Genomic DNA, 71,356 nt, shown 5'->3' on the forward strand with positions numbered 1-71,356 from the left:
GCATGAGAAATAGAATTTCTCCCCCTAAGGATGTGCACAAGAGTCATATAGAAATGACAAAATACTCCGAAATATTCTCTAGAGTATACTCTCCCCCTTTTTGTCAGGAATAGACAAAGGGTCAAGAAGAAACGAGGGCAAGAGATGAAGGTACGAACAATGCTAATGATGCATGAGGGGTGCAAGATGAATGAGAAAATGAAGCTCAAACCCATGACAAATTAAAATGCTACAAAGCATAAGACAGACATGACATGCTAGGATGAAGAAGCAAGGTATAGACCAATGCATGACAAGGGTAGCAAAGGTGTGTGCAAGAGGTGGCTAAGTGCAATGCATGACTAATGCATGGAAAATGCACATGTGGGGCAAGGTGTGTTAAATACATAACCAATGAACCAAATATGTTCCTAATAAGGAAACATGAGAAACCCCAAAGTTTGGTACTCATCGGAGTCCAAACAAGTGAGAAAATGTCTAAGAGAAATTTTATCAAACACCTAGCATGCACACTATGAACAAAAATGTGAAATAATGCATGAACATTATGAAATCCACCCTTAATACATGTTCTTTCTGCCACAAGGGGCCAACATCTAATGCATATCAACAAAAGAAACCAATCCCATGAAGAAATTTGACAAAAATTAAGTTTTCCCAACCCCAATGATAAAAATCCCAACCAAGAGCACAAAACTCTCCAAAACATAATCCAAGGATCAAAAATAATGAAAAGAATTTATAATTACCATAGAAATGTTAATGGAATGAAAAACCATTCAAATTGGTTGTGTTTTGATGTAAAAATATTGAAAGTGGGGTTTTAGAGAGGATGGGAGAGGTTTAAAACAAGTTTCCCACGAAAAAGCTGTTTAAAAAGCTGATTCTGGGCGACTGGCAACTGGCGAGTCGCGAGCCAAGTCGCGAGTGAGCCGCGAAACCTCTCTGTATGAATTCGCGGCTTAGACTCGCGGCTTGCAGGCCGCCAAACCGAGTAGCCAAAACTGGCAGCTTGCTGGCAGCTCACGCAAGTAGCCAAAATGAGTGGCCAAAAAATCTGACACTTGTTTTTCAAACCAGAACATGTTTAAACATTGAAAAACACAGTAATCACTAAACATAAACACAAAAAGTGATAAAAATCACTTCCAAAAACATATAAAATGATCAAAAATATTTTTGGATTAATCCATATAAGATTGAGCACACACACATCACATTTAGACAAGTACAATCTAACAAATGAATAAGACATTCATTGAACATTAGGCATGTGTGTTGTGTGTGTGTATCAAATGTGGAATAGTCCTTAGTCTAGAGTGAAGCTTCAATGATCAATTCAATCAAGTCATACACAACTAGTGTTAAGTCAAGTGGTCTATCTCAATTATAGAAATGAGCATATATGACCTCCCACAAGAAAATGATTACATATGATGAAGCTTTTCATTTGGCTTCTTTACAATTCATAACATTTGATCATTTTGAATCAAAACATCTCATTTTGAAATCGATGCCTGAAATTTGTGATATTTCAACTTGATGAACAAGCCTTTGGCTTTTTGGGCATCATACAATTTCATTTAAGTCGCTTTCCCTTTTTCCTAGTCGAATACTAGTATGTGCGACGGCTTTTGCAGCTCATTATCTCTTTTCAGTTTGAGATTTACATTTATTGAGCTCTTTAAGCAATAAAAATAAAAGAGTGGGAGGAGATATAAGCACAAGTCTACGCATGTATCAAAACTAACATGACTATTGACAAATCATTCATGACAAGCTTGAAGATCGATTTACAACAATCACACAAAGATGTTAAGATTTTTCCCACAAAGATATAAGTGCAAAAACTAACAAGCTAAGCTCGTAAATGCACAAAGCCATTTGTACAAAGGTACAAGGCCAAACTCACATGTGATATGTGCTCAAACATATACGATCAAACTTTTTGAATTTTTCACTTTTTATGTGGTTTTGGATTTTTTTTTTTTACTCACACAAAACTGAAATATAAAAGTAAGATCAAAAACAAAACAATGCATACAAATAAATGCAAGATGCACAAAAAACATGATGATATGACATTTAATGCAAGAAGGGTCCTACAAAGATCGAAAGAATTAGATCAAGGACCAAAAAGAGCACAAGCTCAACCATATGAACCCTTCCTCATCCAAAAGGAACGATTGTTTGGAATGAGTGTCTCAAGAGAAGCGAGACGAGGGTTGGAAGAATGAGAACCGGAGATGCACATAGTCAAGGAGTTAAGAGCATTAAACATTTTCTTTAACAACATGCTATTTTCACTCAAAACCGGTTTACTCTTTTTAGCACTTCCAAAAAGCTCAAGTTTCTCTTTTCTTTTGATTCTTTTAAAAGCATGAAACTTAGAGCATTGAGGTCTTAGATGACCAAAGGCACCACAATGGTGGCAAACAATGCATTTAGGTCTACTAGGCTTTTTAGACAGAGATCTAGCAACATTGTTTTGTTCCCTTTTCAACTTGGAGCATTGAGGTCTTATATGACCGATCACACCGCAATGGTGGCAAGTTGGAACAAACTTAGATCCATTCAAAACCTTAGGTTGAGACCTAAACGGAGGCTTTGACTTAACAGCTTTTCTCTCCGCATTTTGATTTCTCTTATGTGGAGGAATGTACACCGATTTGTCCTTTAAGGTAGAACACACACTAGGCACAAAATCGGGTACTATAACATGATTGCAACAAATATTTTCATCCTTTTTAACAATAGGTTCAGCAATCAAACACTTGGCATGCATCTTAAGAGATTCATTTTCACATTTAAGATCATCAACAAGTTTGTTAGACAAAACAAGTTTAGCATCCAAGTCCATATTCAAACATTCAAACTCTTTCAGCTTTTCATGAGAAATTTCAGCAAGTTTTTTATATTTCTCAACCAATTTGTTGGATTCATTGAGCTTAGCAATCAAATCATCCTTTTCACAAAATAACTTGCTCAAATTCTTTTGAAACTTCTTAGCATTTTTCTTTAAGAGTTTGTCAACACCACCCATAGATTCAAAAAACATGTCATCACACTTATGAGGATTAACACTCATAGAGGCAATTTCACAAACACGTGGCATGTTACATTCATTACCAACCAAATCATGCACAGAGTCATACAAAGCACAATCCATGGCAAATAAACACAAGGGGTCAAGGATCACACTTAGGTATTTAAACCACAACAAGTGTACCCGCTCTGATACCAAATGAAAGTTCAAAAACGTGTATAAACACCCTTGAACGTTTTGACTCCCAAATAACAAACTAACCAATTCAAGCTTAATGACAAACAACTAGTGTGCGGAAAATGAACATAAGTTATAAACAGAATTGGAAATCAATCTAAGCCAATTATAAATCACATCCACAGTAGAAAATAAAAGGCAAAGAAAAAGGGAAGAGAGATGCAAACACAAGGACAACACACGATGTGTTATCGAAGAGGAAACCGAAGCCCTCGGCGTAAAACCTCTTCGCCGCCTTCCAAGCGGTCAATAATCCACTAGAAAATGTAGTTGGGATACATGAACAGCAATAGACCCTCCAAGCCTAATCTACCCGATGTACCTAAGCCCTCCAAGCTTCTTGCTCCAACGAGGTTGCGCCGAACCTTTGTCTTTTCTAGCTTCCCGGATTCCGCTACTAGACCGTAGCATCCGCCATCCTTGGCATCTTCCAATGCTTCCCAAAACTCCAAAAACACTCAACACCCTAAATGGGTGTGGGTAGTGTTTGGATAGAAATCTCCTCTCAATAGGTATGACAATGAGAGAGGGAATGAGAAGAGACTACAAAGATTTCTCTCTAAGAATGAGTAGCTCTCTCTAAATGGGTGGGTGTTTTGAAGAAACCTCTCTTAGGGTTTTTCTTTCTGAATGCTCACACATATCTTGTGGGAATGAGGGGTATTTATACTGGTGTGAGAATGGAATACGAAGAGTCAGTTTTTCCAAAAATAGGGCTGGCTGGCGACTTGATCTCGCGACTTGACTGAGTCGCGAGTTCAAGTCGCGAGCTAACTTAATGGCCAGTCTGGAATTTTGTCGTGTAGTGCTCCAGGTGGCGTGACTGTTCAGCTCCCCTGCATGCTCTGCACGTGAGCAACTTTTGGCGGCTTGCAAGCTGCGAGCCACCCGCGAGTCCTAGTCGCGAGTCTCTGCTTCACTGCACTGTCTTGAGCATTTCTTCACACTCTCTCACACACTACCCTTACATGATTCCCACCTAAATACAAGGTTTCTAAGTGCTATATTACAAGCAAATTTGTCATGGAATAAAGCCAACACATGGTTGATTAAATTCAACCTTACAATATATATATTGCGGCTAACAATATGTACTTATTTTACTTATTAAAGCAAATCTATGTTTATTTAGATGTTCATTTCTATCTATCCTCTTTAAGTTTTTCCTACATACTCAATTCCTATTAATGTAAATAATGAAGATCGAAATCCTATAAAAACCAAATTTATTGTTTCAGTTTGAGACCAACGTACTTTTAGGAAAAGTTTTCCTGTGCATTGTATGAGTTTCCGACTAGTTATCTAAAAAGCCTAAACTCGTCACTAGCCTTGTACCTTAATTAACACTTCTTTATACACAAAATGCTTGGGATCTAGGGGGAAATGATTCGAGCTGCTAGATTAGCAGCATATTGTAACTATTTAAAAAGCTTAAACTCAACCCAATCTAACTCATTGATTCTAGTTAGTTTAATTGATAAAATCTCTTACTGTTGAATAAGAGTTTTGAGTTTGAAGTTCAAGCCTCATTTACACAAAATAATAATAATAATAATAATTGGTATCTTCGCCTAATGATAAAGAGTAATCATCACGGAATAGATTCAAATTTGAATAAGTAATAAATTTTTATCAAGTAATCAAGAATGTTATTCTCTCTCTCTCTCTCTCTCTCTCTCTCTCTCTCTCTCTCTCTCTCTCTATATATATATATATATATATATATATTGTGGCTAACAATATGTAATTATTTTACTTATTAAAGCAAATCTATGTTTATTTAGATGTTCATTTCTATGAATCCTCTTTAAGTTTTTCCTACTTACTCAATTCCTATTAATATAAATAATGAAGATCGAAATCCTATAAAAACCAAGTTTATTGTTTCAATTTGAGACCAACATACTTTTAGGCAAAGTTTTCCTGTGCATTGCATGAGTTTCCGACTAGTTATCTAAAAAGCCTAAACTCGTCACTAGCCTTGTACCTTAATTGACACTTCTTTATGCACAAAATGCTTGGGATATAGGGGAAAATGATTCGAGCTGCTAGATTAGTGTGAAATCAGAAAATACAAAATAGAAATGCAAGAACTTGCTTTGAGAGAAAAGTAATTCTGTATTTGCTTATCAATCTGTTACAAGTTGTTAAATTAATAATTAGCTACATGCTCTGTATATATACGGGAAAACAGGGGCTAAACATATTGCCCAAAAGAATTAACTAACTGCTTAAGGGTTCAACCAATCAACTAATGACAGGTGGCAAAACTGTAACTAACTCCTATAGCTAATCCTTAAGTGAAACGGTGAGTTTCTCTTTTCCTTTCTTCCTTGTCGTTTTATATTTACAACCTTTATTCCTACTGTCATTTTGCTCATTATTGTTGCTGCTGTCGTTTAAGTCATCTTCAACACTCCCCCTCAAGTCTAGTGTCTCAAACTCTGTGACTTGAACTGAGCTATTTTCCTTCAGAGGCCTTGGCTGGAATATATCCTTTAAACCTTGTTTACTTGAGAGTCTTGTAAATGCTGCCATGCCCAAACCTTTAGTGAAAATGTCAGCAACTTGGGAATTAGTTGTTACATGAAAAGTTTTGATCTTACCCTCCAAGATTTTGTCTCTAACCAGATGACAATCAAGTTCTATATGTTTTGTTCGCTCATGGAAAACGGGGTTAGCAGCTATGTACAGAGCTGCCTGGTTGTCACAAAATAACATAGCAGATTTATGATGATTAATCTTCAAGTCCTTCAGTAGCTGCATTACCGAAGTGATTTCGTAGGCTGCACTAGCCATAGCCCTGTATTCTGCTTCGATAGAAGATCTGGACGCCACTCCTTGTTTCTTGGACCTCCAGGATATTAAAGAATCCCCTAAATACACTGCATATCTTGTAAGAGACCTACGAGTGTCAGGGCATCCAGCCCAATCAGCATCACAGAAGGCTTTAATATGCAACTCTGTGTTGCTAGGGAAGTAAATCCCTTTTCCTAGTGAAGCCTTGATGAATTGAAGTACTTTGTGTGCTGCCAACAAATGTGGCTCTCTAGACTGTGATACAAACTGACTCAGTTTGTGTACAGCATATGTTATGTCCGGCCTTGTCAAAGTTAAGTACAGTAGTCTTCCTATAAGCCTTCTGTATATCCCTGGTTCAGCAAGCAATGTTCCTTCATACTTAGACAATTTAAGATTCTGTTCCATAGGAAACTGGACTGGTTTACACCCTATGAAACCTGTGTCTTGCAATATCTCTAAGGCATATTTTCTCTGTGTTAAACTAATGCCTGCATCAATTCTAGCTACTTCCAAGCCCAAGAAATACCTTAATGAACTAAGGTCCTTCAAACCAAATTGATCATCAAGAAACTTCTTTAAGGCAGTAACACAAGTAGGATCATTTCCAGTCAACAAGATGTCATCAACATACACCAAAAGAACAGTAAAAGAAGCTTCTTGTGAATGTATGAACATGGAGTAATCTGATTTTGACTGCACAAACCCCATCTGCAATATGGTAGTTGAAAACTTTGCAAACCATTGTCTTGAAGCTTGTTTGAGACCATATAAACTTTTGTTCAACTTGCATACTAAACCCTCCCCCTTACTGTGAAAACCAGGTGGAAGAGACATATAAACATCCTCCACTAAATCACCATGTAAGAAGGCATTGTTTACATCCATTTGATGTAAAACCCACCTTTTCACAGCAGCCAAGGAAAGCACAATCCTAACAGAAACAGACTTAGCAATTGGGGGAAAATGTTTCAGAGTAGTCTAGACCAAGTTTCTGAGTGAAGCCCTTAGCAACCAACCGAGCTTTGTACCTTTCAATAGACCCATCAGGTAAGTATTTGATTCTATAAACCCACTTGCAGCCTATGGCAGTCTTGCTAGGAGGTAAAGGGGCTAAAGACCAAGTATTGTTCACTTCCAAAGCCTCAATCTCTTTGTCCATAGCAGCCTTCCACTTAGAAAATTGGATAGCCTGAAAAAAGGAAACAGGATTTGAGGGAGTAGCACTGACTGCTAGGACAAAAGATTTAAATCTTGAACCCAAGTGAGAATAGCTCATGAAATCAGAAAGAGCATAAGGCAGACCAGATTTAGGTTTGGCACTAACAACAGATTTACAAGAATAATCTGATAGGTAAGATGGAGGCACATGAGGTCTAGTAGACCTTCTTAAAGGAGGTTGGACAGGCTGAGTAATGGGTGTGATATCTAAATCAAGAGTAGTATAATGGTTAGGAATAGGAATTGAAGCATGGGTAGTAGGTTCTAAAGAATTGAAGTTAGGAAGAGAAGTATGGGGAGTAGGTTCAGATGCAACAGAATCAGAATGTGAAATAACCAAATCAGAATCTGAAATGGGAATAGAATCTGGAAAAGAATGGGCAGGGGTGGTGGAAGAAAGACAATCAGAAGTACAAGAAGAACTAGAATTGACATGAGGAAACACAAAATCAGTCAAATAAGAATTGGAAGGAGGTGAAGTAGAGGCATAAGGAAAATTAGATTCATAAAACACAATGTCTCTAGATATGTAGACAGAATTGGCAGCAAGATCTAACACTTTGTAGCCTTTTATGCCATGACGATAGCCCAAAAACACACATTTTCTAGACCTAGGTGCAAATTTGTGTCTGTGAGAAGAGGAGGTAGAGATAAAACACAAACAACCAAAACATCTGAGATGTGTGTAAGAGGGTGGAGAATGAAAAAGCATTTCATAAGGTGTTTTATTACCTAAACACTTAGAAGGTACCCTATTAATCAAATGAACAGCAATGAGGATGCAATCACCCCAAAAACATAAAGGTACATGAGATTGAAATTTTAATGCTCTAGCAACATTAAGAATGTGTTGATGCTTCCTCTCAACAATTGCATTTTGTTGAGGAGTATCAACACAAGTTAGTTGATGCAAAATGCCATTAAAGTGAAAAAAATCTTTAAGATAAAATTCAGTCCCATTATCACTTCTATTGGTCTTAATGGATCTGTTGAATTGAGTTTTAACCATATTAGCAAAATTTGGAATAACAAACTGAGTGTCAGATTTAAGCTTGAGCAAATATACCCAAGTACACATAGAAAAGTCATCCACAATGATTAAAAAATACTTGTAACCTTCAATAGTACAAGTGGCAAAAGGACCCCAAAGATCACAATGAATCAAATCAAAAGGAGCAGAAGAAATATGAGTACTTATAGAAAAAGGGAAGCCTTTTTTGTTTTGAAAAATGACAAACATCACAACATGTAGTTTTATTAGAAACATCAATGTTTACAACACCCTTTAACAATTGAAGTTTTGAAAATGAAGGATTTCCTAATCTATTGTGCCACAATTCTGTGCTTGAAAAGGGATTGGTACTGGTAGCAATGAGAGCAGTAGACCTTTGTTGATGTGAAGAATCCAATAGATACAAGCCATTGCTCTCTCTACCCTGACCAATCATGCTCCATTGAGCAAGGTCCTGAATGAAGCAACAATTACCAAAGAAAATGAGACAACAAAACAAGGTTTTGGTAAGTTTGCTAACTGAAATCAGATTAAAACCAAAAGATGGAACACACAACACATCTTTTAAAACAATAGTAGATGAAATATGCACAGTGCCCACATGTGTGACTAAGGTTTGATCCCCATTTGGCAAATAGACATAAGTGTTAACAATGGAAGTGATAGTAGTGAATTGAGACACTGAATGGACCATATGATCAGTGGCACTGGTGTCTATAATCCAAGAATCAGATTTGAACACAGTTCTATCAACTACTTGAGCAGAAAAAACAGAATGAGAAAAATTATGAGGGATCCAAAAGGGATTACCTGAGAAATTAGAGGAAATAGAAGCTGAGTTGAAAGAAGAATGGAATGATGATGATGATGTCTGTGGTAAGGCTGAAATGGCATTGGGTGTCAAGACAGAAGCAACATGACTGGTTTAAGTGCCAAAACCTGAACCTGAACTTGGATACCCCTTGAGAAAAGAGAGCAATTGTTCACATTGAGCTGGAGAAATGGGACATTGAGGCTGATAGGAGGAAGCATTTTGCCACAGAAAAGCACCACCAATAGGATTGCCAGATGCAGCATGTGCAATGCCAAAGGGTGTATTTCCAACACCATTTTGGAAACCAGTCTGAGCACCAAAAGGAGTATTGACCAAATTCTGAATCATACCATCAGATTGGACTCCTTGAGTGGGCAAAACATTGGATTGAACATTAGGAAAACCAATGTTATTGACATCAAACCCAAAAGGACCTGAAACTTGATTGACCATTGACCTATTGCCTCCTTTAGGCTTATAACCAGGAGGATATCCGTGGAGCTTATAGCACTTATATGCTATGTGTCCAGTAAAACCACAATAGGTACAAACTGGTCTATCTTTCATTCCTTTTCCACCACCTTTATTCTGACCTTGAGCACCTTGAAATGGCCTATTGTTATTCACATACATCGCCACAACATCCACTTGCTGAACTACATTAACAGTGTTTCCTATATTCCTCATTTTCTCTTCCTGTAGAACTAAAGAGCACACTTTGCTAAGAGTGGGAAAAGGTTCAATAAGCAAGATTTGTCCAATCAAGTTGCCATAGCTATCATTTAACCCCATTAAAAAACAAAAAACATGTTCTTTGTGTTGTGCATCTAACTAAGATGACTTAGAACCACAAACACAAGCACAGGTGCAAACAGTAAAAGGTTGATTATTCACAAACTCATCCCACAAGGTCTTGAATTTAGTAAAATAGGAACTCACCGAGAGTGATCCTTGAACCAAATGCGAAATATCCTTCTCCAACTCAAACAATCTAGGCATATTATCTTGAGACAGCTTGTTCTTGAGATCAATCCACAAATCATTCGCAGAATTGATGTACATAACACTTGCCTTGAGGTCAGGACTGAGAGAGTTGGTCAGCCATGAAAGAATCGTAGTGTTGCACCTGTTCCAAGAGTTGAACAGAGGTGAAGTTGGATTTGGTTCTGAAATTGAACCATTAACAAATCCAAACTTATTTCTGGAACTTAAGGCTAGAAACACAGATCTTGCCCAAGTCATGTAGTTCTCAGGACCAGTAAGAGGCTGAGAAGTGAGAATCAAACCAGGATTTTCATTTGCTGGTAAGAAGTACGGATTATTAGCAGATTCATCTGCCATGGCAGCACTGCCAGTTGATGTAGATGAAGAAGAAGGTGCGCTTGAGGAATCTGAAGCCATCAGTGACTAAGAGATCAAGTTTGGAAAGAAAAATTATGTTTGGTTGGTGAGAAAATGAAAGAAAATTGCTCTAATACCATGTGAAATCAGAAAATGCAAAACAGAAATGCAAGAACTTGCTTTGAGAGAAAAGTAACTCTGTATTTGCTTATTAATTTGTTACAGGTTGTTAAATTAATAATTAGCTTCATGCTTTGTATATATACGGGAAAACAGGGGCTAAACATATTGTCCAAAAGAATTAACTAACTGCTTAAGGGTTCAACCAATCAACTAATGACAGGTGGCAAAACTGTAACTAACTCCTACAGCTAATCCTTAAGTGAAACGGTGAGTTTCTCTTTTCCTTTCTTCCTTGTCGTTTTATATATACAACCTTTATTCCTACTGTCGTTTTGCTCATTATTGTTGCTGCTGTCGTTTAAGTCATCTTCAACAATTAGCAGCATATTATAACTATTTAAAAAGCTTAAACTCAATCTAATCCAACTCATAGATTCTAGTTAGTTTAACTGGTAAAATCTCTTGTTGTTGAATGAGAGTTTTGAGTTTGAAGTTCAACCTCATTTACACCAAAAAAAAAAAAAAAAAATCTAATTAGTATCTTGATCAAATGATAAATAATAATCATTACGAAGCAGATTCTAATTTGAATTATTCTCCTTCTCTTTGTATATATATTCTATCATTAATTTTATCCTATCAAAAAAGTTTAAACTCACATAAAAAAAATATTAAGAGATTGAGTAAAATAAGAAGGATAATATCTATGAGTTCATAACTAAATGATTTTGTTTATCTATGGGTAGATACTAAATTCAAAGTCAGAATATTGAATTAAAAGGAATATGTTTGGAAGTGAATGGTAGATATATATTTTCACTCTCACTGATTATCAAAAAATATTTTCACTCTCACTTTACCTAAAATCCATTTTGGATCACGTGCTCTACTAATAAATTCATTTTCTCTTCCATTTTCTTTGGTGCAAATTTAGGCTCAATCAAAATCTGTATTGAGTCGTACTGCAATCAAAGTCGCAAATTGCTAAAGATATTCTTATCACGAGTCTAGAATATAATGACGTCCCAATTGTGGTGGTTGTCGTTGTTTTTTTCAATAAATGGTTGTTGTTTATGTCAATGTCAGCGTAACATTGATGGTGGCTGGGACTGGGAGAGAAATGTTAGGTACATACTATTTTACACAGTTTTAGCTGCTGTTTGTTAAGTGGTGAGGTGTGAATGATAAATGTGAAGTGATGAGTCTATGTGAGATTATATTTCTACCACTCATAATTCGTTATGGGAAGAGAGATGTTAGGATCATATCATTTCATACAATTTTGACCACAATTTATCACATGACCAGTTGCTCGGGAGTGAGAGGGTATATAAAATGACTCCGGTTAATGTGTGTTCTTAGAACATATATTAACTCATTTATTTTTAGAAACATTTTCTCAGATTCGAGAAAATATTTTTAAAAATAATTAATTATTGTATATATTTAGGACACACATTAGCAAAATCTCTATAAAATATATGTGAGATTAACACGTGGGTTCCACAGTTTCTCATTGATGGTGACTTATTTTAAGCTAGGAGATATTTTGCCATCTTTATGGACCATGCAAGTCGTAAAGATTGAAGGTCGTGGGGAATGCATCTTATACGTTGGGCTGGCATATAATATAAGATACGACATGTGAGATTGCAACGTGGTTTCACTGTTTCTCGTTGGTGGATAAAGATATTTTGCTAATTCATAGGAGAATTTTTACAATTTGAGCATAGTTGCTTAAAATTTGCCTTTTTTTTTTTTTTTTTGAGAGAATCAACTTGGCTGTGATTTTGTGACTTCTTGTGGGAATTTTCACACACTATTGGATTGGAATTGGATGTTACTTCTTATGAATTAAAATCTAACATTTTTTTTTAAAAATTAACAAATTAGGAGTCTTTGAGGTATTTGAAATTATCGGATTGATTGGTTTTAAAACCACAAATTCTTCTATAATTTTTATGTCACAATTCTAACGTAGCAAATTGTGAATTATTTATTATCACTTTTATATAAATTCATTATTTTTTTTTCATCAATTACATTCTGCCATATTATAATTATGATAAGAAATTGTGAAAATTTTTATGATTCTAAACTTTTCCTACCAAATTTTTCCAGGGGAGCTGGGTCGAACAACATGAATAATATATAATATTTCTAACCATTTCACACCGAGGAAAAAAAAAATCACATTAACATTATCTTTTTTTAATGAAATTAACATTATCCATTTAAGTTACGTGTGAAATGAATCAATTATTGGGCAAAGAGCTTACTGATTTACTGTATGTTTCGCTTGAGAAGAGAGAAAAAAAATCAAATGATATAATATATGACACAGAACCCACATGTTTCACGTTTAACAATTGTTGCGAAACACCATGACCCACTTTTCCACATTGGGAGGGACGGCCCTAGTCTTTAAATACAGTGATTAATTGACAATGGTAAAAATGAGGTGTGAGGCCAAGTACCACAGGTTTCCCATCTCTGGGGCTTACTTGGATTCATCACAGCCATTAATATTTTGCATTATAATGTAAACATCTTTTGTCCAGGAACTATTATAAAATATAGTATCTATTTTTTTTCTTGTTTTTTTGCCGACTCATAGTGTAAAGTGTAAACCATAAAATATAGCAACTTGTGAAAGATAAAAAAAATGTTAAGAACTCCTTGGAGTCTTGAAAAGCTAAGACAAATAGAAGTAGTTGTAGAAAAAGACCGAGAGAGAGAGAGATTCTTTACTTGAACAGTTGAACTTCCTGGACTGTTTGTTAAGAGCTTTGAGGCTGTCTTTGCTTCTGTGGTATGTGAGGCTGTACCGTGTCCTTCACCATAAATGTTTATGTGGAATCCAAAGCTTTGCCCAAGTTTGGAGTTCAGGGAATCTCAAAATGTAATCTTTGCCCGACATTTTTTATAATAATCTTCACCCAACTTCTTACATATATACATGCCTCTCTTTTGATATATTTTTTCTGTCCATGCATGTAAGTCTAATATTTGTTCACAAATAATTTATTATCTTCATATTGAGTTTTTCTTGGTTTGTTAATGAAAGTACATTAATGGGCATATTATAAAATATTGGCAATCTTGGCACATATTCATGTTAAATATTATTCTTGTGGTTTCTATGCTGGTTTCCCATGTGGGTGTCAATTTTTAGTATTCAAGTTGGTCAAACCTAGATTTTAGCTCCATATATATAGGATTTTTGTATGTTATCTGGTGCTGAATCTTACTAAGTGTTGTAGATTCCCTGTAGTAGTTGAATTGTGTGAATGGAAAAATTATATAAATTTCTTTATTTTGATTCTTCTAACCCTGTAATCACAAGCTCTTTGTGGTAATCATATTTTCATGCTGACCTTGTTGACAGGTATTTATCATCTTGAACTCATGCTGACCTGAGCTGAACAAATAGAACCTCTTGATTTGTAGGCCTGACCATATAGTCATGAAAAGGACACTATTTTTAGTGATTTTTTGTATGTGGGTGCCTCTGAATGTATTGGGTAGGACTGGGAATACCAGCGTTTCTTCTTCTGCAAAACCGAATGTTGTGAATATTGGGGCTCTATTTACATTAAATTCGGTCATCGGAAGGTCAGCAAGACCAGCGATTATTGCTGCAGTCGAAGATGTCAATTCTGATTCAGGTGTTCTTCCAGAAACAAGATTAAACCTCATATTACACGATACGAATTGCAGTGGATTTCTTGGAACTGTGGAAGGTATTTATTTCCGCAAGCTTTTGTTTCTTAGGCTATGGAGTCAAATCTTTCTCTTAGCTGTGGTCATTGATTTTATAAATTTAGAAGGGGATCTTTTGCCTTTGAATTTGGGGTCTCTTATTTATCAAATTAGTTTCCATTTTCTTTTTCAATTTCAGTTTTATATTTACTGCCCTCTTTCACCTAGCACATAACCTGTGAATGGTATAATCTAGGATGAGAGTACTATTGTGTTCAAAGTTCAGTTAGTTTTTTCTTATATATACTTCAGTTGCTTGATATGATGCGTATCTCGGATTATATGTATGATATCAGCACCTTTATTAAATGGAGTCTTAAGTAAGATAAGAACTAACTAGGATTATATGTATGATACTACTTCTTTTTTGTGCTTTCTCTTGAAGATTGGGGAAAAAATACAGAAGTTTGACAGGGGTGTCCTTAACAATGTAGCTTTGCAGCTGATGGAAGACGATGTGGTTGTTGCAATTGGGCCACAATCCTCCGGTATAGCTCATGTCGTCTCCCATGTTGTTAATGAACTCCATGTGCCACTTCTGTCATTTGCAGCAACAGACCCCAGTCTTGCTGCACTGCAATACCCATATTTCCTCCGCACTACACAGAGTGACTATTTCCAAATGTATGCAATTGCTGATTTGGTTGAATATTATGGCTGGAGGGAGGTAATTGCCATCTTTGTAGATGATGATTATGGAAGAAGTGGAATTTCAATATTGGGTGATGCCCTGTCAAAAAAACGAGCCAAGATCTCTTACAAAGCTCCATTCACTCCTAAAGCCCCGAATACTACAATTAACGACTTGTTGGTTAAAGTAAACCTCATGGAATCTCGGGTGTATGTCGTGCACGTAAATCCTGACACTGGTTTGAATATATTTTCTGAGGCTAAATCACTTGGGATGATGACCAGAAGCTACGTTTGGATTGCAACAGATTGGCTTCCTTCCAACCTGGATTCATCAGAACCAGTTGACACTGACACAATGAATCTCTTACAAGGGGTCATTGCTCTTCGCCATCACACCCCAGATACTGATCTTAAAAAAAAATTTATGTCTAGATGGAGCGGCCTGAAAAATAAATCTAGTGCAAGCTTCAATTCTTATGCTCTCTACGCATATGATTCTGTTTGGTTAGCAGCCCGTGCTCTTGATGCTTATTTGAAAGAAGGTGGAAATATATCTTTCTCTAATGATCCAAGGTTGCATGACACAAATGGAAGCTCACTGCATTTAACGTCACTCCGTATTTTTGATGGGGGCCAACAATTTCTCCAGACAATTTTAGGGACGAACTTCACTGGTGTAAGTGGTCGGATTCAATTTGATAAAGACAAAAATTTAGTTGATCCAGCATATGATATTCTGAACATTGGTGGGACTGGATCTCGTAGGATTGGTTATTGGTCAAATTATTCTCAGCTCTCAATCATTTCTCCAGAGATCTTACATTCTAAGACCGCGAATACTTCCACCAGTAATCAACATCTCTACAGTGTTATATGGCCTGGTGAAACTACAGCAACACCTAGGGGATGGGTATTCCCTAACAATGGGAAGCCACTGCGAATAGCAGTGCCAAACCGAGTAATTTACGAAGAATTTGTGGCCAAAGACAGTGGCCCTTCAGGGGTGAAAGGTTACTGTATTGATGTCTTTGAAGCTGCTATAAACTTGTTGCCTTATCCTGTCCCACGCACATATATCTTATATGGAGATGGCAAAAGAAATCCTGTTTATGACGATCTTGTGAACTCGGTTGCAGCAAATGTGAGTATTTGGCTCTTATTTGTACCTTTTAATTTTTTGGCTGTTTTTCAGAATAGTTATGTTTGGTTTGGTTAGGAATATAACTAGCTATAATACGGATGCTAACTTGTGAATCTCTTTGAATTATTCCTTTTGATGAACTTCTGAATTAGATTATCTAATAATTTGATGAGACGTGGTGTTTAAATCATAATAATTATCTCGGCATATTTTCTTCCTTTTTCAGAAGTTTGATGCAGCTGTTGGGGACATTACAATTGTTACCAATAGAACAAAGATTGTGGATTTCACTCAGCCTTACATGGAATCAGGACTTGTCGTCGTTGCTCCTGTCAAAGAGTTAAAGTCAAGTCCTTGGGCTTTCCTGAAGCCATTTACTGTTGAAATGTGGTGTGTCACTGGGGGCTTCTTTCTTCTTGTTGGAGCTGTTGTTTGGATTCTTGAGCATCGGATTAATCATGAGTTCCGTGGTCCACCAAGTCAACAACTTATTACAATTTTTTGGTTAGTATGTTCAATTCATTGAATGTTTCGTTTCTTTGTTGCTATAGTTGAAAGCCCTCTAATTTATACAAAGCTACGGGATGTGACTTTTGAAATTGATGTCAAATTCCCTCGGCAGTGGACCTGACTGTTGCTTTGGTGACTTCGAAATTACTAAATTACACATGAGATATAAACATTCAAAATATTGCACACACTCCCGCCCCCTTTCCCTCTTGAAGATCATGACATATTCCTTTTTTTGTATGGTAGAGCAGAGATAATCATGAGGCTATATATTGGTTTACTAGTTTTAAGGATGCTAATAGACTATTATAAAGTAAACAGATGAATATTACCTTTTCCTATGCACTTTGCCTTTGGCTGGCAACGGTGGGAATGTGGAACCCAAGTTTCCCGTGAAAAGAACCAGACAGTGCCATTGAGTCACAAGGTTCTTGGCTCCTATGCTCTTACATATATGCACAGCTTACAATCCTGCCTAAGCATGCTCCTACCTTGCACAGATGTTTTTGCAGTTCTTTAATATGTGTGCTTTGCCTTTCACCTTGCAGGTTTAGTTTCTCAACAATGTTTTTCTCACACAGTATGTATTTCATTCCTAATCTCTTGTGATTTTGAGATTAATTGCTTGACATAATCCTTCTAGTGTTGATTGGGAGTCCATACTTGAAACTCCTAACATCCTATTGCTGCTTGGGTCTGTCACAGGGGAGAACACTGTGAGCACTCTTGGACGATTGGTGCTGATCATATGGCTATTTGTTGTGTTAATAATAAATTCAAGCTACACAGCTAGTTTAACATCAATCCTCACAGTGCAGCAGCTAACATCTCGAATTGAAGGAATTGACACCTTGATATCAAGTACTGAACCAATTGGAATACAAGATGGGTCATTTGCATGGAACTATCTCATTGATGAGCTCAACATAGCGGCAAGCAGGCTTGTTAAGTTGAAAAGCCACGCTGAATATGCTATTGCCCTGCAACGTGGACCAAACGGTGGTGGTGTAGCTGCCATTGTTGATGAGCTTCCTTATATTGAACTCTTCTTGTCCAGCACCAATTGCAAATTCAGGACTGTGGGGTCAGAGTTTACCAAAAGTGGATGGGGATTTGTAAGTATCAACTTTTATTTTTTCTAAGCCTGAATGTTCCTTGCTTGCTGGTTACTGCAGACTTCTGGTAGCTAGATTCAAAATCATGAATACTGATATGAAATGAGGCATTTATAGAATGGTACAAGTTTGCTTGCCTTATGCTAACTGTGATCTAGATTTTAAGTCATATGCAGGAGTTGGAAACTGAAATTTCTAGCTCCAGACTTTTAATTGAATTACATTGAAAATTCCCACTCTAATCAAGAAAAAGTGTCATACAATTCTACACCTCCTATTAGGATCCTTCTATTCCTTCTTCTGTAGCAAAGATCTACATGTTTTATGTAAAATATTCTGATTTATTATGCAATCATTAGATGACTTGGTTCTTTTTATTTTTTCAGTACTTATTTATGCTGTTTCTGTATTTGATTTTTGTTTTAAGTTCAATACTTGTTAATTTCTTTCTAATGTATTTTGATCAATCAAGGCACTTATAATATTATAAGTAAAAATTACTAATGCCAAGGAAAAAATGGACAAAATTTGATAACACCTCATTTAGTTTTTTTTTGGCTGGCACTGGCTGAACACCATGTTAAACTACCTAGCTCCCTCTTGGTTTGCTGTTCTAATCTTTTACTTAATCAAAACTCTAGATTTGATTTCAAGATCTCTTATTTGTTAAGATAGAAATTCAGGAGACGTGTACAATTTTCCAATATCTTTCTAATGTTCAATTCCCTTGTCTCAGGCATTCCAAAGGGACTCTCCTCTTGCAGTTGACTTATCAACTGCCATTCTTCAGCTCTCAGAGAATGGTGATCTTCAAAAGATCCATAATAAATGGCTGACACGTAGTGAGTGCTCAATGCAAATTAGCCAAGTTGATTCAAACCAACTTTCTCTGATGAGCTTCTGGGGCCTGTTCCTTATTTGTGGCATTGCATGCTTCATTGCGCTTACTATATTCTTCTGTAGAGTCATTTGTCAATACCGCAGATTTAGCCCGGAGGCTGTGGAAGGGGATGTTGAGATTGATCCTCCAAGGTCTAGACGCACAATGCGAACATCAAGCTTCAAAGACTTGATGGGGTTTGTAGATAGGAGAGAAGCAGAGATCAAGGAGATTCTTAAGCAGAAGAGCAGTGATAAAAAACGACAAGCTAGCCATAGCTCAGATGGGCAATCCAATTCACCCTCTTAAGGAAATATGTTCTTTGGCTGGTGGGTTTTCTAATGCTTCAATCAATACATCTTCATCTATACTAATATGTTTGTTTTTCCCTCTGATACCAAAAGTTAGGCAGCTAGAATGATGTTGTTTACATAGTCTATAGAATACGCTGAGAGAATCTTGGTAAGCTGTACCATTTTGTAGTATACCATGATATTTGTACCGTAACTTCATTGAAGGAATCGAACTATTCAAGTAGATAGCTTTTTATCATTTATAATCTTAATGGAAGAAAAGAAAAGTTCTTTGGAAATGTGAGAATATTTGTTTGCCGTTGAGCTTTCTATTTCAACCTCTTAAGTTGCCTAGCATTATCGTGGGATTGTGTGGTTTGATCTTTTGTCCTGTCCCAAAATTGACTGATGTGCACTAAGCTAAAAGAATAGATTGATGTGCATAATTATTGTGTTTGTGGCTCCCATTTATTCGGACTTGCGCATTCTCTTTGAAGGACATATGTATATAAATATATATATATATATATATATAAACTTAGGTACAATACTTTAAGCGTTATTCCTTACGTTCCTCACTTAAGATTGAGCCATGTGACTATTTATGAGGAAAAATTCACATGGTAGAATCTTAAGAAAATAAGTTAAGTAACAACACTTAAATACTATACTTAAGTTTTGTCCTATATATATATATATATATATATATATATTATTTTTCATTTTGGTAAACTAAAAAGCATAAGAGGGAAGGGTGTCAATTTCTATGCGTCTAGGGCAACACAAAGAGAATTGTGCACCAATGCATCATTAGTGGGGATCAAGAGACTCAAACCCAAAAATAAAGTCTTGTTTGGCCCAAGGCCTGGCGACTAAATCACCTGCTGTGTTGGTATTTACGTATATGGCAATTTCTAGAATGTTGTTTTTAAATCTTAATTCCAAAAAATGGATCCCATTTGGGTCATTTCATTTCAGCTCTTAAAAATGTCTTTATTCTTTAACAGCTTATGCCATGTCATGTAAGTGGGCAATAAAATTATAAAGTTCATGGTATTCAAACAGGTGGATAACTTGTTTGTAATGAATTTTTTTACTATTATAACACCCTTTGTTTTTGGTTCTTATTCGATCAGAGCAAACTTTCATTTACTACCATGAATTTCCCGGTTAGCCAAATTCTTTAACCTAAAATTAAGCTAAGACCACTGCTTCAGATTCCCCTAAGAGGCCTGCATGCAATAATCTCACACGGTGTTGGAGAGCCAATTTAGGTAGCAATAAAGTGTGCACTTTTTAACAAAATTGATTGAAATTGGTAATTCTCTGATTATGAGGACAATACATGGATAAAATCCAAGTTTTCTCCAACATAGTAATCTGTTGTGACCTATAGCTGGACTTGGTTAATGAAAATTTTTGATACACAGCAATGTGTAGTAACTTGAACTTGATTAATGAAATTTTTAAGTTTCTTTAAGACCTTCCCCCTCTTCATGTGTGTGTTAAAAATACTACGTATTCTCAAAAAAAAAAAAAAATTCTAATGCATGCCCTCTAGTTGGTGCTCTGTTTTGTTCACTAATTTTTTTTTTTTTTAAATCTGGTAGGTAAAGTGTTTATGGGTACATTAAATTAATAAAGCAATTAAACTATTAAAGAATCAAAATCATAGTAACTTGTGCACTAGATGTGTGCCCCCAACCTGTTTGATAACTTTGATTAAGGATAAAAGAATACTAAACAACTTTTTCTTATTACCATATGGAGTAATTAATTTGATTACCAATAACTTTGTGCCACAAAGTGTGAGTCTACCATCAATTTCTTTAATTTTTATTAACTCAATCATGAGGGTACATCATTCCAATATCCCTTTTATTATTTGAGATTGTGCTATTTTATTTTATTTCACTAAGAACACGCGTTCAACCTTGATATGAGTAATGAATTTAGTAAGAATTAGCATTAATCAATAATCATATGATGTTGAAAGGGGATACTTTTACTAAAATATGTTTGTGTTGATGCATGCATAATGAGATTATTCCACGTTGATTTTTTTTTTAATTGTTTGGTCAGGTACTACCAACCTTCGTGTTCTATCACAATTCGATTTAAACTTCTTGATAGAGATGTACATGTATTCCTATTTTGTTTTTCTCGTATACCTAAGATTTGGAGTGTTCTTAGCATCATACAACTACCAGTCAGCATTTCATATTTTTTAAGTGAGAAATATTAGTAATATCATTGTATACTTTCTTTTTTTTATAAAGAAACTACATCATTGTAGACTTTTGGTCTAGGAGTGTGACCATCACCAAATTGCCACTTGGTAGGATCATTAGACCCCTTTTTTTTTTAATTTTTGTTTTTAATAATCTCAATTAACTCAATTGATAAAGTCACTTATTGTTAGTGGCAGTGCCAACATGAAAAATGAGAAAGTGCCCTCTCTAACTTTGTAAAAAATGCCCTCATTAATCTCGGTGAAATACTCCTATAGAGCTTGACACTTGGATCCCCTCAATATGAAGAAAAAATAAATAATAAAAGCAGGCCCACTCCTCCCTTAAAGAAACATACTAGAAAGTAATTTAATACCAATCTTTAAGTTCCTACAATTCCATCACAGCCCACATTGCCTTGAAAAGATTTGGAGGAAGCTCTTTAGATACATAATGTGATGATTAATATAATTCTTATGTGTATTTTAATCACATATTTATTAAATTTTTTAAACAAGTCGTGTAATTATTAATTATGTCTTTTTTTTTTTTTTTTTTTTTTTGCAAAGTAATAAGTCATATCTCATGTGATTAAGCTAGATGGTCTTTTGAATTGCCGAGATTTTCTCAATAAAAAAAAAAAAAAAAAAATTACACATATTTTCCATCTCATTTACCAAAAGCAAATGATAATAAACTAGTGTCTCATCCATTCTTTCACTTTTTTATCCTTCAGGTTTTGTCTATTCTTTTACATAGTCTCATTTTTTATTCTCTACCAACTAAGCATTTCTATTAAATAATGCATATTTATGTGCTTTGAGTATATCATTCACTTTGAAATATCATTAAGTTAGCGTTATACACTTATACCCGTGCCAAGTAAATGTAAATTAAGAGCTTCTTTAGGCCAAACTTATTATTATTATTATTATTATTATTATTATTATTGTAGGGTTGCGTTTTGGACAGTGGACCCAAAGTATGATTGGATCCAAGCCCAATAAGTCCAATACAATGAATTTGTAGAGAGTGGGTTAGAAAACTAGGCTCTAATGAATGAGATAACAGATAGAATGAATTTTAACTAACAATTAAACAGGAATGGACTGGAGTTGTCTAAGTAAATTTATCTTCGGCACAATCCAAGGAGGTCTGTTCTAATATAAATAGATTGAGAATGGTTACAAATATAGTTCAAGCTGCTTCAGTGCTTTCTCTTATAAATTTATGATCCTTTCTCCATGGAGGGTCTCTTACATTATATAGTTTCCTTTTGATCATCTTGACCCTACACTTGTTGATCATTTAAGCCACTACTTGAGTGCTTGTCCGATCGAACACCCCCTAAGGCCTTCTGTGAGTTGAGGTAGCCAAGACAGCACTGTTTCAAGGGTCTTCTTCACATTAATGCAACCAGAAAGTTAGTTGTAGAGCATTCAATGCGGTGGTAGCAGCTTTCCTTTAGATATTTCTAAGTTCGTATCCCTTTTGTACATTCGTGATGAACGCCCCTATCACTAAAACTCCTTGGAAGTTCACCTTGAACATTATGCTTATCTGAGGAGATATTCCTTCTCGGCCTACCTTCCCATTTGTAACCTACTCATGGGACTCTGAACTTAAATCATCCACTACTATTTATTTGTCCTCGGATCACCCCATGTTCTTGGATAAGGCCCAAGGCCCAATACATAATTTTTGGGCCCTTATCCCTACAATAATCCCTCAAAACTCTGATTTTTCCCTCTTATTCAAGGAGAAAAAACAGGGTTTTGATTTTCATGAGTTAAGACCACTTATTTCTCTAACTTTCACACGTGGGAGTACCGTTTTGCATGCCCCATAACTGTTACTAGCGCTTCAGAGCCTGCGATGCGTCATAAATTGCTCTAGACGGTGCTTTGTTCCCCACATCCAACAATGAGACGCAGATCTTACGGTTGACATTTCTTCTTGAATTTTGAGCGGGATAACTCCCACTCAACCCCCTTCCTATATAAGGCACCTGGGGAAATCATTTTTTCTCATTTCACAAGTCTTCAAACTCTCAAGAAGTTTTAAACTTTCAAACCTTTAAGGCTTTCCAGATTTCTAAAATTTCCAAGTTTTTTCTTTAAGAAATTGAAACTTTTGAGAATTACCAAAAGCTACACACGCACTTATTTTCGTAAGTTTCTTTTTTTCTTGGATCTATTCTCCTCAACCAGTCTTCCGGCCTTCCATTCTTTCCTTCCTTTCCTTAAAAACTTCATAAACTTCCCTTTAGTTTGACCAAATGGGTAGGTTTAAGCACCTTGTAGACTCTTCAGCCGGTATGGAGGGTTTTAGAGCTAAGTATCACATTCTGTAGGAAGTAGCCCTACGGTATTGTGCTCTAGACCAAATAGTCACAGATAGAAAGGAAGGGGAGGTTGTCATTCCTATGATCGCTTTCATAGAAGGAGGAATGACACTTTCTATGGGTAGGGTGACCTGAAACTATCTGATCAACCATAGGTTGACTCCCCATCAGTGCGCCCCTAACCTATTTAGAGTCTTAGGTAGCGTAGATGCTCTCAATGAGCAGATGGGCCTAGGACTCACATGGCATGATGTCGTCCATATGTATGAGTGCCACAAGCTCACCGTCGCGAGATATTACCTCAGGTCTCGGTCCACCATTGTTAGACTAATATCATGTCTTCCTAAGTCCAACAAAGGCATAAAAGATGACTACCTGATCGCCTTGAGGGAATGACACAACGGTCTTCACTGCCTAACTGGGAGGGAAAGCCAGGTGGGGTACCCTAGGTTTAGGTCCCTCGACAAGGGATTTAGATCCTTTAGCTTTACCAACTTTACCTTTCAACACTTTGTTTTCTTTCTGCGATTGGTTTCGTTGATCTGACCATGGTTTGCCCCTTGGATGTTTTTGCAGATAAAGAGCACGTGGCTCCTAGGCTTAGTCTTGTCAACATCGCAGGTCTCAACAAAGTGCTGCGGTCCGAGATCTTTGTGAGTGAAGGTGGGTAACTGCGAGCTATCCACTTAATATTGGATTTTGAGCCCTTGTCAAGTGCATTCCAAGACGTGGGCTAAGCAATCAAAGCAGGCGACCCTAGAATCCACCGAATAGACGTCTCATAGCCTGGTTTCTTGGCTCAGGAAGACCTTCCACCTATTGAACTACCTCATCAACGCTCTCCCCGAGAGAAGTAGCTACTCCGAGGGAGGAAACAGCCTCCTCGCGTCTATCCCTCAAGGTCAAGATTGACCAATTTCACTTTGAGGAGGACAGGGAAGAAAGGGCAGATCCTATAATCCAACTCTCGAATTTCGAGGACAAATTAGATAGGCGATCTACTGCCTATTCTCCCAGGCTCATTATTGCCCTTGTAGATCCTAGTTTCAAGGAGGACAAGGAGATGGATATCAACCTGAGGAAAGGACTGAAGGGTCTCCTCACTGTGAGGAACAAAGTGGGGTCGTTTAAGGATGTCTCCAAATCCCAAGTTCCTGCTAACCTCCCACCTCCTCCTTCTCTCCTTGTGACTTCAGTCAGACTACTCCCTTATCTTGACTTGAAAAAGAAGAAGAAAATGCAAGAAGCGGTTCCTCCGAATGGGGCGAAGTAGCCCAAAATCGCCAAAGACAGATGGGCTTCTTCTGTAGATAGTAGGAAGGATCCCCTTAGGGTTGAAGTGCGCCCACAGCAGCGTACCTAGGCTCCTTTGTTGGAGCTGAATGGTGCCGCCATCCTAAGGGACGCTTCAAACCGAGAGTTCCAAAGAGGGCATTCAGCTTACATTGCTAAAGCCCTAAAGCAGTCTCTTCTCCTCCCTAAAGACATGGAGGCTGTTAGGCGTATGAAACAGCAAGACCTATTTTTGTCCTTGAAAAGAGACCTTGCCATAGTAAGTTAACTAACACTTTTTTTTAATTAATTGTCAATCTGCACTTTCATTCTTTCCCTTCTTTTTTATACATGGGATTCCTTCGTTGTTTTTATGCAGGTTACTCAACAAGTTTTTGTGGCCAAGGAGTGGGTCCGGGATGCCCGTCGTAATAAGGCTAAGGCTGAGGCCCACTCTCGCGCTGAGGTTGAGAAATCCTTGGGAGCCCTCAAGTAAGAACAAGCGAAGCTGTTTGACAAGCTAGTCGTCGCGAACAGAGCTCGTTTAAGTGTTAAGGCGAGTTTAAAAATGGTTGAGAGACAGGCCGAAGACCAGCGTCAACAGCTCCATATGACTGAAATAGAACTGGCCACCCAAAGATAGTTGGTCCTGGATCTCAAGGTTGAGCTGCAGAAAGCTAAGGATGCAACTCGAATGGCCAAGGAAGCTTCTGAGGTCGCGGAGACGGCATCCTATAAATGTGGGGTGATGGAAACGAAGACCCGATTGGCTGAGGAGGTAGCAGAAGTTTACAGGGACTACTGTGCCGAGATATGGGCAGAAGCGCTTAATCGGGCAAGAGTCCCTGCTAACTTTGAGTTGAGGAGGGTAGAGAATATTTTCTTCCTAGAGGACATCCAAGAAGTCCCAGCAACGCTCCCTCCTCCCGTTGTTAATCCTCTCCCTCCTTTTAAGTAGCTTATCATTGTTGCTCGGATTGAAAGAACATGTCCTCAGCGTTGGGAATCCAGTCTCTAAAGGAATAATGACTTTGGCCCCATACATCATTAAGAATGGTGTCTCTCCTGTTAACCTGTGAGGCGTAGTCTGATATGTCTAAAGGACGTGTGACAATTCTTCCACCCATTTTCCCTTTGCATCATCCAATCTTTTCTTAAGTCCATTCACTATGACTTTATTGACAGTCTCGGCCTATCCATTCCTTTGAGGGTAAGCGGGGATGGAATATCTATTCATAATTCCCAAGTCACAACAGTATCTTTAGAAGGCCTTACTATCAAACTACAGGCCATTATCCGAGATGAGGGTGTGAGGGACCCCAATCCAAGTGACTATATTTTTCCAAACAAAGTTCTTTACATCTACGTCCCTAATATTCGCTAAGGGTTTAGCTTCGGCCCACTTTGCTACACAATCAACGTATACTCTCCAGGATAAATGATCTTGTAGGGAGATCATGCCAACCAATTTTCCATCCATACCTCGCTTCTCTTCTTCTACTTGCAATGGAGATTCAGCAAACTTAGCTACCAGATCTGCGAGGACTTGACCCTTGACAGAGGTATGAGGCATGTATTTGACGTCAAAAGCTCCTAGGATTTTGCCCCATTTAGCAATCCTCCTTGTGTAATCAGCACTTCGAAGCAAAATTCTGAGCGGAAGCTGAGTTAAGACAACAATTGTATGTGCCTGGAAGTAACGGAGGAGTTTACGTGTGGTATGCACCACAGCCAAAATGGCTTTCTCCGGTGGTAGATAATGGACCTCGGCTTCATGTAGTGACTTGCTCACATAATAAACATGCCTTTGTGTGCTACTATCAACTCGTATCAATACCAAGCTTACAGCATGAGGGGTCACAGCAATATAAGCAAACAGGATCTCATCCACCTCAAGATTAAACATAATAGGCGGCCAAGAGAGATATTCCTTAAGCCACTGGAAGGCCAAAACACACTCCTCAGTCCACTCAAATCCCTTCCACTTATTCATCAACAGGAAGAAAGGTCTGCATCTATTTGCTAACCGAGAGATAAATCGGTTCAAGGCAACAATCATTCTGGTTAGCTTATGGACTTCCTTGGGATTCCGAGGTGGTTGTAAACTGTTAATTGCCTTAATCTGATCAGGGTTAACCTCAATTCCTCAGTTAGTTACCATGTAACCTAGAAACTTGCCTGACCCCACACCAAAAAAGCATTTGGGAGCATTAAGGCACAACTTGTGTTTTCTCAGAATTTCAAAAATGTTCCTGAGGTCTCCTACATGCTTGGACACTACCTTACTCTTCACCACCATATCGTCTATATAGACCTTAATACTCTTGCCCAACTGTGGTTCAAACATCTTAGTCATCATCCTTTGATAGGTAGATCCTGCATTTTTCGAACCAAAAGACATTACTTTGTAGTGGTAGTTTCCAGTGAGAGTGACAAAAGCTGGTTTTTCCTAATCACCCAAGGCTAGTGGTATCTGGTGGTATCCTTGAAAGGCATCTAAGAAACTCATCCGAGGATGGCCTATAGTTGCATCAACTAGCTAGTCTATCCTAGGCATAAGGAAGGGTTCTTTGGGGCAAGCCCTATTTAGATCTGTAAAGACCACACACACTCGCCACTTCTTGTTCTTCTTTTTTACCACCACAATATTGGCTAGCAACTTAGGGTAGAATACCTTTTTGATAGCCCCTGCTTACTTAAGCTTCATCACCTCGTCTTTGACAGCATTAGAATGATCCTTGGACGAGTGCCGAGTTGGTTGCTTCTTGGGGGTGACAGGTGGATAAACATTTAAATAATGGCAGATGAAGCTCAGATTCACCCTTAAGGCCTCGTAGGCGTTCCATGCGAACACATCAATGTTTCTCTTAAGAAACTCTATTAGCTCTTCTTTCTCTTGAGGAGGCAACTGAGTTTCGACCTGAAAGAACTTCTATGGATCATCATCAACAACAACCGTCTCTAAATCTTCACATTTCACATCCTTGGCTGGTCCATTAACAAGCAACACTGAAGCCTTTAATTGCTATAAGCCCTTTTTAGTAGAGGCCAAGGACTCAACTTCGAGCTAATGTAAGATGGCAACCACTAGGCACTGCCTAGCCGTGGACTGACTCCCCACAATCTCTTCGATCTAGCCCCCTGATGGATTTTTCACCTTCTGGTGCAGAGTAGAAGAGACAGCTCCTAGAGCATGAAGCTAGGGTTTGGCCACAATGGCCGTGTAAGGGAAATAAGCATCCATCACGATGAAATCCACTTCTGAACCAACCTGCACAAGTAGTCTAATTTGACCCTTAGGAACGACAACCTTTCCATCAAAACTCACCCAAGGAGAGTCATAGGCTGTTAAGTCCTTGGGTCTCAAGTTCAACCCCTTGTACAGGTCAGGATACATAATCTCTGTGTCACTACCTTGCTCCACCATCACTCTCTTCATGTCATACCCCCCCAATCCTAAGCATGACCACCAAAGCATCATCATGGGGCTATATGGTTCTGATCTTATCTTTGTCCGAAAAACTTAGTGCTAATTGGATACCCACTCTAGCCCTCTTTGGCTTCGGATTAGTGTCCTCGGTGGATAGCCAAGCCACAGACATCACCTTAGAGGGACAAGAACTGGTCCTCCCTAGAGCAGCAAAAATGACATTTATCGTGCCTAAAGGAGGTCTTGAAGAAACATCTCTTCGGGGTTCTGAATTTGCTTGGCTCTACTGACCATTGGAATGATGCAAAAACTGCTTCAATTTTCCTTCTCAGACCAGCTGGTCCAGATGATCCCACAAATTTCTACAATCCTCAATAGTGTGCCCCTGGTCTTGGTGGTACTAGCAATAAAGGCTCTGATTGCGCCTCAAGGGGTTTCCTACCATCTTGTTTGGCCATTTGAAGAACGACTCATTCTTAATTTTCTCCAAGACCTGATGCATCGGTTCTAGGAATACTGCATTAACCACCCGAGTACTGGCAGGCCCCGACTGCCCAGTAAAGTCCTTTCGAGGTCGGTTGTTATTGTATCAGTCCAACCTGAAATCCCTCCTCTTCTGAGGGATAACCTTAGCTTTACCTTTCCCCTGCTACTAGTCTTCCTCAACCCTCTTATACTTGTCAATCCGATCCATGAGTTAGCGCACACTGGTGACAGGTTTTCCCGTCAAAGACTTCCTTAAATTGTGCTTAGCTAGGAGGCCAACCTTGAAAGTATTGATGGCCACTTCATCAAAGTCACCATCTATCTCATTAAACATCTCCCAATATCTGTTCGAGTATGTCTTCAGGGTCTCCCCCTCTCACATGGATAAGGATAGTAAGGAACCCAAGGGCCGAGGAACCCTACTATAAGTAATAAAACGATAGCCAAATGCTTGGATGAGCTTCTTGAAGGAATTTATGGAACCTGCCCCCAGGCTATCAAACCATCTCATCACCATAGGTCCTAGGCTGGATAGGAACATCTTACACATCAAGGCCTCGTTCTTAAAATGGATGGCCATTCTTTGGTTGAAATGGCTCACACGCTCCACAGGATCCGTTCGACCATTGTAGATGGTGAACGTTGGCTGGCTGAATCACCGAGGAAGTCTTACCCCTTTAATCTTGTGTGTGAAGGGTGACTTGGAAATCTAGTCCAACGCCTTGCTCATAGTGTCATTTACCAGGCCTTTGCGAGGCGAGCTCTTATTCCTACGCTTATGATGGTGCTCGTCATCATGGGAGAAAGACTCGCTAGGTGGGGTTCTTGACCTTCGTTTATAACTAGCATCCTCTCCATCATCAGAGGAAACGTTAGAGTTGAAGGGGGTTCGCTTTTGCCGTGCAATGCGCAACTTCTTCTTTAAATGGTCAATTTCTAGTTGCATGGCTTTGTTGTTCTGCTCCTGAGAGACGTGACTTCCAACTTGAGAGTGGCTTCTACTAGTATGTGTAGTGTGCACGCTACCCTCTCGATCTCTCCTACGTTCAAGATTGAGGAAATTATCTTGTCGTTGGGACCCTGTGGATTCTTGTTGATAAGGACCTGATCCTACCATAGTTAACCGTTGCACTCACTATCACACAAGTCCTTCTCACAAATAGCGCTAATTGTAGGGTCATGTTTTGGACATTAGACCCAAAGTATGATTGGATCCAAGCCCAATAAGCCCAATACAATGAATTTGTAGAGAGTGGATTGGAGAACTAGACTCTAATGAATAGTATAACAGTTAGAATGGATTTTAATTAACAATTAAACAGGAATGGATTGGAGTTGTCTAAGTAAATTTATCCTCGGCACAATCAAAGGAGGTCTGTTCTAATATATATAGATTAAGAATGGTTATAGATATGGTTCAAGCTACTACAGTGCTTTCTCTTATAAATTTCCGATCATTTCTCCATGGAGGGTCTCTTACATTATATAGTTTCCTTTTGATCATCTTGACCCTACACTTGTTGATCATTTAAACCACTAATTGAGTGCTTATTCCATCGGATACCCCTTCAAGCCTTCTATGAGTTGAGGTAACTAAGGCAAAACTGTTTCAAGGGTCTTCTCCATATTAATGCAGCCTGAAAGTTAGCTGCAGAGCATTTAATGCGGTGGTAGCAGTTTTTCCTTAAATATTTCTAAGTTCCTATCCCTTTTGTACGTTTATGATGAACGTCCCTATCACCGAAACTCCTTAGAAGTTCATCTTGAACATTATGATGTATATTTGACCTGTACTTGGCTTATCCGAAAAGATATTCCTTATTGGCCTACCTTCCCATTTGTAACCTACTCATGGGACTTTGAACTTAAATCATCCACTACTATTTATTCGTTCTCGGATCACCCCATGTTCTTGAACAAGGCCCAAGGCCTAATATATAATTTTTGGGCCCTTATACCTACAATTATTATTATTATTGTTATTATTATTATTATTATAACTTCAAACTTGTAATTCTCTCAGATTAACCACCCCACATCCTTGGTGCGATAGTCATTCCACAAGTATAAGTGTTTGAAGGGTGTGGGGGGGAAGGGCCGGGGTTCAAGTCTCCAGGAGGGAGCTTCACACACATATACACTTAGATTAGGGTAAAGTAGAATTCTATCTTGTATAAAAAAAAAAAAAAAAAAAAAAAAAAAAAAAAAAAAAAAAAAAAAAATCTCTTAGATAAATGATCAGGGTCAAAATTTATAGCTCAATGAGTTTGTGCCATCTTAGCCTAATGGGTCTTATTTTGAATTCGTCTTGTCTTCTTTGAACCATCTCTATCATTCTCTACGTATTGCTATATCTTAAATGTTAAGTGCTAAAATGAAAAGAATGCGGATATAGACTTCACAATCTGGTGAGCTCCTTTCGGTCAAGTGGGTTTAGACTGTAATTATGTGAATGGAATGCTAATATCAAAACTCAGTTGATCATACCTAGAACTCTAGAAGTCCTTGAAGATGCTAAGTACTACTATTTGGATTTTTTTTTTTTTTTTGGGGGGGGGGGGGGTGTAAAAGGTCTACTAGTTAAGATTTCAATTTCCTTGAGGTTTGAATATTCATTTATTTTATTTTTATCTTTAATCTTCTGATAAAGAAAACGAAAAGGGAAAAAAAAACTATTTTTAATGTGGAAAAAAAGTTTAAAGGATCTTGATTTTTTCAACAAACTTATAACTCTCTCACCTCTGCAGAATCAACCTACTCCGTAGGTGATTTGCAATCAATTGAGGACTTTGGGATAAAATTCATGGAAGAAAAGCCCACAAACATTCAAAAAAATTTACAATATAACCATTAAGGGTGCGTTTGACTCTAAATTAAAAAAACAAGCTTATTTTACTATTCAGTTTATTTTTGCTACTATTCATAGATCTTATTGTATTTTTTAATACTATTTTATGGATTTTACTATACTATTTCAGCTAATTTTTACTTTTACCTATAGTATTTTCAACAAAAAATTGTCAATTTCAACAAAATAAACAGATCACACCCTAAATTTGAACAACTCAAAAACATAGTCGGCAATTTGGACTATTTAAATAATCAAATCTTGTCTATCATTCTGGTCAACTGTCCCGTTAAAGTAGTCACATAGATAGCAAAAGGTCGTTGTAACTGAAATAAGAAGAAGAAGAAGAAGCAAAAAAGCCAAAACCCAAAAAACCAATAAAAGCATGTACTAAAAATAACCCATAGGTTTTGAGAATCGGAGAGGCCAGCTTTCAAAAAAATTCCTTTCTTTTTCATGGCCAAAATAGAGGAGAAACTCAGTTGAGGCTTTGAGGCCATCCATCATCACATAAAAAAAAAAATAATAATAAAAATTTTGAAATGACACAACATGGCCAACAATTAGCTCAACTCAGCCTTAGGAGGAGGATTCATCGTCGCCTTTTAATCCTCCGGCGATGGTTTCGACGTGTGTTGAATCAAATTCTCAGATGTCCCCCCCTAAAGAAACCAATCCGGTACCGCATGCTAGCACGTGGCACGGTGACATCTTCATCTATAGGCACCCCAGAGGGTGGCTTTGCTTCTGTGGAGAATGAGAATGTGACACCCGTGTATCATCATCATAGCCATGACAAGGACTCGGATTTGGTTGCCTTGAAGATAAGTCTTTTGGGTGATTACCAAATTGGAAAGACTAGTTTCCTGGTTTGTATTTTTTTTTTTTTTTTTATAGATTTATCATTGGTATGATGAATTCTTTTTGAATCTATTGCATACTTACTTGTTTCATTCTTCTTTTTAAATAAAGGATAATGTTTATCAACTTATAATTAAATGGGATATTAGAAATATATGGTTATGATTTGTTATTTATACCATTGAAATTTCAAATTTTGAAAAAAAAAATAATAATTAAAAAAAAAAAAAGCATGATTTTGGTTTTGTTCTTGATTGAAGGTGAAGTATGTAGGGGAAGAACAGGAAGCCCTGCAAAATAAAGGACTAAATATGATGGATAAAACATTATTGGTTGGAGGTGCACGTATTTCTTATTGTATTTGGGAAGTAGAAGGTATGCAAATTTTCTTGTATTTTTCTTTTCTTTCTTAACGTGAATCCGTGTTTATATGTTTCTTCAGACTTTATTTGGTTGCCCAGAGAACATGGACCACAAAATACATTTCTGGATTTGAGGAAATTATAAAATAAAATAAAAATCTAAAATTGGCCTGTCATGTATTCAATGATCAAATAAAATGTCATATAAATGGTATTCTGACCATTTGTTTGATTTTTCTTCATTATATGCTTGTAGGTGATAAAATGTCTCGAGATCACATTCCTGCTGCTTGCAAGGACTCTGTTGCAATGTTGTTCATGTTTGATCTAACAAGTCGGTGTACGTTAAATAAGTGAGTTTTTAATTTTCAAGGGTTTTTTATTTATTTATTTGAAAGCATTGATAATGAAAATAAGAGACAATTAGGCTTAGTGGATCTAGTTTCTTTAACTTGATTTTACTGAAGAAAGGAAATCTAAGAGGTTTCCCATGTATATATATATATATATTTTTTTTTTTTTTTGGTAAACGAAAATAAATTTTTTTTTTGGTTTTCTATGTATAATTGCAGTATCATAAAGTGGCATCAAGAAGCAAGAAAATGGAATCAGGTATGCATATGACCTGAGCATATCCTAATTTTTCCCAATTTCTTTTGGTATGTTGGATCCAAAATAAGGCCATGAACAAACCTGATCCACGTTTGCTTATATGCTCATATATGTATTCTTTCTTGTGTGCTTGATTTTAGACTGCAATTCCTGTTTTAATTGGAACAAAGTTTGATGAATTCATCCAACTCCCCATAGATTTGCAATGGACGATCGCAAGTCAGGTAAAGTTTCCAATCTTTAAATAAAAGTTTGCCTATTTTGGGTTTATGGAATTATTTATTTATTTATTAACCCTGAAATTCATTAACCTTATTAGTTTATAAATTCATATGTTCAAGTTATAAGATAAATCCCACATTTCAGGGTTCATGATATTGTTTTGTAACTGATTAATCTTTGGGTCTTGACTGACCATTAAATTTAGAGAAACTAAGGACGATGACATTGTTTTGTAAATTCATTTTATAATACAATGATGATCTCTTAATAATCATTCATGTTTATTAGTTAAGAAATCATATCGGTTTATTCCACCTAATATTCTGTGAGTTATTGAGATGTCATTTGTCAAGATTATGAATTATTGTAGGGCCTTGTAGAAGTAGATTAGATTTATCAGTCCTTAAAATAGACATGATTGAGGACAGATGGTCTTTCAGGAATAAACGTGGATAAGGATGTTGAAAACATCTTCATTATCAAGAGTCAAGAATTGACAAGGATTTTGCATCCTCCTTGACTCCAAACTAAGAGTTACTGTGAAAATTGATTTTCGTAAGGATAGTTTTAACAAACCAACAACTCTCTTAAAGGAAACTGTGGGCTTCAAGTGTTTCATCAACAAACCTAGACTCACAATCCGCTGATCCATCCATTTCAAGGAGATAACCACCCCACCCATTTCAGCAACAATAATAGGGGGCTGCCTAACAACCTCTTTTAACAGCCAATTACTCATTTTAGAGTTACCATAATCTAATGGAGTAATAGTTGTGATTTGTTTTTCTATGTTATTTATGACAGGCAAGAAAATTAGCAAAGGCCCTCAATGCAACCCTTTTCTTTTCAAGTGCAACCTACAACATCAACGTGAATAAGATCTTCAAGTTCATCACTGCAAAGCTCTTTGACCTACCATGGACTGTGGAGAGGAATTTGACTGTGGGAGAGCCCATTATTGATTTTTAGCCTACTATTTTGTGGCAAAGTGTGTAGCCATAGAAGAACTAACCGTGGAGAGGAATCTGATTGTGAGAGAGCCCATTATTGATTTTTAGCAGACTATTTTGTGGCAAAGTGTGCGGCCGTAGAAGAACTGAAGATGTAGATATAGAAAAATTGCCTAAAATGCAAGAAAGCAATTAAAGTCAACCAGTCGCTGGACTCGTCATTGTGTTGCTACATTTGAAATGTCATGGAGAATGGCAGAGGCGGGAGGAGAGCCCACATCTCCATTTATGAATAGCATTTGTGTTCTCCAAGTTCAGCAATTGTAAAACCAAAAAAAAAAAAAAAAACCAAAATAAATGCAAAACTCGCCCTTTATTTTCACCAAAATTCATTTTAGTTATATAATTTTGCTTTCGTTCACTTCAGTCCTTTAAGTTTCAAGTTTATTCATGTAAGGCCTCTCTATCAACTTTTGTTATATTATAGTTAATTGTCCAATTTTTATAATTTTTTTCTTCAAATTTTTTTAATTAAAAATTTTCAATTAATGATTGAAAAATATTTTCCTTTATTTAAAGAATATTTTCCATTATTTTAAAAAAAAATTGACAGAGAGACTTTAATTGAATAAATTTGAAACTTAGAGGACTGAAATAAACGAAAACAAAGTTATAGGACTAAAATGAGTTTTGTACAAACTTAGAATGTGAGTTTTGTATTTTAGCACCAATAAATATATATATATATATATATATCTGCAAATATATTGTATTGCTCTTTCATGTGACAGTTTATTTATAATAATAAAGCACTTCATTAGCTTGCACCTTGTCATTGTCTGATAAGAGGCTGAAATTAATAGGGCTACGAGAAAAAATAACAGGTCATAGAGCTTAGGCAAATAGGGACTAGAACTGTTGTTTAGGGGAGAGCTAGTGACAACAGAAAACTACCACCTCCCGCTTCCAACGCAAATGCGGCGAGACTTGACTTCTTCCCTATTAAATTTATGGCTTACAAGGTCCATTGGCAAACCCCTAATATGTAATTATCCCCGATATTCTTGCTAGCAAAGTTAACAACCAAGGAGAAAACACATATTTCAATCAACACAGGAAACAGCTGTCTTACAATCATTTGTCTTTTGAGAAAAAACAAAATACAAAAGGAACAAACATGGCAAGATATTCAAACATGCGCTAATATTCGTTAGTCTCACAAGAATCTACGGATATTCCCATAATTTGGTTAGTTACACACGCACCTAACAGTTCTCGAATCCACAACCTCACCCTTCACCTAAAAGGAGGTGCCAATTGAGCTAGAACTCATTGGTGCAAATCAATAATCTTCTTTCGGCATCGTGACATTATTTAAAGATGAATGAGTCAGTGGCTAGAACTATACCACTTACTGTCAAATTTTCTTCCAGAACTATTTCCAGAATGCATAATCTTCCTGTAGCAGGTGATCCATTTATGCAGAAGAAAACCAGGTTGCAATCATAAGATAAATAAGACATAAAATCACTAATAGGTGGTGCAAATCATAATCACATTGGAATTTGGGGATTCATTTAACATCCTTATTATCAAACCATAGAAAGCCAAAAACTTAGTGGCGCTTGAAATTAATGTAAGCCTTATATTTGATAGACAACAAAACTGGAAGTATAGAAATCATAGTGATTCAACCTAAAACTAAAATCGTCTTGATGGCTTTCTAAGAAGTGGTTTACTCAAGTTTCACCTCTCTTTTTGGGGGATCCAACTGCAAATAGGTATATGGTTCTGTCGGTTCCTCCCTGCACAACCACAGTTATTTCAGATAATGGGGGCAATAACATAAATTTCAAGATGTAACTGAATGCACCCTTACAAACAAAACATAAAGTATCAGATATGGACAAAAATAGAAGAGCTTTCAAATCAGTGTGCCACCACAAAAAAGGCCTCATCTTATGGAGGGTTGAAAATACAAGATTGTGGGCATTTCGTGGTAAGTAGAGTAACTTTAAAGAGCCATCTTTCATCAATTACACTGATGGTATCTACAAGCTACATCATAGCAATTAATGGTTCATGTTGAAATAAATTTATAAAATATATTCATACATAATGGAGTATACACATAAAAATAAAAAATTAGAACTGCAAACTTAAAATGATTAAATGAACCATACCCAGGTTTAGAACGCATGCATCGCCAGAAGAGCTTGAAAGGTCCTGGAACTGTACTAAACGGGTTTCCCTCAAAACAAGCCTACACAACAGACCAATGTATTTGAACCCAAGAGGAGTAAAGGCAAAACTTACTTTTCCTCAACTATGAAGGAAAACAAAACTGGAAGAAAGAAACAAATCAAAAAGTATTTTCAACATGACTCTGCGTTTAGCTGGACATAGAAAGGGGCAAGGATCATTCTAATTAACTAAACTTTAAGAAACAAACTAAATAAGATTGACTCTTCTCCTCAACATAAATCTTAACCCATGAAAATCAACATGCACTTAAAAACATGCAATCTCCGCATGTCCTATCCGAATTTCAATTACAACTGAAACTAAGTGGATCTAATCAACCCAAAAATTATAAATTTTCAAAGGAATCACATTATACTACCAATTTCAATGAAAAGTAATATAATAAAACCATGAATTCAGCGCAAATTCCCTAATCAATGAGCTTGTCTGTTTCCCATCCCTCTCACAACTCATCCTCTTAAGCACTCTTTAAAAAATAATAAAAATAAAATAAAATGAACGAGCAGCTCTTATTAAACAAAATTAAGACTACAACCAGTCGACAAGCAGCAGAACAACAAAACGGATTACAAACAAGCCTTAACTGAAAATGAAATCATGAAGCCTCTGCACAGTGCCTAACACCCTATACTTGCAGCAGCCACCAATCCTAAGTCTAACATCATTCCTGATAGCTCTTATTATATATTCTTCATAAAGACAGTTGCAGCAAACAACACTTTCTCGAAAACCCTCTTGCCCCTTACCGACTCTATTATTATTTTTTGATGATTTAGGTTGTTGAGGTAAACAGTGCTCATCTTTGCTTCTAAACTAAAAAGAATGGCATTTCATATATAGTTTGGCGAGCTAGGATCCAAAAGCAAGTCCCAAAATCAAAATATTGATAGAAAAGCAACGAGTTTTCAACTAAAAACAAAAGAAACAAAAATAACCTCCCATCCCATTTCTTCTCTAACAACCCACAAAAGTCAAGCACAAACATGAACCTCACTTAAAACCCATCAAAACCCACAAAGCCAAAAACCCTCCAAACACCCAGAATTCCACTCTCACACCATTTACCATGAAATGTACAATCCAATCGACCAAGACAACAAAACCCAACAAAAGAAAGAGCTTGGAAACTTCTAATAGCTATCAAAACGACATAGAGATAAAGTATAGCTCTTATAGATTAGATTTGTGAAGCGAAGAATAGAGAAAAGTGATGAGAAAGAAGAGAGTACTTGGATGACATCCTCGGCTCGGTCATTGCATCGATGGGCCTTTGGTTGACGATTATCCCCTTCTGGCAATCCCCATGGGCTCTCTCTCCTCGGCACTGGTCTCGTCTCGCTCATTTTTCTCCTTCTCCTTCGCTCTGAATTGATAATTGCTCCTCTTTCTCCCAATGACAGATAGAAGAAGATACACTTGGTCTTTGAGCCTTCTCCAAAACGACAACGTTTTCCGGTTTTTGGGTTGCCGTTTACTATGATTTAATTAACATAGTATAACTAGAAAAGGAGTAAAGGACGCAGGTCTTTTTTTTTTTCTTTTTTTTTTTGCCGTTTACTGCGTTTTATGATTAGAGATTGAGATTTCACCTGACGAGGTATTTTCTTCTTTGAAAAAAAAAAAAAAAACACAAAACAAAACAAAGAGCCGATGAGGTATTTTAAACTAATAGAAGCAACCCAATTAATACAGAAATTTAATGTTTTTGTTAGCAGTAGTTCATAAGTACTTAATAATTACTTGACAATACAAGTTTCTTTAGAACATTTTACTTGTTTGGTACAATTTATAATTCATCTTTAAAAAAAAAAAAAAATACAAAAGGACTATTTAAAAAAATGGCAAAACTTAGGTATAGTACCTTAAGTATTGTTCCTTAAATTCCCCTCTTAAGATTCAACCATGTAGCTATTTAATTAAAAAATACACTTCCATCTCATGAGAAAATATCCACATAGCAGAACCTTAAAAAGAGAACTTAATAAACAGAACCTAAGTACTGTACCTAAATCTTACTCTTAAAAAAAATACCCAAAACAAAAGAAAAGAAAAAAACAGACTTAGGTTATGTTTGATAACAGTTTTTATTTTCTATTTTCAAAAACTTGTTTTTGGGAATATAAATAAAAAACAATTTTCTTGTATTTTTGAAATAAAAAACATGTTTGGTTAGTTGAAATTAAAAAAATATTTTTTTGAAGAAAAAATAGAAAATATTAAAACATGTTGTTACTAGGATTTGAACTCTAATGCTAACTCATTAAATACGACAGATTCATTAAATTAAATGCATATTTTCATTAACTTTTGAAAATTAGAAACTGTAAATAATCTTTTGCATGTTTTCAGTTTCTTTCACAAATTGAGTTTTGAGAACAGTTTTTGTTTTCTGTCCATTTTGAGTTGCCAAACAAGTTTTTTAGTTTCAAAAATAGAAAATTGTTTTTGAAAACAGAAAATAAAAGGAAAAAATAGTTACCAAACATACCCTAAGTTTTAAAAAGTTTTTTTTTTTTTTTTTCATTGAAAAAATTGTATTTTGAAAAGGTATATGTAAGGACCTAGTTTGGACTTCTAGCCCAACAGAGGTATGGATTCACGCTCAAAAAGCCCAAAGTAATAAATTTGTAGAGAATGAGTTGGAAAACTAGGTTTTAGTGAATCAGATAACAAACCAATAGATTTTGATGACAAAGAGAGAAAGATAACAGAAGTTTATTAAGGAAAATGGTCCCTAGCCAAGTCCGAGGAGACTGATTCTTAAATATTATTCCCTAGGCTTTGTTACAAGTCTAGTTTTAGATTGCTACAGTGTTTCTTCCCTCTCCTTTTCGATTAGGATTTCTCCTCTATTTTATACTATCCTTCTTCTTTCATTTCCACCGTCCACATGTAAATTTAGATTGATAATGCTGATACTTGTCCCATCAGTCCATCCCTAAAATCTTTGGGAGTAGCTGTAAGGTTAAAAAGCACTGTTCAGTTAGCTGCAGAGCATTTAATGCGATGATAGCAGCTTTCTCTTAGATATTTCAAGGTCTTCCTTTGTCCTGTTCCTTCTTACTACCTATCCTCTTCCATGGAATGGTCCGGAATGTTGCTTTTGATGGCAGACCATACCCTTTATCCTTGGCCTTACTTAACCAAGGTGGGATTCTTCCAGACCACCCTCGGGGTGGCTCTGATCGGATTTTACTTCTTCACTTACTAACATAAACCCTTCTGAAAGTGTTTATCCATCTTCGGGTTGTTTAACGTCCTCGAATTGGACTCCTGGCCCAATATATACATAGATATGGGCTCCCTGGCCTTTCACCCCCATAGTTAGTTTGAAACTATTTTGCCAAGTCTGGTTTTAGATTGCTATAGTGTTTCTTCCCTCTCCTTTTCGATTAGGGTTTCTCCTCTATTTTATACTATCATTATTCTTTCATTTTTACCGTCCACGTGTAAATTTAGATTGATAGTGCTGATACTTGTCCCATCAGCCCATCCCTAAAATCTTTGGGAGTAGCTGTAAGGTTAAAAAGCACTGTTCAGTTAGCTGCAGAGCATTTATGCGATGGTAGCAGCTTTCTCTTAGATATTTCAAGGTCTTCCTTTGTCCTGTTCCTTCTTAATACCTATCCTCTTCCATGGAATGGTCCGGAATGTTGCTTTTGATGGCAGACCATACCCTCTATCCTTGGCCTTACCCAACCAAGGTGGGATTCTTCCAGACCACCCTCGGGGTGGCTCTGATCGAATTTTACTTCTTCACTTACTAACACAAACCCTTCTGAAAGTGTTTATCCATCCTCGGGTTGTTTAACGTCCTCGGATTGGACCCCTGGCCCAATATATACATAGATATGGGCTCCCTGGCCTTTCACCCCTATAGTATAGTTTGAAACTATTTTGCCAAGTCTGATTTTAGATTGCTATAGTGTTTCTTCCCTCTCCTTTTCGATTAGGGTTTCTCCTCTATTTTATACTATCATTCTTCTTTCATTTCCACCGTCCACATGTAAATTTAGATTGATAGTGCTGATACTTGTCCCATCAGCCCATCCCTAAAGTCTTTGGGAGTAGCTGTAAGGCTAAAAAGTACGGTTCAGTTAGCTGCAGAGCATTTAATGCAATGGTAGCAGTTTTCTCTTAGATATTTCAAGGTCTTCCTTTGTCATGTTCCTTCTAAATACCTATCATCTTCCATGGAATGGTCCAGAATGTTACTCTTGATGGCAGACCATACCCTCTATCCTCGGCCTTGCCCAACCAAGGTGGGATTCTTCCTCAGACCACCCTCAGGGTGGCTCTGATCAAATTTTACTTATTCACTTACTAACATAAACCCTTCTGAAAGTGTTTACCCGTCCTCGGGTTTTTTAACGTCCTCGGATTGGACCCTGACCCAATATATACATAGATATGGACTCCCTGGCCTTTCACCCCCATAGTATAGTTTGAAACTATTTTGCCAAATAAGCACTTAGTGCTCTCATCATACAATAAAATTTCATTGGGATTTAGGTGTCATGATATTATTGTGACCTTTTTTTTTTTTTTTTTTGTTAATAAAGAAAAACACACTCAAAGAATGCTTGCTATAGTCCCGAAGTGAAGTGACAAAAATCAAAATGTTACTATAAGTTTTAACGCAAAATGCTTACAAACTAAAGTGACAATTGTTGCGATTTGTGTCACACCAATTATTCATAATCTATATATAATATAAAATGAAAGCATTTATCATATTGTTTAATTTTTTTAATGTTATCACTTAAACTTTTAAAATTTTACATTTTTCAAGTTGTTATTCTAATATATATTTTTAATTGAATTTAAATTACGTAAGAATTTCCTACAAAACCTTACATTTTTACATTCTATTAGACTCTTGCAACATCATATTTTTTGTTTTTAACATTGAAGTTGGACTAGTTGAAAAAGGAGGGAAGAAAAAGTATAGGAAAGATTAGAAAAATGTTGAGTCAAAAGGCAATCTCCTTTTGTTTGGTTTATATGAGAGAAAAGAAAATGACTAAAATTGAGAAAAAATAAAATGTTAAAATGTAAAACTCACCTTTTATGTTTCACCAAAATTAATTTCAATCCTTTAACTTTTCTTTCATTCATTTCAAGTTTCAAGTTTATTCAATTAATGTATCTCCATCAACTTTTGTTAAATATTGCAGTTAATTGTCCAAAATTTTGATTTTTTCTTCAAATTATTTAAATTTAAAAAATCCAATTAATAATTGAAAATATTTTCCATTTAAAAAAAAAAATTAACGGAAGTTGACAGAGAGACCTTAATTGAATAAACTTGAAACTTATAGGATTAAAATGAACAAAAGCATAGTTAGAAGATTGAAATTAATTTTGATAAAACTTGAGTATTGAGTTTTGCATTTTAGCCATAAATAAAATTCCCAAGCTACTTTCTTGATTTGCCCAAATTGGATGGAAATAATGAAAAAACAACCAACAACAACCAAGCGAGTAAGAGCATTCACATCAAGAATGCTAAAAAAACTAAAAAGCCAATTTAACAACCAACACACAAAAATACCCACTATATCAATTCTCTGAAATGCCAAAATTTTTTACACTCAGCTACATTGAGCTGTTATAGATAATAGCTCACTGTAGCAGCAAGTTAAACTAAAAATCAATTTTTTATTCCAACGTCTCTGTTTCTCTCTATTTCTCAGCTTAAGCTCCTCCCCTCCAAGGTTGAACCTCCATGGACAATCTCCATGAGCACACCACCACCTTCATGATGGGAATCTCTCTCTTTTAGTTCACGGCCAAACTCTTTCTTCTCTCAAGCTCCTTTTATTTTCCTTCTTGCTTTTTTTTTTTTTTTTGGCTTCCTGTTTGATTAGTGGGTTTGGGAATTGAAAATTGAGATTTTTTATTTGGGTTTCGTTGTCAAGGTTTGAAAATAAGAGATTTTTAGTTTGGATTTGTGTTTGATTTCAAAGTGAGTTTGTGTATGATATAGAATGTAATTTACAGCTATATTATTATTAATGTAATCTTAATTATATTATCTTATTACTAGACTCATTATATGCGCTTTGCACGTGTAATAATGCTCTTTTTTAATTTATTTATTTTTTTGGTTTAATGTTATAATGTTTTTTTTTTTTTTTTTGAAAGTGTTTAGTGTTATAATGTTTAAAAGTGATATATTGTATTAAAAAAAAAAAAAAAGGTAAGGTAACATAGAATAATATTTAAAAATGAGATTGAGATAGTGTTCTAAGTTTTAAGCGAAGTGGAGAAGATAAATGAAAAAACCTAAAACATAATTGAATTATTTGAATTCAAATAGATAACAAACACAGATAGGAATCAAACATTTGAATACGGAATAAGAATGAGTAGTTTTTACGTGAGGTAGTGAGTTTCTTTTTGAAGAAGTAATTTTGTATTTTTTTTTTTTTTGATAAACATAATTGAAGTATTTGAATTCAAATATATAACAAATACAAATAGGTATTAGACATTTGAATACAAATAAGAATAACGGTTTTTTCCCCCTTTTGTATGTGAGATAGTATTACTCTTTTAACATTTTTTGTTTTTTTGTAGGAAAAAAATTAAACTAAAAGGTATGTTATTTCATAATTTGTATGAGGTTATTTTGGTAGTTCAAAAATTGAAGACGAAACATGGGATTCCTCTTATTAGTAGTATAAATTATTGTTGTGAATTAAGGTTAGTGGGAGCACGCTCACATGAACAAGAAAGATAAAAACATCCACACATGACAACAATATTGAACATGGTTTGATAAACTCTAAGCCTACATCCATGAGCAATGCCAACTAAAATCCATTTTCAACGATATAAATTACAACCACTCTCAATCAAACCCTACAAACCAAATTCACAATTCCAAAATTCCAATGCACCCAATAACTCCTTCACAAAAAATAGACAAACATTCAAATTACTCTTTGAAGAAATTCACTCCATCTTCTTCTTAAGGGTTTTCTCTTTTCCCCATGTAGGATGTCCCTTTGGACAAAAGCCACCTATCCTTTGCAACATAATAGCTTATTTTAAGTGAGTATAGAAACTAATTTGGATTCAAAATCAAACACAATTTTTAATATAAAATGTAAATAATTAGCCAATTTTTTTTTTTAAAAGCATGTAACACATGCATATATATAGATTCATTTAAAATTAAACACAAATTTTATCATAAAAATATAAATGATTAGTCAAATTATTTTATTTTAAAAGTAAACGTAATTAATTATATTAAAATTCTTACCTAAATTTAATACTATTTATGATCATTTTTATTTTAAATTTTTAATAAGATAGAACGTGTGATGATTTTTGTTGTGTGGTGATTTTGTTTGAGTATATGTGATTGGTTTTTTTTTTCTTTTTTTTTTAAAAAATTTATTTATAAATTTTATAATTCATTAATATTAGATTCTTAGTATTTTGCATTCATTAATTCACTTGGCACAAAAATTAAAAAAACTTAAGTGGATCAAGACACAAACTTAAGTGGATAATTATGATGTAGTCCCCATATAAATTTAGACATATGGCGCAAAATTGCATTCTAATTTCAAATTCTAATTGAACTTTCCCTAAACTTTACCTATTAATATATATATATATATATATATATATATAAATTTAGGATATATGAATAAAATTTTAAATAATGTTAAACTATAAATTTCACCTTTAACTTTGCCTAAAATTCAATTTAGTCCTCATGTCAATATCTATTAGAAAATTGTCATTAAATGTCCTTAAATGAGACCCAAAAATGACGTCATTTTAGGGCTTATTGACGGCACAATTCTTATACAGAATGATTGAATTGAATAAAGTTGAATCTTAGATGACTAAATTGAACAAAAACAAATTCATAGAACTTAATTGATTTTTAGGTAAAGTTAAAGGATTCAAGCCTTGAAATAATTAAAACCACCACTAAAAAAGCAGCAACAAACTTGAAATGTGAATCTCAAAGTGGAACACCACACTTTATTTTCTTTAGAATAATATTCTATCCTTTGTGATATGGGCCAGCTGGATTCAAGAGCCCATGTAAATAGTAGACTCCGTTGAATTTTCAACGTTACAAGATCCCCATTTTGCTCTAGCTCACACAGATACAAATTACACAATCTCCAAAAAAAAGAAAAAAACAAAAAAGGAAAGAAGAAGAAGAACCTCAAAAATGGGTGCATTGCTGAAGCTGATAGACGCGGTGCTGTTTGTGTTTTTCATGGTGATCGCATTGGCAGCGCCACTGATAGACGCGCAGACGTGTCTTCCTCTGAGCTTGTTCCCTGACTTGCTCCTCGACCTCAAGAACTGGTATGCCCGCGAGTATGGAGACTATTTGGTAGCCGAGAAGCCCGATTTCTTCGTTGGGATTGTGTGGCTCGAGCTTTTTTTCCAGTGGCCGCTTGCTCTTCTCAATTTGTATGCTATTCTGGCTCGGAAGCCTTGGTTTAATACTACTTGCTTGATCTATGGGGCCTCTTGCTTAACTTCCATGGTAACTATTTCTCTTTCTCTTCTATGCTTTGTTTCGTTGGGTCCCCATAGAAAATAAAAAGTTGAATTTTTTTACTTTGTGAGAGGTGTTAGGTTCTAGATTTTAGCTTATTATCTGGTATGCTGAATTGGGTATGTTACAAATTTTCCGTACAGTAAATTGTTGGTTGGAGTCCCTGGGATCTGGGTTTCTATGGATATGAATGTTAAAGGAACATTACATATACTCACATGAAATAATTTCTGGTTTTGTGTGTTTGTATGTGTGTGTGTGTGAGAGATAGGCATGGTTTTGAAATTTGAAACTAAGGTAATGAATCACATTTTAAGTTTACTAGTGGTACTTAACTACCGATAAAAAAAAAAAAAAATTGTGGTACTTAATTATGTCAAAATACACACATTTTAGAGCAACTACAGCAGCTCCTCCAAATTTTTGTACTATTTGGAGAGTGAACAATTAAATTTACACATTTTAGAGGAAATAAGCGAGTCAAAAAAACTATGAAAGAAATTAGCTTTATGTGGTATGAGATGTAGAATAAAATCTAACAAAATGGTGAACTAATTTGAAAAGTTTAGATCTGATCATTCAGAAAATGTGGTTGGATAGTTCGATTCAACTCCATCCAGGATAGCATGATAATTTGTCTTTTGATTCCTCATTTTTTAGGCATGCCTCTGGGGCAGAAGCTATCACCTCCTCAATTGGTGAAGTGGCATGTATTGTGGCCATGGTAGTTTGTGTCTCAAATAGTTTTACTAATGATCCCAAAACTTGCTTGCCTAATCTTTTTAAAACTATAGTGGAATCTGGATATGGTTGGTTTATTGAACATCAAAGTCTTCTAGCTTACAAGCTAGATACATTTATACTGAACTTGTCACATATTACTTAGGAGTTAAGACTACCAATTCCTTTCTTCTTACATTTTGTGCTCATCTGAATTTCAGGTTACTATATTATCCGAACTAATGGGGTCTCACAAGGCGTCTGATAAGTTATTGATGATGTACTTCCCTTTCTTGGGTTTTGGTGTTTTAGCTATTCTGCGTGGTCTGATGCCACACTCTGGCAGGACTACTTCAACTATTGGCAAGAGACCTCTATTGGGTAGGAAAAAGAGGGTTTGAGATACTACTCAGAAACTCAAATTTTGTAACCTTCTTACCCTTTTTTGAGTGTGTTTGTTATCAGTTTGGTGATTTCCTGATTTAGGTGATGTCTTAACAAACAATTCATTGGCATTATTAGTTGGTTTAATTATCAAACCATATAAGATCTTGGAGTAAATTGAAAATGAATGGTTGGACTTGGAGTTTATTTTTTTGTATTTATTTTCCCCACATGATCCTAGAACTTGGTTTGCCTAATTGAGTTTCATTCTGTTTATCAACTATACCCTACGTTGCTTTTTTAACACCTAATTAATTGCAATTATTCTCCCAAGATCTGTGTGCTTGTGTTTACTCATGTGCATTTACATTTTGAGCTTGACCATATGAGAAATAGAATGGCATTTAGATACTCTGCAATGTGGATCTTTCACTCCCCTTTTAATTTCAACGAGGATGAAAGATCTTTGTACAAGAGAATGGCAGGTTTTACTAAAATAGAATTCCTGGGATTGTGCTAAGCAGAGTCCTAGCATGAGCAGCAGGGTCTCTCACAGCATGTTATTCTAAGCAGGAATTCATACCTAATATTATTGCTCAACCTCTCTATGAGAAATCAGAGCTTTCTCGATGAACCTATGACCATTACACCATTATGCAAGTTGTCTAATTTCTGAAATCTAGCTGTACACTGGTTGGCCTTTTGCTGTGATCATTTGGTCAAACTCTTTCTTGCATTTGAACATTGACAAGGAGGAGGAAAAATACTTCCTGCACTTTGCTGCCATTTTATGTGATCAAATTTGACGGATGAGAGATGAGCTGTTCTTCAGTGACGAGAGTGTGGAACTGTTACAGCTACCTAGATCTATCAACCAGAGTTATCCCGCTCATAAGTCAGCGTGGGATTCCTTAATCCTGCTGTTAGAGCACAAGCATAAATGATTGCCTCCCCCAAATGGATGGCTGAAGTTTAATTTTTATGCATCAGTACATGACAATGGAGTGTATTGTGCCACTGTGTATAGGGATTCTTCTGGAACATATGACATGCTTGGAGTCTTTGTCTTTGACAGCTTGGGATATGGCTGGAGAGTGGGTGGAAACAAAGGTGGCAATGGTAGTTGTCCCTGAAGCAAGGAGTTTAGGTCTCTCCAAGGTCATTTTGAAGATGTAAAGTAGGTTTGTTTTGGCAATAAAGGAAGACTCAACTAAGAATTGGGAAATAGAGGATGCCATTCATGAAGTTGAAAAGATTTTATCTTCCTTTTGTAATTGGTCAATTATTTTTGCTCCTAGATTAGTCAATAGAGTGGTTCCCAAACGTGCTATGTGAACTGTTGGTTTTAAAGCTCAGGAACTACTCCATCTCCTTTCTTCTGGGTTCATCCAAGAGGGGCTAGGCCCCTTGAGGTCTTTGTCCAGTTAAATAAAATGCAGGTTCTACTTCTATTGGTATTTTAATATTTAGTTTAGACTTTAGTAGAATTTAGTTTAGACTTTAGAGTAGCCAGGGGTCAACTCTGCACTTCGATTTTTGAAGTTGCCTGGAAAAGCTGTTGGCTGGTAGCCTAGGAGTAGTAGTAGTAAATTGTGTGCGTTTGGAAATTGTTAAAAATATGGATTTGCGTTTTGTTTTGTTTTGTTTGAAAATTAACCAGCTTTTAATTTTTGTAACACATTTATATAAAAAATTATATTTCTTTTTAATAAACATCATATATATTAGTTATAAAAAATAAGCAACATAGAAAATGGCTAGAGATTATCAATCATATTCAGGCAAAGCTAGGGAGTTTTTTTTCTAAGGGAGGTCAAGCTTTGAGAAATTTTTAATGGACTTCATTGAGTTGATTAACCATAAATTTTTGTATCAGTTAAAATAATCTTTTTGAGAAAGAAGCCGTGATTTCAGTTAAGTAAAAGTCAAATTGGCCTGAAATACAACGTTAATATAAGAAGGAATATCTTTCATCCACAATGAAAGACAGTTAAATAAAAGTCAAATTAGCTTGAAATACAATGTTAATATAAGGAGTATCTTCCATTTGTATTGAAAGACCTACGACATTTCTAGAGTTTATGATTTCTTCTAAATCTCCTTCTAGGATATATAATTGCTGATACACCAACTTCATGCACAAATTCAATGGCTCTTACGGCTGCCATTGCATTAACATCTTGGACCTGTTTAATAAAAAGAAATCTTTAACCTTTTTTTAAAGGTTCAACATCTTAAGTTCCAACATTTGTTACGAATGGTTTCCTCCACAGATTACTCACACTATAAAGCCTAAGTATTGAATTTTATAAGCTAGTTATAAAGCAAAATAAAAAAGAAACAAATTGTGTGAAGAATAACTGTAAAATACTATTTAGATAAGTGAAACAAAGTTAAATAATTAAGTAATTATTTTAGACCGCCACTGAACCACATGTAGTAAAATTGAAAAAACCTATAAAAAAAAAAAAAAAAAAAAAAACTACTAAAATATGAACAGTAGTATAGCCGTAAAACACATGGCACACGGTAAACTTTTTTTGTAGCTAAAAACAACACACTGTGATCCAAAGTAAACTACTTTACGCTTTAAATTTTTTTGGTTGGTTCTATTCTAAATTGAGGAGTAAATTGCAGTCTTTAGCAGTAACACTAGCTAACTGGATGAACATTGAGAGAGATATACCAGAGGTTGCCGATTTGGACTAGCGCAGGAGGTTGAAGCTGAGTGGACAACCAAGGACTTATATATGTAGTGATAGAGCCATAAAATATCTTCAGAGAGGGCCAAACTAAATATACATAAAATTTATTTGTAACATGATTTAACAAATGCTATTTTCTTACATATAAAAAAAATATTATATCAAGTGTGTGAGGGTCTGTTTGGATATCGCTTATTGCTGAAAACACTGTGGCAAAATAATTTTTAAATATGTGAATAGTGCCGTAGGATCCAGTTTTAAAGTTATTTTTGTTGAAAAAAGTTCTTGCGGGTTCCGTGAACAGTGCACGGGACCCACACAAAAAACGCAGATGCGCGTCTGCTTTCCTTTTCAGTGCAATCCAAATATGCACTTACAGTATTTAGGTGTTTTTTTTAGGTTCATTTTTCAAGATTTTGTCATATGGATTTTTTCTCACGGGATGGAAGTGTATTTTTTAGTTAAGTAATCACATGGCTGAATCTTAAGAAGAGACCTAAGGAACAACACTTAAGATACTGTATCTAAGTTTTGTCCATATATATAACATTAGAGTTTAAATTATGTCTGAAGGTTTATGCCACCAATAATACAACACCTTATCAACATTTACTAAAAAAATTAATTACAACGTGCTACACATAATCCTATTTCACAAATCAAAATCTCAGCTCCTCTTCTATAGTTCAAGAACTAAGAAGAAGCACGCCTAGGCACCCCACCACCCACGCCGAAATATGCCACCAAACGCTGCAATATGCCACCACAAGCTGGCCAATTCGTTGCCGTCGCCGTTGTCCTATCTATTATTCCACTCTCCACAACAACAAAAACAACATATGATGTATATGGTTTGATTGGGGTTTGAGGGTATGATTTTCTGTGGGTTTGAATATAGGTTGCTGAGTTTGATGGTGTAGATAGTTTGGTGTATACCGTGGCTTAGGGTGGCAATGGGTTAGTGACTTGGTGGTTCATTGTGTGCACAAAGATGGAGATTGGATTGGTGACTTTAGGGTTTGATGATATCCAAGACTTATAGTTTATTCAACATGATCTGTAAAATAATGTAGTACTCTTAAGATGGGAGTAATAAGTTTCTCTGGTGCAACAGGAACACGCTTCCTAGATTTCAGTAGAAGTCTTGTCCCTTCTTTTGGAAGGAGTTGTGTGTTTCCTTGGAATAACAAGTTATTCCAAGGCTAGTGGGTTTTGTTTTTTCTGGGGTTTGGGAAACAGATATCAATTAGAGCTTCGCCTTTTGTTCCTTCAAGAAAAGCAGTACTTTCCGTTCAAAGTTTTTACAAGACGAAGTTGGGAGTATCTTTGAAGTCAGGTGTTCATGAAGTTGGGAGTATCTTTGAAGTCAGGTGTTCATGAAGATGGGAGTAGGACTGAATCGGTGAAGGTGAACCACAAAGCTCAGGTAACGGCGCATGGTCTAGCGGCGGTGCTCAACACTGTGAATCCAAGGGACGCTATGAGTGAGCAATTAATGGATGAAGCCGTTAATTTGGATGCTCCAGAAGTAATGCATACAGTAGGGAAACGTACAAAGGGTGTAATCAATGTCTCATTATCAACCCCACAATTTTCGGGTAATCATAATATCAAGAATCAAGGGGCAGTTTTTTCAGCCAAAGAATTTGATGACAGAATAAATGAGATTGATTCAGAGATGGGAAAATTTGATCACATTAACTGCATGACCCAACCAACCAATATTTCCCAAGATATCTTAAGTGAGGCACGTGAGAAGCATGTGTTAGCCAAACCACAATCCCAACGGCAAGTGTTTAATATAGTCAATATTCCAGACAAGGAAAAAAGCGCAACAACAACAATGAAGGGTAATGAGCCAGATAAGTCCAATCAGCCTCTACACCGTGCCATTTGGAAACCACCTCCATGGCTGATCCTAAAGGTGAACTCTGATGATGCAATTTTCTGGGAACAAAATTCTGTGGATGTTGTTTTGGATATGGGAGGTGGATTAGTGTTGTTTTGGAGATCGACTATTGATGTAATTGTGGAGGGTTCAGGCACAAATTATATTGATACAATGTTTCAAGAAGAAGATAGGGCATGGATTGGAGTGATCATCTGAGAATGCCAAGGAAAAGGCTTGGCACACATGGTCGGAATCATCCCTCTCCCCCTAATTGTCATAGAGCTTGAAACTTTGGCTATATTGAAGACTTTACAGTTTGATGCTGATTTGAGTTTGGAAGATGTCACCCCAGAGGGAGTTTCAGAGATTGCAATGAACGCTTTGAATGCAAATTCCCAATCTTTAGAATCCTTTGGTTTACTTAGTCGTGATGTTAAATGTTTTGCAAGTCTATTTCATTGTATTAGGTTTTCACATGTTCGTAGAGAAGGATTGTTGTATTCTTACATTAAGAGAAACGACAATGGGATTGTTCATAGTCTGGCTAAAAATGCATTATGCATACTAGATTTTCAAGTATGGATGGAAGATGTCCCATCTCATATTGGTTCGATTTTACAATTGGATGTAGTTGTTTTTTATTAATAAAATCCATACGTTTCTTTCTAAAAAAAAAAAAAAACATTATCTGTAAAATTTTCAATTAGGTCACTTTTGAATTGCTCTATTTTAGAGGAAATTTATTGTATTTTTTGTTGTATTTTGGGGTTTACATGAAATAGGTTTTGTAAATTTCATTATTGGTGTAATGTGTAAACGAAGGGGTTTACGCCACATCCAGGCACAATGTAAACTCTTAACATTAATAAAACTAATGGATTTTTAACTCATATACTTGAAATCCACATTCATTGTTTCTTCTAAAAGGAAAAAAAAAAAAAAAGTCTATATCTCTAATTTTCTATATGAAAAATTAAAAAAAGTAAAAAATAAATAAAGGAAGATTTTAATAAAAATATTTACTTATATGTATATATATTTTATACAAGGAGAAATTATAAGATCCACATGGTGGACAAGTGATGTGGTCCACTATTCTACTAAAAAACTTCCATTTATTTAAAATTGTTAATTAGAAAAAAAATTTAAATAGAAATTAATTACTGACTTAGCAATTTTAAATAAGTGGAAGTTTTTTAGTGGAATGGTGGACAAGTGACGTGATCCACTAGAGGATTTTATGATTTCTCTTATATAAGATAGAAATTCTAATCTACTCTAATCTAAGTATATATGTGTGTAAACTCTTTCCTAGAGACTTGAACCCTGGTTTTTGCTCTCTACACCAGAAAAACACTTATACTTGTGGAGTGACCATCGCACTAAGGGTGTGTGGTGGTTACTTATATGTTTCTAAAAATATGCTATTGTGGTATAAAAGTAATTAGAGAGGGAAAAAGAAAAAGTGCATTAATAATATATAAACTTTTCCATTTTTATAAAATATATTAAATGCACTTTAAATTAATGAGTTATGTATGGTATAAGAGTAATTAGAGAAAATAAAAATAATGCATTAGTCATCTATATAAATGTGTTACATATTTTTAGTAAAAATTAAGGAGGGCCATTATTTAAATTTACATATACTTTTTTTTTTATTACCAAATTTATAAGAGGGAGGGGGAATTTTTGAAAAGTTAGGAAGGACCCTAGCCCCCCTCCTTTCGCCTTTGGACTCATGGTGAGTAGGGGTGTCAATTCGGGTTAGCGTGTCGGGTTCGTGTCGTGTCAAGGTAGGGGTATTCGACTAAATGGCTCAACCCTAACTCGACCCATTTAATAATCGTATCATGATCCTTCAACCCTAACCCGACCTGTTAATAAGGCGGGTTGACCTGACCCAACCCATTTGACACGCTTAATAAACGAGTCGTGTTGGGTTAATACGAATGTAACACAACCCATTTCAACCTGCATAATATTAAATATAACATCCATCTAAAAATAATTTTTTTTACATCTCAAAAAGCAGTGCATACACTTCTAGTTTTTAACTCACATTCAAAATAGTATTTTTTCAACAAAAATATAACATTCATCTAGAAAATAAGTTCTTTACATTCCAAAAAAAGTGCATAAGCTTCAACACAAATTCAAAATAACTAAGTTTAACAAAAATAAAATAACATAGTTCAAAAAAAATATATAATATCCTTGAAACTCGTTAAATGCTAAGTATCAATATTGAAAGAATTTGAGTAAACAGTATACTAATCTGAACTATGACCACGATTATCATCCATAGACTCTTTGTTAATGTCCAAATTCATAACATCTTCCACAAGCTCATCCAATTTTATTTGTGCAAGTTCTATGCCAAAAAAAAGAAAAAAAAGAAAAAAGAAAAAAAAAGTATTAGTAGTTCTAGGGTCTGTAAAGTTTCAATTTTCAATTATATCCCTTATAAATTTTTGTAATTACTCACTTTTATTTTTAAATTTAAAATATATGTTGGATATAAAAGGTATTTGACAAATCTAAATAAAATAAATATTTATTTGTTAAATGAGTTAGTCGGGTTGTGTTAAGTGGGTCATTTCGGGTTGACACAAATAAATTGGTGTGTCAAACGTGTCTATTACGGGTTATGCGGATTGACCCGCTTATGACACGTTTCTTATCGTGTCGCTTTCGAGTCTACCCGTTTATGACCCAAACCCATTAAGATCCAACCCTAACCCGAAAAAACCCGTATTGGATTCGTGTCGTGTTCACGGGTTGGGTCGAACATTGACACCCCTAAATGGTGAGGCAACCGATGGCTCAACTCATTATAGATGTAGGATTTGTAAGAAGTAATGACCTATTTTCGATTTTTTTTTTCCCTTAAATGGAAGAATGTCAATGTTTAAAAAGTTGTTATAATATCTTGTACCTATTCATCTAAAGAAATAAAAGATTAAAATTGAAGAATAATCTTGTAATTTAATTGGTTGGCACATCTTGAGTGTTTTTAAGGAAAACATTCAAGTTTCAAATAATTTTTTTCTTTTGTAACTATTGAATTATCAAAAATAAAAAATATAAAATTGAAGTCTATTTTGGATGAAAACATCAACCTCTCTTGCTTTCCTTTAATGACAACAATACATTACCCTTGTCCTCATTTCTCTACAATCATAACCTCATACTTATTTGGTCATTCCAAATTTGATCCATTCACCAACCTTCACGGCTTCACCAACCTTCTTACAAATATATAAAATCCTAGTAAAAATCCAAACTGCATGCATCTACCAAACCCTCCAAAGTACAACAAAAAGTAGGTTCATTCTCTCTCTCTCTCTCTCAACGACCAACATGGCCATTTCCACAAACCATGTTTCGTCTCTTTCCAAAACATGTATCTCTTCCTTCACCACCCTCAAAGTCCTGTCAAAACCCAACAATTATTTCCATCTGGGTCGATCAGAATTCAAGCGTTCTTCCATCTCTTGCAACGTCACAGCTGAAGCTTCAACCCTTACCATCAATGCCAAAGAGAATGATTTCAAAACTTTACAGAGACCTAATTCTGTGGGCAGGTTTGGAAAATTTGGTGGAAAGTACGTCCCTGAAACTCTTATCCCTGCTCTCACCGAGCTTGAGGCCGCATATCATGCCATTGCAGTCGATCAAGATTTCCAGGTTTGAAATTCTTTTTCATTTAAATTTGTTTCTATATCAATGATTTCTTTGTGTTTTGAATATTTCAATGGCAAATGTTTCTTTCTCATGTATGTATATACTGATGTACATGATATATATATATATATATATGTGTGTGAGAGAGAGAGAGAGAGAGAGAGAGAGATAATTAGGAAATCAGCTTAATTAATTAATATATTAATTTTTGTAATTGAAAGTGAGATTCTTTACTTGGAACAGTATCAATGCTGCTCCATAATGGCTTCAGTTCCTGCCTTCAACCATATAATTTCAATGGGACACTCAAATGGATTGTTATAAAACATTGAATTCCAAAATCTTTACCATGTAATATATGTAACAAAACAAGATAAAAACTTGACATGTGTGGCTGAGGTTAGGGATGGAACCAGGATTTAGTCTTAGGGAAGCTAAAGTTCTTTGTTCAAGAATTTTTAAAAGTTGGAATTTAATAGTTTAATACTAGAGGTTGACAATGATGCATTATTAGCATTAATTTTTTTTTTTTTTGTATTTTTTTTTAAAAATCAATAATAGATATTTATAATCAAGAGTTTTGTAAGTCAATTAGCACTTCTTTATATTTTCAAGGTCTGACTAGGGTTAGACCAATTCTTTATTCTATCCACATTTTAATTTTTTTTCTTTTTTAGAAATCTATTTATTCTTTTCACATAATTCTATACTTAATAACTTCATAGTGCTATATAAAAAAGATTCTAAAAAAAAAAAAATACAAAAACTGTAGTTAAAAGTTCAAATTCATGTTTAGTATTACATTAATAAAACAACTAAAATAATGGTTAATCAACATCATGCACTAAGCAAAAAAAAGGCTGAGACAATTATTGGTGTCTTGGTTAAGGATTTTTTTTATACTTGGTTAAGGTTGAGGTAGCATAAAGATGTGAGATCTTTTCCTTTAAAAAATTGCCATTTTGAAAAAGTAGTAAAAAAAGAAAAGAAAAGAGATTTGTTAAACAATCATGTGATAATGAACGGTAACTTTGAGTTTTCAACTATGTAAATAATAAAGTTTTTCCCATCACTACATTAATTTAGCTATGACAGAAAGTTTATTACTAATAGACTAATTACACACATGCTCTGGTGGCAGTTTAGGTAAGGCATAAAATAGTAGGTTGTAGTTGTTTCACACGTGTATTACATTTATGCATGCATGCCAAGTGTATCCCAAAGTTAATAAAATATTAAAAATTAATAAAATTCTATCATTCAAAAAAAATAAATTTTTCCACAAGTTGTGTTAAAAGAGTAGTAGCTTTTTAAAAAAATAAAATTTTTTTTTTCATAGATTGAGTTAAAGACACCAACTAATCCAAGTTGCTAGTGATACTAATTGGTGCGTAAATGGAGTGATTAGCAGTATAGGAGTTGTCTCTGTGACTATGGGGTAAAGTTATTTGAGAGGGACAAAAACATCTCAAATGAGAGGTAGAAATTGGGTAAAGATTATTGGGTTTTTGTGATTTGTTTTGCTAGGATTTATAATTGATTTGTTATTTATTTTTATTTTTTACTTAGACTGTTTCCAAAGATTTTTTTATTATTATCTGAATATGTGAATTGTTTTGTAGATTTTCCTTGTTGTTCGGATTTGTAAATTGTCTAAATGTTTAGCTAAAAGTTTTTCTTGATATTCTTGGGACAACAAGACAAGGGATGATTTGATTTTTTTTTTTTTTGGTTTTTTTTTGTTTTGTTTCATGGGTTAGCTTGTAAATTGTTTGGGAGAGGGGGGGCCAAGTATATTAATTTTAGAACCAAAAGTATATTTTTTATGCTAATATATATACTAGAATTGTTTTTTTTTTAAAGTATATTGGTTTTTATTTATTTATTTATTTTTTTCTAACCATTTCTTTATAATATGTTATGAACACTATTTATAATTACAAAATTAATGGAGCTTAGTGTACATTTGGATATACGTCCACGTCTAGCGTCCAGCATTTCATTTTTTTTTATAAAAGCGTGTTTCAGTGTTTTCTAGTGGGTCTCGTGCACTATTCACAAGACCTACAAATCTCTTTTTTTAACAAAACTTTTATTAAATATGGGTCTCACGGTACTATTTATACATTTAAAAATTATTTTGTTATAATATTTTCAATTTTCAGTAAAATAAACGATACTTAGTGTAAATTTTCTTTTTGAGATTTGTTGTTGTCATGTTTATTTTTCTATAATGGTGTTTTTTATTGTAGAAAGAACTAGAAGGAATATTGAAAGACTATGTTGGACGTGAAAGCCCTCTTTACTTTGCTGAGCGGCTTACAGAACATTATAGACGTCCTAATGGCGAGGGCCCTCATATATATTTGAAGAGAGAAGATCTTAACCACACTGGATCTCACAAAATCAACAATGCTATTGGTCAAGTTTTGCTTGCCAAACGTTTGGGGAAAAAGCGTATAATTGCTGAAACAGGAGCTGGTCAGCATGGAGTTGCCACTGCTACTGTATGTGCTCGATTTGGTTTGGAGTGTATTGTCTACATGGGTGCCCAAGATATGGAAAGGCAAGCCCTTAATGTTTTTAGAATGAAGCTTCTGGGGGCTGAGGTTGGTTTCTTTTACTGTTTCAAAGTTTGTTTTAATTATTTTAGAATGAACCATTAGTGCTTCACTTTTGAGTCTCATTTATCTTTCTAAAATTTGTTGGATTTTGTGGTGACAGATAGCATAGAATGAAGTTTCAGTATTTTGACTAGTATGAACTTTTTAAATTTACTTACGTCACAGTAGCATAGGTATGATTGATCTTTGCAGCTTTAGATGTCTTATGGTGGCATGTGGATACCTTTGAGTTGATTTAATACTGCATTGATTAAGGTCTATTGGGTTCACAAGCTTCCTGTACTTAACAGTAAAACTCTTGCTGATATAGGTGGAAAATCCTTTGGCATGATATGTTTATGTAGGCTATATGTAATTTATCCCGGGATTGTGATTCTTATTATCACACTCATATCCTGGTGCAGGTTAGAGGAGTCCATGCTGGGACAGCAACTCTTAAGGATGCTACATCAGAGGCTATTCGAGATTGGGTAACTAATGTAGATTCAACACATTATATCTTGGGGTCTGTTGCAGGGCCACATCCATATCCCATGATGGTCAGAGAATTCCATGCAATAATTGGGAAAGAAACAAGAAGACAGGCGTTGGAAAAATGGGGTGGGAAGCCAGATGTGCTGGTTGCCTGTGTTGGTGGAGGTTCTAATGCAATGGGACTCTTCCATGAATTTGTCGATGACTTCGATGTCAGGCTCATTGGTGTTGAGGCTGCAGGTCATGGATTAGATAGTGACAAGCATGCGGCCACCTTGACAAAAGGAGAAGTTGGAGTATTGCATGGGGCTATGAGCTTTTTGTTGCAAGATGATGATGGACAAATAATTGAACCTCATTCAATTAGCGCTGGGTGAGAATCAACACGAAAAATCTCGTTTCTTATTGTTCATGAATTGTGTCTCTTTACCACTTTGTAGTGTACACAAATTGATTTCTTTTTCTTTTTCTTTTTTCATTTTATATTGATAAAATATAGTTTGGATTACCCTGGCGTTGGCCCAGAGCATAGCTTTCTAAAGGAGAGAGGACGTGCTGAATACCACAGCGCAACTGATGATGAGGCTTTAGAAGGTATGGAAATTATACCTTTTGAGTACTTTCTTTCCGGGTGTCTAAGAACTTTTGTGTGTGTGCGCGCAACCTATGCTGGCATTGTTGAATAGGTTTATAGAAGAATGAATGGGCTCATTCTCAAAATCACCTCCAGTGGTTCATGAAAATTGTGCCTATTTTGATCCCAAATTGAAACTAGTTTAGTGAATTGGTGGTGTCACACGTATCACACACAACTTTATGGTTTTTAAACTTTCATCGTAATAGTTATATCATCAGAATAATGTGTTTGTGAATCAATTGGATAAATTGGCACTAACATGGACTCTACCCTTGATTAGGTATTATTGCAGTTAAAATATGTTTTCTTGGTATCACTAAATCATAGAATCTCCATGATAGTACTCTAAAAAATCCTTCCCTTAAGAAGGTACTCAAATGGGTTAATTGTTGGGCATGTTTAACAATATTTCATCTCATCAATACTGTCAAGAGTTTTGTAGCTTAATAGCATTGCTTGGTCTCCTTTATAGGGTACAAATCTCCGCTCTTCCATTGTAACAATCAAATTATCATAAAAAAGAAAAAAAAAAAACATTTCATGAGTATCCTACTTGTTTGGTGATTTTGGTTGCCAGTGAGTTTTCTTATTTGCAATAATCAGTGACATATTAGTTCTTTCTCATGCAGCCTTCAAGAGAGTGTCCAGATTGGAGGGCATAATTCCAGCTCTGGAGACATCACATGCATTGGCTTACCTAGAGAAGCTTTGTCCTTCTTTACCAGACAAAACAAAGGTAGTCCTGAGCTGCAGTGGCAGGGGTGACAAAGATGTTCACACAGCCATTAAACATTTGCAAGTTTAAGGGTAGCTTTTTTGCCTCCTTGTAGTCTCCAATATCAGGACAAATGGATTATTGAAGCTACTTATATTTAAAATTAAAACTGAGCTCCCCTTCTAATTGGGAAAATCAGTAGGAAACTATGCTGTATGTGGACTGTCATTTTACTAAGACTTTTAAGTCTAATAAAAGTTATACCACATATTGTTCAAGTAATGTCATGTCAGAGAAGATATGTGTTTGTCGAGATCAGTTCTGTGTAAAATGGGCTCCATCCAATAATTGTGTACTTAGAGAGTTATAGTTGTTGTTCTCAGTATAGTTTTCGTTTGCTTAAATTAGGGAAAGCTGTGAGAAAAAAATTGTCAGGCTAAGGACCTTTGATCTTGATACTTATCCAAGAGATTGACTTAAAATTTTCCCAAAAATGATGACTTGCAGAATATTGAAGTGTGATCAGAACAGGTTACTAAAACCATCATTTATAAAAGCTTTATACTTGATTCCAAACACTCCATATTGGCATACAATGCCTTCAATGTTGCCTGATCTATGAGGCATCTTGTATCCTGCCATGTTCGATTTAGCATTGTTGAGCACGGTTGTTGTCAAGTTCTATTGTAATGCATTTGGATGTCATGATTTAAGTATGTGGATTTGGATTTGAGTGATTAAAATCCGAATACTTTATTTGGATAGTTTTAAAAGATCAATGATTTGAATTTACCACATCCACCAAGAATTTTAAACTTTCAGAATCAATGGATTTGAAATGATATCTAAAATTAATATATTTGAAATAAAAAAAACTTTTTAAATTTATTGATTTAAAATTTAAATCCAAATTCAAATTCCCAAACACAACTCACGCATGTCAGAAAGAAGTGAAACAAGTGTTGAGTGTAAAACAAACTATAATGCAGTGTACAAAAGTGGGTAGTTTGACTGCCATTTGTTGGATATTTAAAGCAAACGGGTATTAAAATCCAGATATTAAACTACACTAAACATTATATTCATTCAACTCCCTAGGTATATAACAAATTTTAAAATATGCAGCAAAATTACAAAAGGGGGCCTTGACTGCCTTCATCTCAGCAGAAAAGCAGTGTGCTTATGAAGAAGCCTTATTAAACCTTTCTTCATCAATCTTTTCTTGTGTTTAGAGTCTTCATCTAAAAATGTTCACATAGGCGTCCAAGATTTGTGCAAATCTAAAACAGATCTGGCCTGCAATCATGTAAGAAAATATCTAATGAGATGTTTCATAGAGTACTCTTCTCATATTTGGTAGACCCTTTATAGTTTATACTTTATACATATAAAAATGGGCATTGCATGAGAGTGTCTAATAATTTTATGTCCACATTTTTCGTTTTCTTGCGAAAAATAGTTTTTATGACATTATGAGCCCATTAGTTTAGGCGTTTAGATTGCTTGAAACGACAGTTTAGTGAATCGCAATTCCAAGCATACATTTGGCTAGGCGATATCTGCGGGATTGCGTTTTCAATTCCGCAAATTTTCATGATTCCAAAAATGCAATTTTCCACTATTTTTTTAGCGTCGTGCGATTTGGAAGATTGGGTTGCTTTTGCTAATTGTTTCGGCTGAAAACCTAAATTAGCCTCAACTTCAGGATAATATTTACCGAAATACTAGCCTATCCCTTACCCATATATCTCATCAGCCATTGGTTCTTTCCTCATCAGTTTCACGATATTCACTTTTTTCTTCTCTGTTATTGCTCAGTTGCTCTCTTCGATTATCGTCGTTGTTCTTCATCATGATTTCCAGGTAAACATTCTCCATTACCCATCTTTGAAATTATTATATTGATTTAGGCTTTTGCATGTTAGTTTAGATGACTGATTAAACTCAAAATATTAGAACTTACCTTGTTTGAGGGATTTGTTGTTGCTGCTGCTTCTTTATTGGTTGTGAAGTTTTTATAACAATTTCAAATAGATGGGTTGATCAAAACCGTTTGGATTGGATGGGATTAGCTTTTATTGCCAAGTAAAAAAGATACTAGTTATTATTGCCAAGTTAAAAAGAACACACAAAATAAAAATCCAAAATCCAAAGTTTAAAAAAAAAAAAAAAATGTAAGGACAAATCACAAGCAGACAAACAGAAAACACTAATTTATTGTTAAAATTGTTGTTAAGATTAATTATTTTATGTCTACCAATGCTCTTTTGCCTATTTTATTAATTATCATTATAAAGATGCTAAACTAAAAGACAAAAAATCACCACAATGTGAACAAGCTACACGGTAGGATACTACAAATTTTATTATATAAAACTTACAAATTAATATCACTAATTTTTTTTTTTTAATATTCATGGTTACATCAAATATGTAAATTTTATATAATAAAATTTGTATTAATTTTAACATTTTTCATATTAATTAGTCTAATGGCCACTACCACTTAGCCACTCGACACGAACTACTATCTAGTACTGCTCAAAACTAGAACATTCGCATCAATCTTTGTAAAATGAGAAAAGCTCCACATTGTACTCAATCAACTCCTAAAGTCTTTCATATCAATCTATATATAATTGTGTAAAATCCATCCACAATTACAGTAACTATGTAAATTATCTTGAGGATGAAGGAATAGAGTGGATAGTAAATTATTGTATGTGATGAAAGATAAACAATTAAAAAAATTAAGAAATTTTTTATTTTTATTTTAATGAAATAGAGTTTAGAATAGATAATTTATATGACACCTTTAAATAATGATTGTAGGGGTGATAGGCCCAAGAGTACATATCTATGTATATATTGGGCCAAGGGCCCAATCCGAGGACATGAATAGTCCGAGGACGTGTACACACCTTCCTAAGAATCCATATTGGTAAGTAAAGAGGTGAGGTTTGATCATAACCATCCGAGAAGGCTGTCTAAGGAGGAATACTTCCTCGGCTGAGCAACGCCGAGGTTAGAAGGTGTGGTCTGACACCAGGAGCAACATTCCGGATGATTCCACTGATGAGAATAAGTATCCAGAAGGAATAGGACAGGGGGAGGCTATGAAATATCTCAAGGGAAAGCTGCTACCACATCATTAAATGCTTTACAGCTAACTTTCTTGTTGCATTAATGTGGAGAAGACCCTTGAATAGTGCTGTCTTTGCTGCCTCAACGCACAGAGGGTTTAAGAAGGTGTTCGATGGGACAAGCACTCAAGTAGTGGTTTAGATGAACAACAAGTGGAGGGCAAAGATCGTCTAAAGAGAACTATATAATGCAAGAGACCCTCCATGAAGAAGGGATCGAGAGGTTGAGAGAAAAACACTGTAACAATTAAGAACTGAACTTGTAATCAAATTTGAGAATCAATATATAAGAATTGATCTCCTTGGACTGTGCCGATGTCGATTTTCTTTAGTTTAAACTTGTCTACCTTCATTTTCTTGCCATCAAAATCCATTTTACTTGTTGTCCAATTCACTAAACCCCAGTTTTCCAACCCACTATTTACAAATTCATTGTTTTGAGTTTTTGGGCCTAAGTCCATCCACTTTTTAGGCTAGGGATCCAAATCTGGTCCTTACAGTGATTATGTAAATTTTTTTTTGTTTTTAGAAATAGTTTCAATTTATATCGTCCACTATTGATAATTATTCTTTATTATCAGACAAAGATATCGAAAAGGAAAAAAAAAAAAAAAAAAGCACAGGCACAACTATTATCATTCAACAAAAGACGATAGAAATTCTAACTTTCTTAATTAGTCTATCACCTAGTGTAAAAATGTGTTCCCCCCTAGATCGAGGGTTTTACATGGAGTCGCCACTTATTTAATTTAAAAGGAAAAACAAGAAAACCTTTAATGAAAAATACTTCTGTTGTATAAATGTATATGACAATTTACATCAAAATTTGTAACAAAAATTTACAATGCTTTTTGTCCTAGATACAATCTAAGAAAAGTAAATTACATTGCTTTATTTCCTAGTTACATTCTAAAAAAAAGTAAAATTGTAAATACAAGAGCATTGTCTAGAACCCTTGATCTTGGTTCGGAGGCTAATTTACGAGATGGGAAGGGATTAAGCACCCACTCGCCCGGTAAAACTGGTCTCCTAGGTTAAGGTGGCCAATATCATGTCATGTCAAACAAATACAAAGAATATGTCATATAAACATGTGATTTGCAGGAAGTGTAAATAAACATATGTTAGGGGAATTTGACATAAAGAGAAAAAATAAAAAATAAAATAAAACTTGTTAGATAACAAAAATGAAGGTAATGGCATGTTCATCCAAGAGATCAATATAAATAAATAATTCCTAGCCTAGACATGTTTATCTAAGCATGTAAGGGAAAAACAAAATTGTCATGTTATTTGTCATCAACATAATTGCAAAGAGAAGCAAATAAAAATAAAACCTTTAAGCATATTTGATCATCCAAGCAATTATGAAGAGAAGTAAAGGAAAAACCCTAGACATGTTTAGCTAGACAAAATCAAAATTCTTTGACATGTTTGTTCAAGCATTTAAAAAATTAAAACAACTACCTAGACATGTTCATCTAAGTATTAAAGAGAAAATTGTGTTTTAGCCTAGAAGTGCTCATCTAAGCATTCAAAAGAAAATTGTGTATTGGCCTAGAAGTGTTCATCTAAGCATGTAAGAGAAAACCAATAAGACATAGGCATGTTCATCCAAGCATAGCATAAAAGAAGTGAATAATGATTTGTAAGCATTTATTCTAGCATGTATAAAGAATTAAAAAAGTTAACTACTTACCAGCATAAATTAAAAGGGGAAGTGATCACTTAAAGGGCTAGGGAGAAAGTAAGGAAGTACTCAACTACAACCAAAGTAAGAACAATGGTTGCTTAATAGCTTTTTTTTCTGCTTTCTCACTAGCTCTCCAGAGGGAATTCGGGGTCCAAAGAATGGAAGAGGTCTTCTCTATTTATAGGGGAAGGGATGGCTTAGCTTTAAAGCTAAGTTATTAGCTTTCTTCTGAAGCTAAGGGAGGAGATAACCTGTTTAAATGAGCTGGGGACGGATTTGGTGTTGATCCCTGTAAGGTTGAATTTATTCAACCATCTAATTGGCTTTATTCCGTGCCAAATTTGCTTGTAATTCAGCATTTAGTAACCCTGTATTTAGGTGGGTTTGATGTAAGGGTAGTGAGTGAGATAGAGTGAAGATTGCTCAAGAGTGTGCAAGAAAACAGAGACTCGCGGCTGGGACTCGCGGGTGACTCGCGGCTGCAAGCCGCCAGACGCAGCACACGTGCCAAGCATGCTGGAAGATGAACAGTCATGCTAATTGGAGCACTACAGGACAAAACAGGACAACTGGCCATACGGTTAACTCGCGACTGGATCTCGCGACTTGGTCAAGCCGCGAGGTCAAGCCGCGAGCCACCCCTGTTTTGTAAAACCTGACGTTTCACATTCCTCTCCCACTCTAGTATAAATACCCCTTTTACCCACGATTGAAAGAGAGCTTCCAGAGAGAATTTTGAGAGAGAAACCCTAAAGAAAAACAAGATTGATTTACCCACAATCTATACCTTAGAGTCTCTTCAAATTCCTCAACTCTATTCCTCTCCATTGTCAAATCCTTGAGAGGCATTATACCAAACCTGGTTCTCACCATCATCATCACTGTGAGACAGTTATTTGGATTTCTGGGAAGCAGTTAGGAAGGAACCAATCTTCATTGGTTGATGCTACGGTCTAGTAGCGGAATCCGGGAAGCTAGAAAAGAAAAAGGTTCGGCGCAACCTCGTTGGAGCAAGAAGCTTGGAGGGCTTAGGTGCACTGGGTAGATTAGGCTTGGAGGGTCTATTGCTGTCCTTGTATCCCAACTGTATTTTCTAGTGGATTGTTTACCGCTTGGAGGGCGGCGGAGAGGTTTTACGCTGAGGGCTTCGGTTTCCTCTTCGATAACACATCGCGTGTTGTCTTTGTGTTTGCATCTTCCTTCCTCTCTATCTTTGCATTTTTATTATCTGCTGTGGATTTTATTTTGTTATGGCTTAGATAGTTTTTAACCAATTTCATATTATAGCATATGTTAAGTTTCCGCACACTAGTTGTTTGACATATTGCTTGAATTGGTTAAGTTGTAATTTGGGGGTCTAAACGTTCAAAGGTGTTTTTACACGTTTTTGAACTTTCAATTGGTATCAGAGCGGGTACACTGCTATTGGTTTCATTACCATTGTGTGATCCTTGACTCCCTTTTGAGATGGATAGGTCTCAATCCCTAAATGCACCTCCATATTTTGATGGTAGTAATTATGCTTTTTGGAAGGTTCGCATGAGAGCTTTTCTGTGTTCTATTGATGAATCTGTTTGGGATGCTGTTGAGATTGGTTGGACCAGACTTGAGGCAGCCAAATCCACTTGGGATAAGGCAGCACTTGCTGCATCCAATGCTAACAGTAAAGCACTCAATGCTATTTTCTGTGGTGTGTCTCCAGATGAATTTCACAGGATTTCTCACATTACCATTGCCAAAGAAGCATGGGAGATTTTGGAAACCACCTATGAAGGCACGAAGAAAGTGAAGGACACCAAGTTACAAATGCTGACCACCCGGTTTGAGGAGCTCAAAATGAGTGAGGATGAGTCTTTTGACTCTTTCTATGGGAAGCTAAATGAGGTGGTTGTCAGTAAGTTCAACTTGGGGGAGAAAACGGAGGATTCAAAGATTGTAAGGAAGATCCTTCGATCATTGCCGGAAAGTTTTCGTGCTAAAGTGACAGCAATTGAAGAGAGCAAGGACCTTGATGACATCAAAGTACAGGAGCTGGTGGGTTCTCTGCAGACTTATGAGATGTCGCTGCCCAATCAACAGAAGAGTAAATCTCTTGCTCTAAAGACCATTAATGAGAAGGTGGAAGATCAAGACTCATCGGGAGAAGATGTGGTTGACAAAGATGTTGCATACCTTGTCAAAAATTTCAGAAAGTTTTTGAAATTCAAAAATAATGGCAAATTTGATGATAAAAGAAAATTCCAAAGTTCTGGAAGGGAGAAAAGGGATTTCAAAAAGAAAGATGGAAAAGAATTCCAACCCACACAAGGTGTCACTTGTTTCGAATGTAACAAGCATGGACACTTTAAGAAGGAATGTCCGAATTATTTGAAATCGAAAAGTAAAGTGTATGCCACGACATTGAGTGACTTGGATTCATCTGACTCAGAATCAGAAGAAAGCTGTGATGGAGAGGGGAACTATTCAGCTTTTATGACTATTGCTCATGTTGAGTCTTCTGATGAGTTGAATCTGCTTGTACAAGACCTTGGAGAACATAGTGATGATGAATCACTAGGAATTGTTGAAGAATCAGATGCTGAAGAAGATGAAAGCACAGCAAATCTTCAAGAGAATTATAACATACTCTTGGAGAAGTCGGGTGAGTACACAAGGGTGGCCAAGGCTGCTGTGAGAAAAATGAAGAAGGCTGAGGAGGACTACAAAAGTCTCCTAATCCGATATAGGGAGGCCAAATGTGAGATAGAAACATTGAATGGTGAGTTGTCCGAAGCTTACATAAAAGTGAGATTTCTTGAGAATGAGGTTGTGCAAGCAAATGCTAAAATAGAGAGGGTCACCACCAAGAAGCTAGATGATGTTATCTCATCTCAAAAGAGCTTTTCAGACAAATCCGGATTGGGATATACCGGAGGAAGTAGTTCATCTGGAAATGTCACTAAAGAAGTGAAGTTTGTAAAGGCCAAAGATCCAGTTGTAGCTGACCTTACTGGTGAGAAACTCGAGGTGGAGGAAAAGAAGAATGTGGTGAACTAACGGATGCTGAATCCCCGTAATCAATCTGTGGGCAGGTCTGAATCTCGTGCCAAGTCACGCCCACGACCACAAAGAGGTCCTAGAGCGACTTATGTGTGTCATTATTGCGGACTTCAAGGGCATACTCGACCAAATTGCCAAAAGCTGAGAGCAAAGAACAGTGCAACTCCTCAAAGGTCAGGAGGACCTAGAAATGATAGAAGAATTTGGGCAGGTGATCAATCTAGAGATGAGAATGGTGATCCCGGAATGATGAACGTGATGAAGATGATTGGTGCATTCACCAACTGCTTGGAAAGCTTCTCACGAAGGTTTGAAAGCTCTAACTCCCGTACCCAATCCTATAAGGAAATCACCCCAAACGCAAGTGACGTGTGGGTGAAAAAGGGTACTCATGCATAAGCATTAGAACATGTCCATGCATTAATACTTCCTATGCTTTGTGACAATGTTTGTTTGTTTTGCTTGCTGTTTTTGCTATTGGTTGTTTGCTTGTCTTCTTGTGCATATTTTTTATTTTTGTCTTATCAATCTTTTTGCTTCTTGTGTCAAAAATCCAAAAATCACATAAAAATTAGAAAATCAAAAAGCTTGATTGACTTTGTTGAGTTTTTGTCTCAAAACTTGTTTTGCCTTGTACCTTTATGCTAATGGCTTTGTGCATTTTCGAGCATTGCTTGTTTTCATGCACTCATATCACTGTGGGAAAAATCTTGAAATCTATGTGATTGTTGTAAATAGATCTTCAAACTTGTCATGAATGATTAGTGAATGGTTATGTTGATCTTGAGACATGCATAGACTTGTGTCTATATATCTTCCCACTATTTATTTTTGTTTTGCTAAAAAGAGTTCACCAAATGTAAATCTCCAAATGAAAAGAGATATTGAGCTGCAAAAGCCTGTCGCACATTCTAGCATTTGACTAGGAAAAAAGGTAAGCGACCTTATATTAAAGTGAATGTTTATTCAAAAAAACCAAAGGCTTATTCATTAAAGTGAAATATCAAATATCACTCTCACAATGAGAGGTGATTGACTCAAAAGATCAAAAAGATCAAATGTTATGATTGAAAGTGGAGTCAAATGTAAAGCTCCAAATTATGTTATCAAGTTTTGTGAGAGGTCATATATACATACTTCTATAATTGAAATGGGTCACATGATCTAGTGCTAATTGTGTATGTCTTGGTTGAATTGATCATTGAAACTTCACATTAGACTAAGGACTATCTCATTGTTGATATCCACACACAACACACAAGTTTATGTTCAATAAATGCCATATTCATTTGTGTGATTGTACTTGATAAAATGTGTTTTCACATGCTCAATCTTTGTTAAATCAAGTACAAAAAGATTTTTGAGTGTTTTAGGTGTTTTTGGAAAGTATTTTGTTTGAAAAATCTGAAAATTTCAAAATTCCAGTTTTGCCCTGTTTTGGCGGCTCAGTCGCGGGTATGTCAAGTCGCGAGCCTTAGTCGCATCTTCGCTGGTCATTTTTGGCAACTTGTTCGCGAGTGGAAGGTCCAGTCGCGAGGTTCACTCAGAAATTTTCGCGGCTCATCTCGCGACTCACTCGCGGGTAGACCTTCCAGTCGCGAAAAACACTTAGAAGAATTTTGCAAATTTTTGTCCTTAAGTGTTTTGGTGGCTTGAACTGGCGACTGTGTGGCGACTTAATTAAGTCGCGAAAATCGCGTGTTTGGCAGAAACAGGAGCAGTTTTTAAATCTTTTTCAGTTTTCCCTCGAACTTTTTGTGACTGTTCATCTTTTCTCTAAACTTTCTCCCTCCCAAACACTCCGTGCTCCCATCTCCAATCTCCATTGTTGCATTCTTTCAGCTCAAAATCTTCAAGTCTCAGGTATGGGTTTTCATTTTTGAACTCATTTCTACTTGATTTTGTGTTTTTCCCTTTGATTTTTCACATCTGTTTGTGTTTTGGAAATGGGTTTGTGTTTCGGATTTTGCTCCTTGTTCATGCTTAGCTTGCGAATGCTGCTGCTAGAATTTGTTTTGATCTTAGTTGTTTCCTTATTGCTCTTCATCCTGTGCTTAGCTTAGTGTGTTTTTTTTCTGATCTTGAGCTGTTATGTTGATTCAAAATGTTCCGTTGGATGTTGTGAGTTTTATTGTGCTGAATGTGCATGCTCTTTTGTGTAAATCCATTGGGTGCATTTGTTAGTTTCACAATGCTGTGCCATATCATTTTCCATTATCTGTCTTATTGACATATATCTGCCTTTAGGATAGTTTCTATATCTGATGATTTTATATGTGTTTCCTATCTTAGGCTTGTTTATCCATGTGATTGATCTAAGTAGCTTGTGTTTAAATGTTCTAAGTTCATTTGTATGGATGAAATCTCTTTGTTAATTACATGGTACTGACTAGTTCTGCACATATATTGTTCTATGCTGTTGTGGCCTCTTCTGATTGTTCACAGATGGCTCCCTCACCTCCGAAGAAGAAAACACCTGCAAAGAAGGCTGAAAAAAGATTGAAAATGGATTCTAAACTGTTTAGGTCAGTTCATCACTTTGAGAGATACAAGGATAACTTCTTGAAAGCAGGAATTATTCAAGAAAGATTTGTAGATTTGGAGGACTTGAGACAAACCTTTATCCCCAGCTGTTTTGAAGGAAGAGGATGGGAAAAATTTCTGAGTGATTTTCCTGTAGTGTGTGAACCCCTGATTAGGGAATTTTACTCAAATGTTGTGATAAAGGAGAATGAGTTAAGTTGCTGGGTTAGAGGTAAGGAATTCATTTTGGATTCAAATGTCATAGATGATGCATTAGGCCTTGAAGGATTAGAAGATGAGGAATTTATCAACTACAAGGATAGGAGTGTTTCTATTGAAACAGTTCAACAAAGGATAGGTGGGCAGAGAGAAGGGAAATGTTTGAATACCACTGCCTTTCCAGTGGACATGAGGTGTCTAACAATCATCATGATGTTTAACCTCTATCCCATTAAGAAGTTGACTACAATCAATTGTGCTAGAGCAATCTTTCTGATGGATCTCAAAGAAAAGAATTTCATAGACATAAGTTCCCACATATATGACACCATTGTGGATGAGACAAGAACAACCTCTAGGCCAAAATTGATCTTTCCCAATTTGTTGATGAGGATTTTTAGAAGGAAGGGTGTTCCTATCCCTCAAGACATTAGTCCCATGTCCACACCTTCTGCAATTAACAAGCTTACCTGCAAAAGGATAAGTGTTAGGCTTCCAGGAGAAGAAGATGAAGGTGATGAAGGAGAAGGTGTCCCAATGGAGACTGAAGTAGAGGCAGCAGGGCATGCATCAACCTCAACACCCAGGAGGAGTGGCAAAAGACCCAGAGCATCAACTTCTTCAGATACACCTCCAGATGCTTTCCAAATCATTCTGGAAAGACTTGATGGGATCAGAGAAATCCAGACTGAGCACTCTGAGAGGATGAGAGCCATGCAGGACCAGATTGATGTTTTGTCTGCAAAACTTGACAGCTTCACCACTCAGCCTGCACAGTGACCCTTTGGCCATTCCTGTCAAAAAGGGGGAGATGTTTCTGTTGATAATGACATTGATGATTGAGAAGCAGAAAAGCAGCTCTTAAGGGGGAGTAATGTGTTGAGGGGGAGTTGTCAAATTCAAAGACTTTGTTTATATATGTTTATGTTTTGAGTACTCTTAGTGTTTTTATGGGTTTGATACACTGTGTTTTTGGTGTATAGTTAGTTCTAACTCTTAACATATACTCTTGGTTTAAACTTTAATATATTTTGATGATGTTATTCAGGATGTTTAGTGTTTGTACCCATGTGCTTTTGTAAGCTTTTAGGGTTTATGTTTTATGCATAGTTTGTAGGCTTTATGGTATGTACCTTACTTAATGCAGCCTTTATGCTATGTTGAAATCAGTACTTTAATCTAAATGTTCTGCATTTTGGTTTATGTACTGTCACTCTTGTGCCCTTGTAGGATTGTTCCTAGATGCATATACCTTGTGTGTTATGCATTGGTTGAGTGTTGAGCATACAAGTGTCTTGCCTTGTGCTTGTTAACTTGTATGTCCTTATGTTCATTTCAAGTGTGAATGAGCACTGTGATCACTACCTTGTGGTGTTCACTTGGTTGATCAAGCTATGATTTGTTTCTTAACTCCATCTTTGCTTGATCACATATTGCCTGTTTCATATGCATTTTATAATTTTCTGCTTACAATGATCATGGTGTATTGTTGTGTTTCAGGAGTATTATGTTCTTCACAGCTTCTAGAGTTAGGTGTGAGTGAGTTTTGT

General features: G+C 35.7%; 6 protein-coding genes across 8 annotated transcripts; 4 read left to right on the forward strand and 2 right to left on the reverse strand.

Moving 5' to 3' along the window:
* Positions 1-13,205: 13,205 nt before the first annotated feature.
* On the forward strand, positions 13,206-19,226 carry LOC115955051 (glutamate receptor 3.4-like). Of its 3 annotated transcripts, none has more exons than XM_031073087.1 (7): positions 13,206-13,495; positions 13,982-14,336; positions 14,790-16,129; positions 16,356-16,633; positions 17,188-17,219; positions 17,345-17,754; positions 18,491-19,226. In XM_031073087.1, the coding sequence occupies exons 2-7, from the start codon at positions 14,060-14,062 to the stop codon at positions 18,941-18,943; spliced, it is 2,790 nt and encodes a 929-aa protein (XP_030928947.1). In that variant the 5' UTR covers positions 13,206-13,495; positions 13,982-14,059; the 3' UTR covers positions 18,944-19,226. The 3 variants fall into 3 exon arrangements, with proteins under 3 accessions (XP_030928947.1, XP_030928948.1, XP_030928949.1); XM_031073088.1 differs by lacking the exon at positions 13,206-13,495 and adding an exon at positions 13,502-13,589; XM_031073089.1 differs by lacking the exon at positions 13,206-13,495 and having other exon boundaries at positions 14,255-14,336; positions 14,741-16,129.
* A 6,830-nt stretch (positions 19,227-26,056) lies between these two features.
* LOC115956759 lies at positions 26,057-26,833 on the reverse strand. The gene has a single exon (XM_031075057.1). The coding sequence runs from the start codon at positions 26,831-26,833 to the stop codon at positions 26,057-26,059; it is 777 nt and encodes a 258-aa protein (XP_030930917.1).
* A 5,078-nt stretch (positions 26,834-31,911) lies between these two features.
* LOC115957650 (septum-promoting GTP-binding protein 1-like) lies at positions 31,912-34,893 on the forward strand. Its single transcript, XM_031075946.1, has 6 exons — positions 31,912-32,407; positions 32,660-32,774; positions 33,018-33,114; positions 33,334-33,373; positions 33,514-33,597; positions 34,400-34,893. Exons 1-6 carry the CDS (start codon positions 32,081-32,083, stop codon positions 34,562-34,564), a joined length of 828 nt encoding a protein of 275 aa, XP_030931806.1. The 5' UTR covers positions 31,912-32,080; the 3' UTR covers positions 34,565-34,893.
* A 743-nt stretch (positions 34,894-35,636) lies between these two features.
* LOC115954965 lies at positions 35,637-38,261 on the reverse strand. Its single transcript, XM_031072978.1, has 3 exons — positions 38,040-38,261; positions 36,729-36,808; positions 35,637-36,350 (listed from the first exon to the last, which is right to left on the reverse strand). The coding sequence occupies exons 1-3, from the start codon at positions 38,151-38,153 to the stop codon at positions 36,281-36,283; spliced, it is 264 nt and encodes an 87-aa protein (XP_030928838.1). The 5' UTR covers positions 38,154-38,261; the 3' UTR covers positions 35,637-36,280.
* A 6,641-nt stretch (positions 38,262-44,902) lies between these two features.
* On the forward strand, positions 44,903-46,739 carry LOC115957330 (sigma intracellular receptor 2-like). Its single transcript, XM_031075550.1, has 2 exons — positions 44,903-45,340; positions 46,294-46,739. Exons 1-2 carry the CDS (start codon positions 45,017-45,019, stop codon positions 46,471-46,473), a joined length of 504 nt encoding a protein of 167 aa, XP_030931410.1. The 5' UTR covers positions 44,903-45,016; the 3' UTR covers positions 46,474-46,739.
* A 7,609-nt stretch (positions 46,740-54,348) lies between these two features.
* On the forward strand, positions 54,349-59,579 carry LOC115957871 (tryptophan synthase beta chain 1-like). Its single transcript, XM_031076211.1, has 5 exons — positions 54,349-54,742; positions 56,992-57,348; positions 57,768-58,210; positions 58,337-58,431; positions 59,104-59,579. Exons 1-5 carry the CDS (start codon positions 54,416-54,418, stop codon positions 59,277-59,279), a joined length of 1,398 nt encoding a protein of 465 aa, XP_030932071.1. The 5' UTR covers positions 54,349-54,415; the 3' UTR covers positions 59,280-59,579.
* Positions 59,580-71,356: the final 11,777 nt, after the last annotated feature.

Source organism: Quercus lobata, chromosome 8, assembly GCF_001633185.2.
Source record: "Quercus lobata isolate SW786 chromosome 8, ValleyOak3.0 Primary Assembly, whole genome shotgun sequence".
Classification (NCBI taxonomy): Eukaryota; Viridiplantae; Streptophyta; class Magnoliopsida; order Fagales; family Fagaceae; genus Quercus; species Quercus lobata.

Bases quoted from the DNA above. Each gene is read 5' to 3' on its own strand.
- LOC115956759 (XM_031075057.1), bottom strand. From the start codon at position 26,833: ATGATTGTTGCCTTGAACCGATTTATCTCTCGGTTAGCAAATAGATGC.
- LOC115957871 (XM_031076211.1), top strand. From the start codon at position 54,416: ATGGCCATTTCCACAAACCATGTTTCGTCTCTTTCCAAAACATGTATC. The intron at 58,211-58,336 runs GTGAGAATCAAC...GATAAAATATAG, and splicing joins CCTCATTCAATTAGCGCTGG to TTTGGATTACCCTGGCGTTG. The intron at 58,432-59,103 runs GTATGGAAATTA...TTTCTCATGCAG, and splicing joins TGATGATGAGGCTTTAGAAG to CCTTCAAGAGAGTGTCCAGA.
- LOC115954965 (XM_031072978.1), bottom strand. From the start codon at position 38,153: ATGAGCGAGACGAGACCAGTGCCGAGGAGAGAGAGCCCATGGGGATTG. The intron at 36,809-38,039 runs GTACTCTCTTCT...TCTGTTGTGTAG, and splicing joins GAGCCGAGGATGTCATCCAA to GCTTGTTTTGAGGGAAACCC. The intron at 36,351-36,728 runs GTATGGTTCATT...GTGGTTGTGCAG, and splicing joins TGCATGCGTTCTAAACCTGG to GGAGGAACCGACAGAACCAT.
- LOC115957650 (XM_031075946.1), top strand. From the start codon at position 32,081: ATGACACAACATGGCCAACAATTAGCTCAACTCAGCCTTAGGAGGAGG. The intron at 32,408-32,659 runs GTTTGTATTTTT...TCTTGATTGAAG, and splicing joins TTGGAAAGACTAGTTTCCTG to GTGAAGTATGTAGGGGAAGA. The intron at 33,374-33,513 runs GTATGCATATGA...GCTTGATTTTAG, and splicing joins AAGCAAGAAAATGGAATCAG to ACTGCAATTCCTGTTTTAAT.
- LOC115955051 (XM_031073087.1), top strand. From the start codon at position 14,060: ATGAAAAGGACACTATTTTTAGTGATTTTTTGTATGTGGGTGCCTCTG. The intron at 16,634-17,187 runs GTTAGTATGTTC...TTCACCTTGCAG, and splicing joins CAACTTATTACAATTTTTTG to GTTTAGTTTCTCAACAATGT. The intron at 17,755-18,490 runs GTAAGTATCAAC...CCCTTGTCTCAG, and splicing joins CCAAAAGTGGATGGGGATTT to GCATTCCAAAGGGACTCTCC.
- LOC115957330 (XM_031075550.1), top strand. From the start codon at position 45,017: ATGGGTGCATTGCTGAAGCTGATAGACGCGGTGCTGTTTGTGTTTTTC. The intron at 45,341-46,293 runs GTAACTATTTCT...TCTGAATTTCAG, and splicing joins CCTCTTGCTTAACTTCCATG to GTTACTATATTATCCGAACT.